This window comes from Lagopus muta, chromosome 4 (genome assembly GCF_023343835.1).
Source record: "Lagopus muta isolate bLagMut1 chromosome 4, bLagMut1 primary, whole genome shotgun sequence".
NCBI classification, from domain to species: Eukaryota; Metazoa; Chordata; class Aves; order Galliformes; family Phasianidae; genus Lagopus; species Lagopus muta.
Genome location: NC_064436.1, coordinates 61,302,159 through 61,374,247, shown reverse-complemented (window position 1 = coordinate 61,374,247; position 72,089 = coordinate 61,302,159). Strand labels below are relative to the sequence as shown.

General features: G+C 39.7%; 2 protein-coding genes across 2 annotated transcripts; both read right to left on the bottom strand.

Annotated features, from left to right (window-relative positions):
• Nucleotides 1-12,390: 12,390 nt before the first annotated feature.
• Nucleotides 12,391-48,802, bottom strand: CPZ (carboxypeptidase Z). The gene is made up of 11 exons (XM_048943709.1): nt 48,536-48,802; nt 35,534-35,557; nt 33,904-34,278; nt 32,896-33,108; nt 31,255-31,451; nt 30,119-30,280; nt 23,655-23,813; nt 20,415-20,550; nt 19,005-19,144; nt 15,769-15,868; nt 12,391-13,975 (listed from the first exon to the last, which is right to left on the bottom strand). Exons 1-11 carry the CDS (start codon nt 48,621-48,623, stop codon nt 13,626-13,628), a joined length of 1,944 nt encoding a protein of 647 aa, XP_048799666.1. The 5' UTR covers nt 48,624-48,802; the 3' UTR covers nt 12,391-13,625.
• Nucleotides 48,803-63,250: 14,448 nt separating this feature from the next.
• GPR78 (G protein-coupled receptor 78) lies at nt 63,251-70,223 on the bottom strand. Its single transcript, XM_048943712.1, has 3 exons — nt 68,946-70,223; nt 68,468-68,581; nt 63,251-64,787 (listed from the first exon to the last, which is right to left on the bottom strand). Exons 1-3 carry the CDS (start codon nt 69,611-69,613, stop codon nt 64,550-64,552), a joined length of 1,020 nt encoding a protein of 339 aa, XP_048799669.1. The 5' UTR covers nt 69,614-70,223; the 3' UTR covers nt 63,251-64,549.
• Nucleotides 70,224-72,089: the final 1,866 nt, after the last annotated feature.

Sequence of the window (72,089 nt, the reverse complement as noted above, 5' to 3'; positions counted from 1 at the left end):
AGCTGGAGGCACTGGATAAAGTCATACAGCTGCTAGAAGAAACAACTTGTTCAGCACTCATTAAGGAGCTGAAAAAGCCCGTAATTAAAAGTTATGTGCTGCCTCTGGAAGATGAAGTAATTTATCTACTGTAGGTAGAGATTGTGAATATCGGTTCACAGGTATAAATGAAGATGTCTGGCTTCAGACCTTAAATTCAAGGAGTGGTGAGCTCAGCGCTAAGCCTTGTAGAGCCCTTCAATACCCAGAGGAAAATATACATACAATATTTATATACACACAGTATACTTCCTTCTGCTTAGATTTGGTGCACTGAAGGAAAATCTTTTCTTCTTTTGAATTACTTTGTCACTTTCTAATTTCACTTACTTGAGGCTATTTATTTGTAATCATTGTTCAGGAATATGGCAGAAAGAAACCTGTATACCTTTAGCAGTTTATGAAATAAAAAAAAATAATTCAAAGAACAACAGAATCTCATTACCTATTTTTAGATGAACATGAGGGCAATGTAAATGGCTACTGCTGGTGTTGCCATTCTATCCCGAAGATGCCACATCTCTGGAGGTGTTCAAGGCCAAGTTTGACAGGGTTCTGGGCAACCTGATCAAGTGCTGGATCTAGTGTTTGGCAGCCCTGCCCATGGAAAGGGGGTTGGGACTGAATGATTTTTTAAGGTCCCTTCCAATGGAAGCCATTCTGTGATTCAATCATTCTATGAGTCTATGATGACACGTAGTGTTTGATGAAATGTAACTCATGTGGCTTACTTATTTAAAGGTCCTGTAGTGACTCTCTAAGTGAGTAGTTATGCCTCCTACCAACTTCTCTCTACAATTTAGAGAAAAAAATTAGCAAAATTTATATAAATTTATCAGAAGTAGATCGGAAGGGATGTCAAATTTTTTAAGATGTCAAATTTCCCAAGATGTCAAATTTTCTAAAATATAAAAACAGGCACTCATTATTAAAAAATAATTGGCAAAACTATTTCTGCTAAGGAAATAATTATGGTAAAATCTCTATTTCTTGTTTCGAATTGTAAAACCTCTCTGAAATGAAATCCATAGGAAAACTCTAAAGGCACAAAATGGAGCATTGACTGGGATAGAGCTTCGTTCTTCTTAGGTGTCAAAGCCAGCAAACCCTTAGAAAAATAGCAGTAAGAAGCCAGACTTCCTCAGTTCCAGTGTTCATCAACCACCTCATGTTACTCAACAGACTTGAAAGAAAAGGAGAGGCCAAGAAGTCAGTGGAGGAAGTTACAAAATACTTGGTAGAATACAGCCTGAATTCTTTAATGACATTTTTAGTAAATGTTCTTGCTGCCAAATGCGGTTTACTTCACCATTAGATCTGTCTGCTTTAATAATGTGTAATTCCACTTCAAAATTATTCCTGTAAAGCGCTTTCTTAATAGCAGACACCACCTTTTCGTGTTACTGCAGAAGTCAGTAGAAGATTTTTATGTATGTATGGAGATCTTTATCTGAATGTTTGCAACTTGAAACATCTCTAAGATCTATAAGAATTACTAACAAAAATCAATCCCAAGAGGGAAGCTGATGCCAAATCACTGGAGACATATTTCTGTGATCCTGACCTGGGAAGAATATTGCCCAATCTACTCTATGATGGGCAAATATTTGAAACAAGGACAAATTTCTCATTGACCTCCTCTTCCCCCCATGGAGCTCACATTCTTCACCTCCACTTCATAATTTTTCACGGAGCCAGAAGAACGTCATGTATTTTCTCCAAGTGTTTCGGCTCAATCTCTAGTTGTGTTTGCAGAGAGGTTAACTTTCCAGATAAAAGGAAAGAGTACAAGTTCTTTAGATGCCTGCAGGAATAGGAGGATTGAGAAAAAATGGAAAGACTTTTGAGAATAGGCTTTCCATGAAATTTTCATGAGATTCTTCAATTGCTCCCTAGATAAATTGAAATATTTTGCCTGTTTAGTCATGTGCCACTTTATAATTATTTCCTGCTGAATTTATATGAAGCTTTCTATCTCCTATCTGGGAGAAAGGGAATGTGTGAGGAAACAAATAGACAGAAGGATCGCTTTCACTTTGCTTTATTATCACAGTAAGCTGATACTAAACACTATGTAGGTTATGTTACAGAATTATCATAGAATAAAATATAGCTCCCACTGAGCATGTCAAAAGCATTTCTATTTATACATCTGATATTTTTTCTCTCTCTTTCATATCTCATTTATCTGCTGAACACTAAAAACATTAATTATGTGGTTATCATAACATCATTATGTAAAAGAAGCCAAGATGAGCACTAAACTCAATCATGTATAAAGTAAACAAACCGCAAACAGGCAGATGGCACATTTGGGACCTGACTTTGCCCTGCAAAGTCATTTACTGTTTTGAAACTGAAAGAGCAAATTCTGCATGGTCTTTGTCACTGGTTTAGCAAAAGCATTTTCAAACAACATTTTCACCCAAACTAGTAAAACTCTGCTTGCAATGGCCATGTTTCACAGGCGCCGTTCATAAATTTATGGAGCTTAGCTCTTAAATCCACACTGATTTAACATTCAGGTAACTCCTGTACCTTTAATGTCTTTCCTCCCAATTCCCACCTGCAACTTTGAGGGTTAAAGAAGCCCATTGCACTCATTTAATATTTCATTAATTGCATTTTAAGTCCACTGTAAAACCACGTACTGCTACCAGTAAGACATAAGGAAACACTTTATTAAGATAATATTGATTAACTTAACCAGCATAAAATGAATAGAAGTTCATATTGAGGCAAAGCTGGTTCAAGACAATACATCCCTGGCTGTTAAAAATTGTGACTCAGCTACCAGCAACTGCAGAAAGAACATAGGAAGAGACTCTCCAGTGCTCTCTAAAGTGTGCCATTAGTCTGTTGTTTGGAGTCACCAGACTGTCTTGAGTTGGTTTTTGCCCCCTAGGCAATCATCACAATTAATTGGGCATGCAATTTATCATAGACTAATTAAGTAGTTTCTATTGCATTTATCACTGCTTGTAAATGGAAGGGAGCTCATTCTGGCTTTTTATTTTTAGCACTGGCAGAACAGTTTAAAACATATAGATTCATCTCTTCTCAATAGATAGGAGGTTCTCAGCAGATGAGCACACTTGTACCCAGAAGGGAATGGTGGTTCACCCCAGGAGTATAGGATAGATACGTTTGCATTTGAAATACTATTAGGCTGGTTTCTACTGGAAAAGACCTTGATGCTCTTACAGGGTTTTTATGTGATTATATGTATTCCCACTTTTTTTACCTTCTTTTTCCTTTTTTCTTCTTACTTTTTCTTGATCATTGGTCAATCGCAATCAAAATTTGAGAAAGATCTCAAAAGTAAGAAATCCTTCTAGGACTCCCACTAAGAAGGTGACTTTCCAGTGAGTTTAGCTCTTCTTAGGCCTGGAGGATGTTTATGGGAACATCAAGACACAAACCAAGAGGACATCAGGAACCCTGGGTTCCTGAGATGATGGAGTTATCAGTACTCTCTGCTGTTATAACTTTGCGATGATACCAGAGTAATTGCTTTGCTCATTTGTCTCTGGGAGTCAATCTGCAGTCACAAAAGAAGATAGTAATTTTTCCACAGTGTAATGAATTACATGAAGTCATTATGGATAGAAGAATTCAAATCCAAATGATAAAAGGAAAAAAATAAATGTTCAGCATTGTTTTTGTAATTGGAACCGGAAATCAATTCTCTTTCGAGCACAATGACACAGCCTAGCTACTTTAGTCAATTGTTAAGGCATCTTAGCAAATACTCCTGAGTCCTCATAATGATTACTAACATGTGCCCAAAGGGTTGTGTGGTCTCTTGTCTTACTTTATGCACAAAGGTTGACTGCAGTTCCTTCCAAAAAGAAAATAGACTGCAAAAAAAAAAATTTCTCAACAAGCAGATATTTCTTATTTGGTTCTTAACTGCTTATTGTATTTCCCATCCACTTAACCATAACATTTATTTTTATAAACTGAAGTGCCAGGGGCATGCTTGCAACACCCTTTTGTGTTTTTAACATGGATAAAATAGAAGGAAACTGGATGTATTTAATGGTGTGACTCTACCGCACATTACTATGTGTTGCAAGCAGTTGTGATTTACCCACTTTAAGCCAAGTGTATGTGGGCACTGAAGTTCTTTAACAATAGCTGGACTGAGCCCTCCAAAGCTATTTTTTCCCCTCATTTTGCTCATTTTTTCATTTTCCCTTTGGCACCAGAATGGGTGGAGGATGGATATTAGCAGAAGTCAGAGGAAAGTAGTCCTTGACCAGTACCCCATGCAAAGATGTATTCCTTAAGTCACCTCTCCTTCTTAGAGAAATTTAGGCAGTAGCATTATATGTTTGAGCATGAATTTATCTTCTGGATTATATAGAAAGTTACAGAGGTGCTCATGAAGATACCAACAACTTTAAGCCCTAAGATTCTCTAAAAAGCAGGCAATTTTAGGCCAGATGGCCTTTACCTACCTAATGGTCATTTTTATGTAAGGAAATGCTAAGCACAATATCTTACAAACTTTCAGGATTCTGTCTGAAAAAAAAAGAAAAAAGAAGCGCAACGAAGCCTACCCCTGCTAAATGAAAACTTGGTTGTACAGACAACCAGCCACGCAATGAAAAGATTGGATTTACAGTTCCTTCCCAGCTTCTGAATATTTCCACCAGTCAAGTCCTACCCAAAGTGCTTTTCCAATAAATCACTTAGGGGTTTCATTGGAAATCTGGAAAAATGCTTCTTGACTTGTGAAATGTTCTATACTCAGACTGAGTACAAGTTTGCATGTTCATTAAATACAAGTCATAGTGCACTTTACAATTAAAAACAATACTGCACTTTATAGAATCATAGAGTCATAGAGTCATAGAATCATAGAATCATAGAATGGCTTGAGTTGAAAAGGATCACAATGATCATCCAGTTTCAACCTCCCTGCTATGTGCAGGGTCACCAACCACCAGACCAGGCTGCTAAGAGCCACATCCAGCCTGGCCTTGAATGCCTCTGGGGATGGGGCATCCACAGCCTCCTTGGGCAGCCTGTTCCAGTGTGTCACCACCCTCTGTGTGAAAAATTTCCTCCTAACTTAACAAAAACTAGGTTGAATTTTGCTCTCTTACCAGTGCACATATACTTTGTACTTGATTGTTTTGGTAGTTCTATATATAAAAATATATTTCTACATGATCAATTGTTATGAAAACGACTTAAAATATTCCTCAATGAGTTTGACAATATCCATTAAAGTACGATATCTTCAAATGTCACCTGACTCCTAAGAGTCTGAAGACTACAGATTTCTTATTTTTGTCAGTAACATTCTCAATAATCTATACATCTGCTTCTGCTCATGCCTGGAACTCAGCTAGTAGGACTGTTATAAAGATGTTTACATCTAAGTTAATCACTTCATAACGTATGTTGAGAAATGCGTGCAGTTTTAGGCCAATCATGCTGTTTCTGAGACATGAAGTTGATCTCTAGATTAGACAGACAACATCTTGAAAATGCCTAATTCCATGTATTAACTATATGAAGAACTTGCAGCTATTATTTTGGTTGTCCGCATTTACATCAAAGTCTGGTGAAATTAATTCCTCTAAGGGTACTCCAGCTCCTCACATGTCCAGTCTGATAAGTGTATTCAATGCACTTCATGAAGAGTGAACAATCTCTTGAAAACAGGGAGCCACAATACAGGATTATTCTCTTTTTGTCTTATTTTTCTGAAAATATAGAGAAAGCATAAGAAATATGCTAGAAACCTAGAATGGCTTAGTGATCAGAAAATAGTCAAGTTAGCAGGAAAATAAGGGCATGAAATACTTTTTATGGAGGGATGAGCTGAACATATAGCAGCTATATTATAAACACAGGGCTATTGAAGACAGGGCTCTGCCTTCTCTAGCTGAGATTTAAATGAAAACTGACATAGATGAGCAACCTGAGCGCTGAATGGACCAAGCCTTTCAAGGGAGGTAGTCAGAGGAAAATCCAATTTGTGAATCCCAGCAGAGACAAAAATAGGAGCCTTACCCCTGAGCATGCAAAGACTGACGCTTTTGAGCAATCCAACAAGCAGACATTTAAGTAAGCATTAACATCAGAAGCAAAGTAAACATGGACTTTTGGTACAAAGATTGGAGTAGCTGAGCAAAGGTTCTGAGATTTTAAAATCAGAACTTGTCTAATTCCTACACATGGAATGAAATGGCCTGATGGTCAGAAATACTTTTTCACATATCCTCTGTGCAAATACAACAAATGTATTCTTAGCAATTTTAACAACAGTGACTGATTTACTACAGGACTACTAGTCTGTGTTCTATTTTTTGAATGTTTCTCCTTTCTTCCTTCCCTTTTTAACATTAGTGAAGAATAGATATTTTTGTCAAAGGAATCTTCCGATTTCCTAACTTCCTACTGGAAGACAGCAGTATTGCCTAGAGCATTAATTTAGCCACATGATAGTGTCATTTTATATTGTTATATCTCTGCATGGTTAGCTTTCTAGAAGCCCTAACCTCTAAGCCTTTCTGCTGTCTTGAACTACTCATGTTTCACCTTTGATTTCATAGCCAGTTTTGTTACTGAAGAACTGCACCTTGTAAACTGCTGAAGTTTTATATGGGTAAAAGCAACATAGCTAACTAAACTTCTTTGCAGTAGTTTTTTTGGCTAGAAATGCGCATATTCATATTCTGGTCACAGCTGTGCTCCATTCAGTTTAGAATCAATATAGCAACAAGGAAAAACACCTTATGTTTCATGGTCCACCTGCTTTTGTAGCCTTTGTTATTTGGCTTGAAACAAGGTATATTAATCATGTCTTAAAAAATCACAGCCAACTTAAATGAAAGCAATATTATTTACTATTTATATTATGTTATATGTTATTTATATTATTTACTACTGTTTTCAGAAATCACCTTCTCCCTGAATAATATTCTAGTATAAAATAGCAAGTTGCCTACATTTCTTTCTTTGCACAGGTACATATTTGTTTCTCAGAGGTTTATTCCTTTTGTAGAGTATAAGTTTATACTCGGTGGTTTGGTTTTTTTTAGTACATTTATAGATGATTTTAAAATTATGTTTGTGACCAGCATTACAACTAACTGAGGCATCCAGGGTATGACTTAATGATGTTCATTTGAATACTGGGTTATGTAGTTCAAGCATATATTTGGCTGAAATATTATTAGAGATATAAAATTCTAGTTAATGTCAGTGTACGAGCTACGCAGTCTTATTTTTCCTTCAGTTAGCAGTGCATTGCTTTCTGGAATATACCGCTGCATACTTGTCTGTGATTTCTATCTGTGAAATTTTATTTTCTGATGACAAATGTTATCTTTATTCTTGTTAAAGAGGAACAAAAGGAATAAGGCAGTGAATTCTGAAGTCATTTTTCATTAATCTAACTTGCATGGACTTCACCAGCCTGCTTGTCATTAATCATACATTATTGGTATCATCTATGTTGGCTGTTACATACGTAGCTCTAATAGAAATTCCCATTTTAAAATTGCTGGCTGCTATTGGATCTAAACTAATTCTGTTTCGTGCTTGAGGAGGGCAGGCTGTGGTAAGCACTGTATGTACCTGAGTGAAAAAGATGGATAGGGCTCTTGTAGTTAGCTTACTGATTAGCAGCTGATGCAAAATTGAACAGAAAACATACTAAAGAATCACTGCTTGTTTCCATGTGGTCAACCCTTTATACAGAGAGATAGACTGGAAAGTTAGAGCCTTTTACAGCAGGCCCAGCACAGAGAAAGCCAAAAAGTCCTAAGATTAAATCCTCACTCTGTCACTTCATGAATACTCTTAAACACCCTCTTAGATTTGTCACTAACCAGTTTTCCAAAAGAATTGCCAGCAGCCCAGCACAAGTCATCTCAGACTTGCTGAAGCAGATTCACTACCAAATTTCATCCTCATCACTGTAACATCTTATTTTCTAAGGCCCTTCTGCATAGGAAAATTCAAACTCCATGTTAAATATCTGCTTGTACTATATAAGGCACATTATTCCTGAAAAATTAATTGGGCCATAATGTCATTTGGACACTAAAATGAAGGAAAAGCAAGAGACAGAATTTCCACTGAGGTGTTTAAAGTCTACGATGAATGTTCTTGGGAATGGAGTTACAGGCACTGCTTCAGTGCATTTGGAAGTATTTGGTTGCAAGTAATCATTGAAATTGAAATTAATTAGTATTATTATTAGGGAAAAGCAGAATTACTGAAGAGAAGCAGAAGTAGGAATTCTGTCTGAACTACCCTGATCCAAAGTGAACAGTGGAAAGGAGAGCTGTGAGTGTGGCACAGCCACTGCCCTGAACAGGCAATGCAGCGTGGAACTTCTGCACCATGCAGCTGCTGCTTGTGCTCAGCAACAAGCAAAAGTAATTTGGGAAATTGACATGGTACAGTGTGAAACAGTCACAGCACTTGTCTTACTGCAGTGCTGGACAAAGGGAGCAGCAAAACTAAAATAGCTATGGCGTATCAACAGCTATGACAGAGCCTTTAAAGTTAAGCCGAGATTTAGCTTTCATTTACTGAACATCTGTGCCAAAAATTAGAATTATAGAATTACAGAATCTTTTTTTTTTTTTTTAAAGAACATTAAAATAATCTATCCCAATCCCAACACATTCCCACCATGTGTGCTAAACACATCACTCAGCATCACGTCTTTATGTGTCTTGAACAAATCCAGGAACTGTGACTCCATCACCTCCCTGGGCAGGTGCTCCCATTATGTTCCTATGTTTCTTGTAAATTTACCCCTTCTCTTGTTTAAGGTTTAATTTCCAATTATTGTAACACTGCTGGCATTTTACACATGTAACTGCAGCACAGATATTAGTACCCAGCCATATATTGCAGAGCATGTATTACACCAACGTGACTGAAGCTCCTCGGTGTTTTTTTAATGAGAAATTAACAGATTTTGCATTGTGTCAGGAAAACCCTTTCCCTGACAAAATAATAATAATAAAGCAAATACTGTATATTGATAGTTTTAGCAGATTATACATAATAACAATTATTAATGAGTTGGAAAAGAAAAACAAACTTGTTTTTTATGAAGTTCCCCAGGGGGAAGGAGAGTAATTAAAAAGATATTCTTCAGAATGTAAGTGGCTGCAAGATGCAAAATTATATTTGAATTCTTAATTGACATTTTAGAATTGTGTTTCTGTGTGAATTGTGAAAAATGGAATATCCTGACTTCATTGAAACAGAACTGCCACTATCGTTGAAGTAGTGGTATTTTCAAGCAGAAAATGTCTTAAAATGTTTCATTAGATTCAGTAAACATAAACATCAGTACTAATTGCATGAAAATAAACAGTATGTATCTTGTGAGAAAGAAAACTGAAAGAAATGAGTATACATTACGTTACTGAGTGTACCAACAGTACTTAAATTCCATTTTGAAAGAAGGAAACTAAAGAAGCCAGCAATAATATCACTATTCTTTTAGATTAGTGAAGTTTTCCCTGTTGTTAGAAAGCGATACAACTCCTTAAAGGAGTATTTAACTAAAAAAGACTCTTCTCCCATCATTTAAAATAATCCTAACAAAGTTTAGCTACCAATGCTTGTTAGTGACTTTTTCCCCCCCTTTTGCTTCCTTTCGAAGTCAAAACCTATACATTGACACAATGGATCTGTTTCAAAGACATATATGTAAATTTCTAAAATATTTTTTTAAAGTTACACCTCTTTCCATAATTCAGTTCCGAAAGACACTTCAGCAACAAACACCTGTCAAAAATTTAAATATTCAGATAATTCTATATTTATAATTTTATTTATTTACTTCTTTGGGGATATGACTATACTTTTCTACCTTTAAGAACTATTCATACATCAGAATGATATGGGAAAATAATGTTATGATTCCAAACTTTGTAACAATTATGGGTCAATCTCAGTACTCCAAGGATATACTTACTGATGGTGTTCTCTCTTCCACTACACTGCCATGATGACATGAGTGCAATTGCTTCTCTACTGTTGCGTCACTGGTGATTCCTAAGAGCCCAACTGTAGGAATCCCCCTTCATTCATCATGTATTCATTCAAATAGGCCTAGATCCAGAAAATGGACATGGCCACAAAAAAGTGCTACAGAGAAACCCTCCTGGTGTTCCCCCACACACACAGGGCTGGATGGCTGTTAAAGACATCTCTGGCTTGTTTGAAGTGCAGTGAAATGCTAGAATGATGGACACAAAGAAATGGCACTGAGTTGGCAAGCCCAGCTTGACAGCTGGTTCACAGGACTTCCAAGAAGCCTGCAATATTGCTCTGAAGTGCTTTCATTTTGCTATTAAAATGAGATGTTGAAAGAGGAAGAATGGGATGGGCAGTACAAAAAACATAAACAGGAATCTTCAGTGGATGGTGATTTTGACATAAGTTGTGTTTCTAGGAAATCAGCTTAAAAAATTCTCCTCTTTTCTGTTGTGAAGAAGATGAAGACGCTCCTTATTACATGTGGGTGGCCCAAGAATGAAACATCACTTTGTTAAAACAGATGAAAATGTCAACTACTACAAGTTTTCTCCTTTAGCTTCTCTCTTATGAATGGAACAGAGACCCAAGGCTTCTTCGGTGTAACCATATACGCAACTTGTGATTTAGCTCCTGGTATTTTCTGTAGGTGTTCTTGATTTTTTCTGCAATAAGAATGAAAAGTAATTTGTACATATGACATAAAGAGATCTTTGCTCTTTATGTCTGTAATTGTATTGCTTAGATTTACGTATTTTGACTTGGTGGGAAGATTCATTGCTGGCAGCCTGATGAGTTCTGGATAGTTGGCAGGTTAGAGCATTTATTAATGTTATTGCTTTCTGCAGAAACAGTTTGGCTCCATGGCTGAGAAGATGCCCTCAAACGTGGAGACTAGAAAATTAATTATTAAGGAGGATGTTACAAAAAACATATGTCAATACTGTTCAATATGTGGTTGGAAGGTAATTGAAAAAGTTATGTAGTCTCTGACTTAAAAGGAGAGGGATTCTCATGAACACACACTGTAATTCTTGAAAGCAGTCCAACTGCTAAACATGTAGTCCTCTGGAAAAAGGCCAAGCTGAGTCTGCAAGGCCGGTTTTGACCAATGATCTCTTTCTTCCTTACTTTTTTTTTTCTTTTTGTATCTTCAGAGCATTGATAAAGACACCCCAAATCTAATCTAAACTTAAACGAATGTTTGAGATCACCAAGAGAATGCTGGAAGTCTTTTCCATCTCCAAGGAGCTGAGAACTGAAGATTTTGTTTCTTGGAAAAATGAAGCAGTTTCAGAAGACTGAGGCATACCTTTTCCCAGAACTCTCATAATTGCTTCAACGCAGTTTTACAGATCCCATCTCTACAGGTTGCTGTGTGTGAATCAGAAGTCTGATCTCAAATTTTTATCTGCTGAACACCTCCTTTTATGGATGAGACAGAGAGATGTAAGGAAGTCACTCTTGTTCTATTGTACCAATTTCACCTTAGAGCTATGGTAGTCCAGAAGAGCTGCTTTTTACACTCTCTCAAACTTAGCACTTCTTAACAATTTTCCCAGAAAATTGTCTTTCCACAGTCTTGATTGCCATCTGCTATTTCAAATGGGACTCATGGAAAGGAATGGATTTTCTGCACAGCCATTCTGTTTTATATTTCAGTTGGCTTGGCTGTACAGTGCTTACTTGAAAAAATTCCAAATAGTCTTATGAGAATATGGGATATACTAATAGAAAGCATCTTTCTAAGTGAGCAAGACATTACGTACATAAAGAGAACAGCTAATAGCTAGCAATTTGGCACATTTTTCTGATTTTGTTAGTCTTACCATTTTTTTCACAGTATAGTGTCTTTGTAAAAAATGACCATAGTAAACAGTGGTAATACCTATTGCAGGAAATACAGTCTGGAGGTATATCTCTTGCTTATTTCTCTGTGAAACATTTAGGATTCAGAGTTTCTTCAGTTCAGTAAGCCTGGGAAAGGATCCCTAATTTGTGTATGCAGTACATTTGGCCTCACATAACTAGTTTTGTTAATGCTATGAGTTGGTTTTCCTTCATTTTTACATAGACTCCAGACCTGCAAACATTTAAACACTGGACTAACAGATTCTGAACTTCTATCAGGTTACAGCAGGGAATAAGGCACTCAGCATGTACAGTATCTGGCTGCAGACTTAAAGTCATTCATCTCCTGGGTCTTCTTAGGCAATAATAGTTTAAGATACATGCACATGGAGTACAGGACTCATGTAATATGGGATTTTTTTAATCTAAGTTGAGGAAAAGGTTTTTAGAAATCATAGGGCAATCCAGACAACTAATACAGCAGTTCCTGCAGGAAGTACATCAGCTCCAAACACCTTGATCACACAATGTGGCATTCAAATGAGAAATTACTGTAAGTGCATGAAGCTCATTATCCACTGCAAGCCAAAAGGAAGTATGAGTCTAAATGTTTCATCAAAATCATGGATATTCAAAAAGCATTTCTGAGGGAGGACAGCATCTTGCAAGACCACTATTTACGTATTTAACTGTTTTGGAAAGAACTTAATGATTTATTAGATTATTTCATTAATAATCCAGTGGACTAAAGACTGCGTGATATTAACATCCTTTAGCATAATGTGTCATATTCTTCAAATTACTTCATGCACTTTTCTACATAATAGGTTGTGTGTACTTCCATGAGTGAGCATATATTTCTGTGTTTTGCTTTACTTATTAAACTAGAAAACTTCAAATTATATTAACATTTGTACATCATAATGATTGGATTTTCACACTTCTTGGAACAGAATCTACTTTCCAAGCATTTTTCTTGATTCTGTAGATCTATTGATGCAAAGGAGTTCAAAGAAATAAGACTGAGTAACAATTTTTTATTACTTTTGTCTTCAAAGGGTAATTTCCGCAACAGTACTTGGGAAAACATTATTTAATGATTCCTCATTAATACTGACCTGTCTGTGAGCAGCCCATCCTATGGAATGTGCTACTTACTCAGGTACAGATTTACTTCCATATTCCAAATGATTTTTTTTGCAGTCCAAAATCAATACTAATGTCACATGATGGACATAAAAAATGACTGTGAGCTATATTAGAAGAGCTAATGAATGGAACTTAATATAGTAAAATAATGTAAAAAGAGAAGAGATTTCTGAAAATTGTTTTTAGTACGTGGTCATTAATATGTTAAGGCATGTACAAAAATGCATTAAAGGATCAGGAATATATTCCTGCAGGTACTTAGAACCTAATAAATAATGAATGTGATGATTAACTACATGGGCAGAAGTACAGCACATTACTAAGAAAAAGACTACATAAAAACTGTCTCTTGAATGGGTGAGCACCGTTGCTTTTAATATATAAAAACAATTGAACAGACTCACTTGTGTGCAAAGAGAAAACAAAAGAAGCAGGTGGCTTGAGTTAACATTGTACTTTCAAATGACACAGATTTAAATATTGCTAAGAGCAATCAGGGTGCATGGAGCTGGGCAGAAGGGCAGCAGAACAAGGTGTGCAGAGCACAACGGCACCATTCAATGCTGTTTAAGCAGCCAGAGAGGTTTATGCAGGCCTAGAGAGCTGAAGTAGGACCACCACCAGGGCTTCTCCCTGACCTGCTGTGACCCTCCCCGAGCCTGTGCATGTTGAGCATGAGGGTCAAACAGTTCCAGTGGGTCATACTGGTCATTCATGCCTTCCATGGGCTGGCGGAGAAGTTTGTTAGGCCAAAACTCAACAGGTCTAAGGACAAAGTCGACTCGTCCAGCCCGTTTCATCTTGATGGGAAGGGTGACCCTTTTCATCACCCTGGTATAGCCCATGGCTTGGGCAGTGATTACATATGTCCCTGGAGGCAGGAGTCGCCAGTAGTCTCCATCAGCAGCTTTGGAAAGGCAAAGACACAAGAAGACAGAGTTTAGTTGGTCTTCCATCCTTTACAGATACATACTCATACTCATGTATACTTGTGAATATATACATACACATATACACAAACATTTAGGGAGCAGGTTTTTAAAGGATTTTAGAAACAAGTCGACACAAATTTTAGAAAAAAGTTCAGACTGAAACATTTGAAGGACAAAAATATACTCAGCCTTTGAAAGTCTGGCATTTGGGAACTTAGGGAGTAAAATTCACATACAAAATTTCAGTAACTGGGAAGCTTTCCTTGCTGCTTGCCTATGGGCACAAGGAATAACTCCAAAGAAACAACATGAGTTAAAAACTACATGAAACTTAAGAAAGTGAAAGCAGAATCCAAGCTGCAATATACACATAAATATAGCATGTCAAAAGAGGTAAGAAATCCCTCTTTTTATTATATTACATTCTACTACTTTACAGATGTTATAGTGCATAAGACCATGGAGTCGGAGCTGCAGATGGTATAAATTGCCATTAGTATAAAATGAGTGTAAATTTCCTCCAGCTGAAGGTTAGGCCCCGCAGGCAACAAGCAGGGAGTTTTAAAATGCAATATTTATTCTCCATTTTGTATTCCCTTTATTTTAAATGATATGTTTCTTAACTCAGTTAATGCTGTATTAATGTTATTTTCCCATGGAATTTTCAGTCCTTCTTTTTGACACTGAAATTTAAAGATGTTTTAATCCTGTAACATTTTTAACCCCACCTAACACAAGTACAAATGCTCCATTTTACTTCAGTATAAACATATTTTTTATTCAACCCTTAATTCTTCAAATGTCCATTGCCAATATAAAGCCATCACCTGGGAAGAGACCCTAATTCATGCCAGAATCTCCCATCAATTTAAAGAATATGCATAATCTCCACTATTGCATCCTCTCTGATGTTAAGGTGTGTGTTTTTTTTTTAACTTGTGATTTTTTATTTATTTATTTTTTTTTCTTTTTTCCCAAAAGCTGGAAAGCATCCACTACATAATAAGTCATCGTAGCTTTCCAAATTGATTCAACTATCGTCATAAAAAAATGTTACCATTCATGTCTTCTGTTTTGCACTCCTATGGCCTATCCTGTCCCATTGAAATCACTAATAAAATGAAAGTATTTATTCCAGTGCTCAGAACTTTAGGACTGTGAAAATTAGCAGTTGCACACACCTCGATACGTAGTTATCAGCTGGTGACGTTGAACATAATTCAAAATTCTGTGTTCTTTTGCATTTGATATAAACATTGTTCACAGATTGCTTATATTTATACTGTTTTTCACATGGAAAAAGTTTGCTTGCCTTGCAAACACAGTACTTATTCCAGCTGCTAAAGCCACTGCAGATCCTACTATACATTCTATATCTCATGCTGAGAATGTCTCATCTATTTTCCATGAATACAAGATGGACAGAGTAGTCTTGGCCTCCCAGCAGGGATATTGCTATATTCCTCCAGACATGAACTGTGTACTTCTAGGTGGATTTCTGAATTTCTCTAATACTCATTCTTTTTGATGGCTGGCTGACAGCTTCATGTGGAAGTTTTAACTGCAAGGACTGTGTCATCCCAGAGATATGACAGACTCAACAGTCAGTTTGATGTTTGCTCTCTCTTACTTTTCTCAAAACAAACTCACAGCTGAGCCTTGAATTCTCAGTAAGGTGACATTTCCATCAGATGTGACAAGAGTTCACAGGTTCACTTCTCAGCACTTTCACTCTGCCCCAGGAAAAAATCTGAAATAAAAATATTACCTGTGGTGATATCATGCTGTATGCCTCTGACTGAAATTCTAGCATTTTTAATTGGGTTGCCAAATTTATCAGACACAATTCCTTTTATTCCCCGATGAACCTGGAAAAGCAAAGCAAGGATAGATAAGAGTCATTGATCATAGCACCACATCTGAATATTCTACCCGTGTTGAGAGGAAACAACTTTTGAGAGGTTTGATCCATTACAGAGGATCTTGGGTGCTAATAACTCTTCTGATCACATCTACACTGAGATCTCAAAAGCAGCAATATCTTCTTGGAGAGAGCTGATGAAAAGGGAGAACTGAGCAAGCACTTTCCCAGGCTAGGCATGTTGCTGTGCATTGCAATGAGGATCCCTGCACTGCGCAGATAAGTAGCATCTCATGATACAACTTCAGCACTTAGAAACTGTTGCTGATTGCCTACCCTAGACCCAGGACCGGAAAGAAATGAAAAGTTAAAGCTGTAAAAAGCAATCTGATGCTCTACACACAGTGTAAAGGGATCATTGCTGCTATGAGCAGAATCAAATCAGCATAGAGCAGTGGCCCTTTACTCAAAGTGCAGCATTAAAAGATGTGAGAAGTAAATCAAAATCATGCATAATTCTTAGCTTTAAGACAATAACACACATAAACAATACACTGCCATGCTGGCAGCAGAATCAGTTAATGAAGTTTTACAAAGAAACCAGGTGTTTTTTGTTAGTTGAAATAGGTAGTTTTCATTTTCTTCCACTTCTTCCTAAGGGATCTCAAAGTGCTTAAAGAACCCAAACTGCACAACTGTCTTGTGGTAGACATAATTTTACTATTTTAGAGTAAAAACATACAAATAAAATAATAACATGAATTCTAAGTTAAGGAGAAATCAGAGGAAGAATAAATATTTGTAATGTTATATTTATCTCTGTATTAATATTATTAAATATGTAATCCTTTGTGCAATCCTGATATCCTATGCAATTCTTAATGCAATATTTTAAAATCATTTTCAACACGGGTTTGTGAATATTAATCAATATATAACACTGAATACAGTTACAGAATTTTAATATTTTTATGTCATATGAGCGAATAAGAGTATTTCAGGAAAATTTTAAGCCACTTTGGACTCATCATCTCCGTGCTGCCTACACATCACTACATGTCAGACTGTCATGATAGCAGTGTGTACAATATCCTTCTTCTCTTCTCTACAAGCACAGCTGCTTGAGTTGATGAGAAATGTGTTTGGTGACAAAATAAAGAGCAATGTGAATTCTGTCAAATGAAGAGGTGCAAAAAAAGCTCACTTTATATAAGGATCTTTCTTTTGGAGCTTTCAAAAATGGAAATTTTTCTACTGGAAACTCTATATGAGCTTTGTAATTGAAAAGTGATTCTACTTCTGTTTTTCCTGTGAATTGTTATGAGTAACTTGTGCTGTTCTTCTTTACTTATTTTTCTTTCTGACTTTAAAGAGCAAAGCATCAAAGCAGTGAAAAAAATAAAGTGGAAAATAGATATGTTTAAAAACAAGCAGTTGAACATCTGACTTTATGGTAAATTTTTCATACTAAGCTTTTAAAATAATTAGCATTGTCAAATGACAGCAGGCTTTTATTTAAGGTGATATTCTACTGTCATTTTAATGTAGCCTTTCCATACTGAGTGGAGCAATGCACTGACGGATTTAGGAATGACTCAGTCTAAGGACTTAAAAACTGTCCCTTAAAAAAGATTATGATGAAGAACTGCAATTTACTTTTCAGCATTGAACTTGAGGATTTATCATATGGATAGTGGGTAAATCTGGTCAGAAGAGTCATCTCTGAGCCAAATTGAATTTACACTGTAGACATACTCAAAGTAGTATGACCTCATCCAACTTCAGTAATAATTTTGCAATTACAACATGAGAGGATAAAAATGACAAATATGAAATTTGTTTAATGATGTTGATTTGGTTTGCTTTGTTAAATACACTGTTTTTGGGTTTGCCTCAGGTCTGTGCCATGTAGTTTTCAGAGTGTTTTTTGGTGCAACTTCCAATGGGGAGAAGAGATGAGTGTTTATGAAAATGAGTACTACTTCAGTGTGTTAAGCCAAGGAGATTTGTACAACACCAACCAGCCTGGTATGTATCAGAATAAGAAAAGTTAGAATTGGTTATGGCAGACTTAATCCTTATCGGGAGTAATTCAGTCATCCTTATCAGCAAAGTTGTTTTGCTTACTGTCCTGCATTTACTCAAAAAGCTTTTCCGGCACAGACTTCTACAGTATCTCACACTATAAAAATCTTTACATCTTGAAGGCTTCAACTGCAATATATATGGATTTAACCCAGCTCCATTTGGATTCACTAAAACTCATTTTCATCAGACAGCTGTAAAATGAAATGAGTTTGGTGGTCTGTACTGTAGACTTTATTGAATGATGATACTTACCACAAGTAGCAAGAGGTTGCTTAGAAAGGCAATAAAAACACTCCTAACTATTTTAAATTACTGTGTACTCTATCAAAATAAGGCATGACAGAAATCTAATCTACTAATGGCTGAGAGAAAGAGGAGCAACTTCTGTTTCTGTGCTCACTTACTTATTGTCAATGAGGTATTTGTTTTTGCTGAGCTCAAGCTTATTATTAAAAATGACTTTCTAATGGCTTGCTTTAATGCTCACAGACATACAGTTGTCCCTTCAGAAAATGAGGCCTCAAACCTTTTAAACTGTTTTCATCTAGAAATTGAGCTTAGAAGTGTGGAAACAATGTTTCTAGCAAGTTACTAAGAACCTCCCCATTTCAACTGAGTCTGTATCTCCTGTTGCTGTACAGCGGAGTTTGGCCGTGAGCACAGAATATTACAGTGAAAAAGCTCCAAGAAGCTTTCTGGAAAACAGATCTTGGTTTATTCTTCAGGAGAAAGGCTGATTTGTATTTTTCTACATGTATTTTTTTTTCTTGGCATTAAAGTTAGAAAGTTGATTTATAACATTGAAAGTATTTAGATACAATTCCCTTTTTCATTGTTTTAAATTTCTCTATTTTCATCATTCCTGAAAGACAAGGCAAATATTATCTGAATGCTCTGTCAGACAAGTGGAGGCCCTGGGCTGCAGGTGGAATGTGATGACTGATTTAGTGCTGTCTCAATGATAACTAACCAGGAAAACAGTAATGGGAGAAATATTGACAAAGAAAATAAGAAGAAAACCATAAGCATTAAGGTCTGAAAATGTGGAGTCATACCATCTCTATGTAGTTCAGAAGGGCATCTCTGTTTTCATGCCAGATTGTAAACAGTTCTTCTTCCAATGGAAATTTTTCACATCCTACCTCCACAGTAACTTCAAAGCAATTTGTATGAAGATAATTAAAATCTGCCATACCTGCAGGTTCAGAAAGAAAAAGAAGAGATAAAGAAGAACCCATTTAACTCCAAACTGGAACTTTGTTGTTGCAGTTGGATGAAGGCAATGGCCAATACTTATAAATTATCCAACAAATTCAGAATGTTAGAACTAATGACTGTAACACTGCTTTCCAGTGAAAAAACATCAAGTATTGTACACCTGGCCAAGAAGCAGCAATAGAAAGATAAGAAATGGAAACGGCCGGAAACTGCAGCATAGGAAGTTCCGCACAAATGTGTGAAGGAACTTCTTTACAGTGAGGTGACGGAGCACTGGAACAGGCTGCCCAGGGAGGTGGTGGAGTCTCCTTCTCTGGAGATGTTCAAGACCTGCCTGGATGCCGACCTGTGCAACCTGGTGTAGGGAACCTGCTTTGGCAGGGGGGTTGGACTCGATGATCTCTGGAGGTCCCTTCCAACCCCTACAATTCTGTGATTCTGTGATTCTGTGAAGAATTGGCTAATCACATTAATTGGATAACCAGCCTTATTAGATATAATTGCCAAAGCTCATCAGGATATACATGACCATTTGCTATTAGAATATTTGGAAATGTTTCTGCACAAATGGTACTGGATATAATTTTCAGAAGAATGGAAGTCTAAGATATTTAAACTTGATTCTCACTCATGCCTCACATCTTTCTGAATGCCCAGTTTCAACACAATAGTTTTAAGAACTGTCCAAGTTCAGTTTTAAGACGTAATTGAAGTGCCTCTGAAAATGTTATGAATACTAGTAACTCATCCATTAGATACTGAAAAAAAATGAACAATACTATTGAGGAAATAAAATTACCAACTTAAGCATTTGTTTCTGCTGTTGTTTTTCATTAAAAAAAAAAAGTTTTTTTTAAACAAATTGAAAAAGCAATACATTCAGAAAGAATACAAATACAAAAAGTGAAATCAAACCTATGGTACTACGGTATGACAGCACAGCATTAAGCATTTATTTCTACTTTTCAGATTTTAAAAATAGAAGGATCTTATATACAATAACAAACATGACTTGTATAGCTTGTTAATTTTTCTGGGTTTTATCAGGCTTAATTATGTCCCTTGGCAGCTGGAAATAAGTGCTACCAACATACATATCACTATTTTAATCTCTTACAGATAAGTTTTTGCAAGGATCAGACTAAAATAAACTGAAATGAATAAAATTATTTCTGTCAAACCCTTGTATCTCATAAAGGTCGCATAGAGGTTTTACCTCACTTGAAATGATGGTAAAGTGGTTTTACCTCCAGTGAAGCTGTACCACTCAGCACCATTTATAATACCTCCACGTTTTACAAAATTTCCACCACAGCGATGTTCCGATCGGTCTGAGATGACTGGATGTGCATCAGCATAGGCTTTTGCCAGCATTTTAAACATCTGAAAAAATGTTGTGAAATAAACAGTAAACATGTTAACCTTCAGTCATGGCTATTGCTGCTAGAAACTCTTGTTGTTGAGCCCAGACAGTGAGCAACTCTGAGTCCTTGAGGCTGATGGAGAGGAAGAACCTCTGTGCAAGGATGTTCTGTCAGAAAGCTTTCACTTGCTTTCTTCTCTAATGTGCTTCTCTGCAATCCAATTTATTTAGCCAATACTAAATACCAGTTGATTTTATAACACTTGGCTTTAACCTGTCTTCAGCAGACATAGAAGTTTGTTTGCTCGGTCTAAATCCCAGGTTTAATAGCTGAAATCATGTCTCTCCATTATGTTCTAACTGTTGCTATTTTTACTCCTTCAGAAACACCTACACCAGCCTCAGCCCAACCAGATCTTTGCATCAGCTGCTGGTGATTAAAATAGACAGTGTCAATTTGGTTTGCACTTATCCTTCTCACAGGACAACCTGCCAGTTTGATCTCAATGACAGTTGCTTCTCCATGGGGCAGAAAGCATTCCTAAAAATGGAAAGATAGGATGTAGAGATGGAGTATGTCACCACCGATCTCTTAAGTGTGTTAATAGTGATGAAGAACAGCTGAGTCACCATCCAGAAATGAAAAGTGATGAGTACATGAAGTGAAGACAGAAGAAGAAGTGATCTGGGGGAGCCATTTCTTTGAGTCAGTTTTCTGTCACTTTTTCTTCAATGTTTATTCCAAATTTTAACACGTATACTCCCATCATTTATTTGATTCAAATCTCATCTATAAAAATTACAATTCCAGATTTCAGCCCTGAAATGACAGCAATTGTAAGAAGCCACCAGATCAGATCAGCATTACAGGATGCACTGCACAGTTCTTAAGACAACATGCAAGGAATTGGGTGTCTAAAATCTTAGGTCACTTCCAACCCAAACCACTCTAGGATTCTGTGATTCCATGTAAAGAAAATTTGCCAAAATCTTTCTGATGGCCAGAATAGCTGTGACTGGCCACAGACCTCAAAATAATTCCATGTTTATACAGAAGAGTGCATTATATAAAAGAGCATAAAGGGAGATAATGAAGAGGAATTTTGGAAGCATGATGTTCAGTTGCTAGAACAGGGTACATGCTGTTACATGCCAATACTGATCCCACTGATTGACACAGGTTGGGTTTTTTGAGTGGGAGAAAGGGAGAGTTTCCATTCTGCAAAGGGAGTGAACTTGACTCCATTTTAGTGCATATGTTACTGGTCACAGGGATCAGTGCCACTTCTGTATCACAAAGCAACAACAGTCTGCTGGAAACAGCAGGCAAAAAAAAAAAAAAGGAAGGTTCTGGATTAGGTTAGCCCAAACAGATGCAAGAAAGTGACATAAGGGCATGGGTCAGTGTTGAGACTCAGCAGCTAGAAGCCTAGCCAGTAATGCAGGTTAAAGAGGCTTGAAATCTGCCACTGCCAGGAGGATCTCCATACTGCCACACATATACCATGAGAGACATACAGAAATGGCAGCATCCAGGAGCTTTTGGAGATCTAGTTTGAATGTGCTTTGCAGAATTTGACTTTTGAAATTCTGAACATTATCTGTACTGCAGCATTTCACCCAGGGCTGCAGCCAAGGGTGCAAATTTGCCTCTCTTCCCCTTGCATGGTGCATTTGGTAGATCACTGTTGAGAACAAGGGATACAGATAACATATAGCAGCTAAAACATGCTGCAATACTTCAGGTTGCCAGTTGCCCAGAAGCAGCAGCAGCAGATGACATTAGTTAAATGCAGGTCACTTCACTAGTACACATTTTATAACTTCCTGAGCAAAAGCCAAGTGATGCTGGTAGCGTTATTAAGGTTCCTGAGCTGACTATTGAAAAGTTGGTTTAAATGGAGAACATCCCTAACCCACCCCTATATGTTCTAAACTTCGAACCTTGTAACTAGTTTCCCAGGCTTTGCTGATACTGACTATGAAGCCATCTCAGCATGAGGTTCTGTGTCTTACAAACCAAGAATCTATGTCTCGCAAACCAAGGATACAATTAGGGCTCACTCCATCCCAAAGGATGGAGCCTTTTGTGTTATGTTATGTTATGAATCATTTCATTCAAAACATCCATGCTGTCTCTGAATGGAGATGATGGAGGGACAGTTGTCCTTCATTCCCACATCTGAACTGCTGGATGAGGCGTGAGTGGCCACAATCTTGCAACATCTCTGTGCTAACTGGGACTCCTTTAGCTAAATCATTGTTATGCACACACAGCCAGTACACTTCATGCTGCTCAGAAGAAATGAATTGATATGGAAAGTGTTAAGTAGTGATAAATATTTAATAGTTGCTGATGAGAACTGTCACTTTAGAAGAGATTCATCCCAGAGATGTGCTCAAAAATAAGGGATACCTCCAGTCAAACACCAATTTCCAATGATTTTCAATTGCTGTAAGCTGGGTAAGGAACCACATTTACTTAAGAGGCCAGGGACACTTTTAGCATACACTAGAAGGATAAAGAGCTGGCTCTTCTCCTAGTGGGCTTGTCAGCAATGAATACTAGATTGAGGAAATCAAAGGGAAATAGGAAAGACAGCAAAAAATTTTACAGAAGATTTACAGTGATTCCCAGCTGAGGAACCTGAGAGGGGAAAATCATTCCTATTCTTCTGGAATAAATGTTACGAGGCTGCCACCATATGGTAGGCAGCCTTTTTGTTACGACAGATTTCAACGAGAAATAACACTTCTGATGAGGATTGCTTCTATCATTCTAGGAAAACAGTGGTAAAAACAGCAGAGCTTTCACCCATTATATAGTGATATCCTTACTTTTCTTAACCTGGGTCTCCTGAAAGCATGTTTGGCCTCACAAAACATGAGTAAATTTGTACACATCAATCTGATAGCTATCTTTTAGAGCACATTCATTAATTGTATGAATTACTGTGAATGCATAAACTTTTTTTTTTTTTTTTTTTTTTTTTAATACCTCCTATTTATTTCCATGGAAACTACAACAGATACAAAGAGCTAAATAGCACTACTTGATAGAGAAAATTCAAGTTCTGAATATGGAAACCATATCAATATACCTACTGTACAAAAATAATCTTACCTTCTCATCAGGTGTAGGGGAGAACTCTTTTTCTTCCATAGGATGCCTTGAATAGTCGTAAGGATAAGTCACAACCAGTTCACCCCCATGGAGGCTGGCAGAGAGAACAAACGGGATGGACCTCATCCACTTCATGACTGCTTTAGTCTCAGGTGCCACCTGAAAACCAGGAGGAAAAATAGCCATGACTGATTGTTCAGCTCTGAAGAGATTTGGTTTTTAGCAGGATAAAGTCCAGTGAAGAAGAGTGTGTCAAGAAGGAGAATGATGAAGCTCTTCAGCTCTTCCATTCCAATGATTAATGGGGGAAAAGTGTCAGTTTGCTCCAGGGAACAGATCGTAGAACCATAGGATTTCTGAGCTGGAAAGAACCCTTAATGATCATCTAGCCCTACTCCCCTGCAATGAACAGAGGCACCTACAACTAGATAATGTTGCACAGAGCCCTGTCCAGCCTGACCTTGAATATCTTCAAGGCAGAGCATCCATAACCTCTATGGGCAACCTGTTCCAGTGCCTCGCTGCCCTTACTATAAAAAATTGATTAGATTACACGTACTGTTTTTATATCCCTATAAACCAGAAGCAAACACTGTGGAAAAACTAATGAAAAAAAACCCAAACCACCACCACCAACAACAAAAACCCAAACAACAACCAAAAACAAAAAACCAGGAACTTTGACAAAGAATACTTTTTCACTGCAGTGACATTTTCAGCAGTTCAAAGTGACGATAGCATTATTTGTCGCGGTGCTTTACTATTATTTGCAAACCAGATGTCTTTTCTAATTACACTTCTGAAACAGCAGGACTGACTTTGGATGGAATACAAGGACCAATTTGTAGCGCTCAGCATTTGTTGCAAATAACATCTCATATATTAACCTTAGCTCTGCAAATAAAAGGAAACGAAAAGATATAATACACAGCAACAACTGCAGTTCACTTGCAGGGAACTATTGCAAATAGGTCACAAAATTCGTCTTTCTGGCAGTGTATGTGAGGTGATAGCTGCCGGGGAGTGGGGATCGGACATCGCAGACGAGGGGTTCCGTCCTGCTCCGTTCTGCGGAGCGATTTCACGGACCCAGCTTCGGCGTTGGTGAATTCTTCGGGCTAACAGTGTCACCTGGTGGCTGGTCCTTGCAAGCCCAGACACCAGTCGGTGCTCTTGGAGGTGAGTCTGTTTTGTTTGCAACTTGCGAGGATATCAGGGAAAAAGAACGTCGTCGATCCATACTCTGCTTTGCACAAGTGCAGATATACAAGTTTAAGTATATTAAAAAAAAAAAAAAAAAGTGCAAGGTTTGTTATGCTAGATTTACTTCAGTGTTTCTGCAGGGCTGCCAACACTGCATGTCACCCTTTGCATTGATTCCATCTACTCTGGGGAAATCTTCCAATCAGGGTCCTGGAGGGGCTAATATCCAGTGCTTGTGAGGCTAAGTGCCTCTAATGGTTGTGCTATATAGCTCAAAATACAGTAGGTACAGAACTTAAATAAATAACACCCTGAAGACAGAAACATTAGGTTCACTGCAACAGTAATTCCTGTTTTCTTCACATCAGTCTCTGCGCAGATGTAACTTTTGGATGAGGCACATCTAAATGGATATTCTGGTATATCGACCAGGCACACTAGGAAATCACACTTTTCTACCTCTATTCTCTTCATACATCCACTCACAGCTTTACATTTATCTGCATACGATTTGGGTGCATTAGCTGCACTGTTTGAGAAGTCTGTACCTTGTATTTGGGAAGCAGTAGGAACATGAGGGCCATGACACTGCTGCAAGGTAAATCACTGATGGGCAGATGGTTGGATTTGATGATCTTAGTGGTCTTTTCCAATTTTATGATTCTATAATTCTATAATTTTATGATTAAGAAATGTGTGAGTTGCAGCTAACATATGGACACGAGCTAGGTTGCGCCACCTGTCCACTACCAGCAGCACTCTGCACACTGGAAACCTAAATCAGGCTTTTTGTTTAATTGTGAAGATTAGTTCCCAGAAAGGGCATGGCCTGAAAAAAACGTTCTGAAAGTCAGATAGAGAGCACTCCAGAAGGAAAGGGTACTCCCTGCCCCACGTGCAGCTGCCCAGCCAGCAAGGACATGCCCGATGCCAGAATCAGCCATACTTTCAAACAGTGCTCTTAGGTCTTGATAAGATTTTAGCTGCTTCTGTCATTCCGTGGGCAAGGGTAAAATTAGAATTTTGACTCAGAGAGCTCTGATATTCTGCTCTCTTCTGCTTAGCTGACTTATTCACTAGATACCTGCATAAGCAGCAAGGCACTGCTGAGTCACATAGCCAATGTCTTCTTGAACCAAACGTTGCGGAAAAAACAGTAATTTCACTGTCATTGTTTTTATCCTAATGGCATTTCAGCAACTTTGTGATCCATGATTAAGGCTTTGAAATGTGTCCATCCCTTTTTATCTTGGTTCAGATCCTTTGGATGATATCAGACTCTGTCTCACTCTGGCCTTTGACTGTTCACAGACTTTTATTATAATGTGGATTCTGTGTTTGTTTTTCATTTTTTTCACCAAGACTCTTGTTTCTCAGTCAGAGGAAATCAATCTTTAGGTATCCATCTCACAAGAACAATTTGGGATATAATTAGAAAACAGCTAAATTATTTGGGCATAATTACAGTGAATGGGCATTACCTTTTAAAACGGGAATCTCATTTTTATCAATTATACTGCAATTAGTTACTGTCTCCATAGCTTTCAAAGGCTTTTTTTCCCCCTCTTTTAGAAACAACAAGGTTCATTTTTCAAAATGCTGTGCCGGCCTCCACTGGCACAGACCTCCAAATTCTGTTAGAGTCAAGCCAATTTAACTGGATTCACTTCAAATGAAGCCCAAAGTCTCTCAGACCTAGCATTCAGACCCCTTAGTTCAATAATTTAAAATGCCAGGGAACAAAAACCACTGTACAGTAAGGTCTGGAGGGAAGTCAGAGCTCTCCTGAGATTATGAGATTGGCTGGGACCACTTACAATGTCCTGCAATACCCACATAATTACTTTAATAAGGCAGGTAATAAACACTATTAAGTAAATGAAAGCTGAGACACTGGTGTTGAAATGCATGATCTAACGCTTTTGCATAGACAAAGCTGACTTCTGTAGGAGCCATGGGTTTGTTTGCCTGACAGAATTGAAACTCCCTATGGGAAAGGTGCTTTGGCTGCCCTTTAACTGCCACCAGTGGAGGAGAGGAACCCAAGCTGGTGAGACTGCTTACACTTATGTTTCTGAACCATGCATAACTACAGTTATTAAGGAGATTTTGTGGTGCCATTCAGACCACAGACAAATTAGTTCTCTCCTTTGTTCTGCAAAGCATAAGGTTTTGGAGATGCTTTGGGTATTGTTTAGGTCAGGAATCATTTTGGGATCAAGGAAGCACCTAGAGGTCCCCTGAGTCCTTTGGTAGTATGAAGAATGAATCACTGAATCATCACCTTGTTTCTAATTCATTTTCCTAAGCAAGGACTAGCCTTTAGGAGAAGGGCCATGTTTATACCCCAGGGCTTGTTCCCACTAAGGTAGTCATTAGACAGAGGGTGGTTTGGTGCCAAGGTTTCCCAGTTCCTTGTTTGTAGCGCAGACACATGGGAGTGACCAGGGGCAGAACTGGCCACAGCAGTAGAGGTATCTGTGGGAGAAATGTTAGCCTGTCTTCAACTAGCCCTCTATAAACTGCTCTGATGATACACAACATCTAAGAAAGCTGAACAGGTGGTTGTAAAAATAACTGCAGGAGGCTGCCTACACTAACTATCCCAAAGAGTAGCAGAGTGATAAGGACAGACGTAGAACTCAGAGGTGGAATCAAGGAGGTCAGAGAACAAAGATCCAGACAGTTATGAGGACTCTAGGCTGCATATGGGATAAGCTGACAGTGGACTATCACAAAGAGGGATGAAGGTCATCTTTTACTTTCCTTAGGTGTGCTACAGCCTTCAGCCCTGCACCTCTGGATGCAGTGAGACAGAGTGGCACATAACTGGAGGCAGATCTCCATTCCTTCCCCAGAGTCTACTTCCCACTCACTACATCCAGTCTGAAAGGACAAAACCAGCCTTCTTGGATACCTCAAAGGAAAAGTAAAAGCATTTTCAATTAATTTTTCAAATGTGTCAGATGATTCTGTATCCTGCCTAGTCAGGGGACTTGTATAGCCCATGAAAGAGCTCCTAAGGCAGGGAACAAATCATTGCAAGCATCTCCCTCCAGGGAAGCACACATATAGATATGGATCAAAGTGCATTCGCATGGAGTAGCCAACTTAGACAAGATTGAGAACAAGGCAATGTTTACTCTCAAACCAGGAACCCAGCAAGAAGTTCTCACCAAGAGTCAGCTTCAGCAAGTGGGCTTAAAGTAGCATAGCTACTTCCAATAAGCTAGACATATATATTTATAATGACTGTTGTGATATAACATTGTTATTACTCAGCATGTTCTGGGTAATTAGTACTTTGTGCTGTAAATGCAGGCAGGTTCCCAACTAAATGATTAATCTTGGATTGCCATTTGGGAATAGGATAACAGATATATAGAAGTGAGCTGTGCTCAGAGATTTATTGCAAAACACAGGCATTCCTAGTCAAAATTCTGGCTTTAAAGGGAGGAAAAGAAATTCCTTAAAAGAGAACACGGATGGCTCTGAACCTAATACCTGTATGACAAAGTAAATCCTTCACGAGACAAGATAAACCATGAAAAAAATACAAAGCACAAGTGGAATGACCTGAAACAATTCCCTCTCTAGACATCTATCCTAAAATACATTTTGTCAGCTGTTTTCATTTAACCTCTGGTTCTGCTTCACATGCTCTCAACTCTTCTTTCTCATCTGAGGCTCTGTAAATTACTTGCATTTACTGTTCAGTGTTATTGGTCATTGTTCAGGAAAAAGTTGGAAATTATTATGCCCATGACCTCTTATTCTTTCAGAAATCTAGTGACATGTGCTGGGATCTGTACAATAACATGCATAAAGTAGAATAAACTTCTTGATATGACTTACATTGAAAATCAGTGATCTGATAGAAAGTGCACCATTAAGTTCCTCATAGCTTTGCATCATCACATCTATATTAGGCTGAGGAAGTGAGGTGCTTTCATCCACGTGTCAATACTGTGAAATGGGTTACCAAAACACTGGGGGAGCATTAGAGATTTCTTTGGGATATAGTACAGCCCTTTTATGAGAACATCTATAGAAAAGTAGAAATTCACAGAGTGCTGTCTCAGATCTTTTGCTAACACTGAAAAAGGCTGCTGAAACAATCCTGTTCCCCATGGGAACTCTGGGTATCACTTAGTGAAGATAAGTGCAAGTTCTTGCAGTTGAGTTTCCCATTCTGCTCTCTGAGTCTAGAGGTGGCAGCAACTCTCCATTCCAACACCACTGCTGCCCGACTGGATTTTCCCATTGCTCCAGCTGCTTGTAGTCATTTATAACCACTGTTTTTGAGGAAAGCATATGCCACATGACTTCACACTAAGCCTTTTTGTGGTTTCCAAGTCAGAAACCACAGCTGCATCAAACCTGTGCAGAGCTTAATGCAATGAGATCCGAGTCTGACAATCACAGAATTGTTGGTTTTGGCAGGGACCTCTGGAGACCACCTAAAACTGTACAGAATACTCCAGATGGGGCCTCTCCAGGGCACAGTAGAGGAGGAGGATCACATTCCCCTACCTGCTGGCCACGTTTTTTTTAATGCAACCCACAATATAAAAATGCATAAAAAAGCTTTTCAATATAGAATCATAGAATGGCCTGGGTTGAAAAGGAACAAAATGATAATCCAGTTTCAACCCCCCTGCTATGTGCCAGGTCACCAACCACCAGACCAGGCTGCCCACAGCCACATCCAGCCTGGCCTTGAATGCCTCTGGGGATGGGGCATCCACAACCTCCATGGGCAACCTGTTCCAGTGTGTCACCACCCTTTGTGTGAAAAACTTCCTCCTGATATCTAACATAAACCTCTCCTGTCTCAGTTTAAAACCATTCCCCCTTGTGTTTCTTTGACCTTACTGCTCAAGTCAACCACAATTCAGTTTGATAATCTCTTTCTAATGAAATTAGAGTGCTTGAACAACATTAAGGGAGGCAATGATAAAGAAAAAACAGAAGAACAAAAACATGGTACCTCAATTTAAAAAACTAACAGTGAATTGATACCTGTTATGATTCTTAGTTTATAATAGCATCATACAAATTATCAACAAATTTTCCCAGTGACACCTGCCTCTTTGGCCAGACCTGCACCAGGATTTTTCATGGCAATTCTGAACATGTTAAGTTTAGTCCGACATATAAAATCTTATTACTAGAGAATAACCTAAGGCCAAGCAATCTCAGGTTCTTAATTTCTGAGCTGCTCTGTAGTATATGAAATGTATAAAATCTGTAATTCATACCTTACCCCACCAGTAGGATTGCGGAATGGGGATATGGTCCAGGCGGGCCCCACGAATCCCAGCTCTTCTATAAGCTTCTGAAGTCAGATCAGGGAAATTTCTGTTCAGGTCCAAGTTCTGAGCTGTCTGCCGGCCAATCACCCATCCATTGTAACCAGCACCCTAAGATGTAACATGGAAGCCCAGTTCAGTATAACTTAGTGGGAAAAGGAGGTGTTTAAAATTTCATTTTATAATTAGCAATGTTATGTTTTAAAATACATCAGAGATAAGCTAAAAATGTATATGCAGTCAGAAAAAGCCATAGTTATTAATCATTCCTCATCCCCGAGATTGCCCTTACTAGCATATGAAAGCTATTTCACTCACCAGTGATGTGACTCATGAGAGGAGCACAGCAGTTTCTTACTCAACACAGAACAACATGCAGAGTGGGTTAGAAGAGAAGAAAAGAAAAACAAAATTACAGCTCTTGCTCAAAGAAAAGTTCAGGCAGTATGCAATACCCCCAGTATCATTCTAATGGGTAAAGCTCACCACTTGAGCAACTCAAAAAAAGGAAAGTCCTGTTTTCATGTTTCATGCCAATTACGCTATTGATAGAAGTGAGGTAAAAAGAAGAATGCTAGGTAACATCTGTCAGAAGTGTTGCTTTCATACATCTCCTTCAGACATCAGCTGATCTCTGAAAGCTGGCATCCTTATGAAAGCTTGAAAGTACAGACCATATTACCATTTTATTACATCTGTTAGTCTACAAGAGAAATAACGTCTATTCCACAGTATTAAATTATGTTTCCTTACTTACAAACTAGTTTAAAAGTCATTAAAGTGAGTCAGTGGGCATCCTGTTCTAGAACTGATAACAGAGACTGTGAAATGTGTGAAAAAGTAGCACAGTCATTCCCACATCAATGCATGCAGGGAGGAAAAATGGCAAACATGGCTCTAGTTGCTTTGAAGGTCTGTTCACATTGTCTTCAGAAAGCAATCTACCCCCATAGCAGCCTGGAAGCCCAGCTGCTGGTTATTAGCACTCTGTTCCATACTTGCTGCTTCACTTAAAGTTTGTATTTTCCTAGGGGGAATTTTAGAAGCAGGAAGCACTGAACATTTATTTATAAAAAGTCTCTTACTTCTTCCGCAGCCAGTTCATACCCATCTGGGTTGAGTGAAGGCAGGAGATGAATTCTGGTGTTATTGATCAAAGTTTGGATGCGAGGGTTCCCGAGAAGATACTCTGAACACAGATACTGAGCAAGGTATATCAGCAGTTCTTTTCCCACAACTTCATTTCCATGCATATTGCCAATGTACTTAAATTCTGGCTTGACTGTGGAACATGAAGCAATGAGATGCTTTAATTTGATTATACCTGGATGGCTTCCAAAAGAAGAGTAACACAGACAGCTTATAGACGAAAGTTTTATTTACAGTAATTTAATGCATATATTGCTGTAAACAGTACAGCAACTCCAGATGAATTTCTCTCCCCTACAAGTCAGTTCAGCAATGATTTAAATCACTTTCTGGATGGGTGAAACAAAATCCATACTTTCGGGATCATGTACAATAAGGGGCAATCATTGCTCTAAGCTTTTTTTTTTTTTTTTTTTTTTTTTTGACTCATTAGTTGTGATGCTGCAAATGTCAAGCTGTAGAAAAGGGACAAAACACACCCCTGGCACTCTCACTTAGCTTGGGCAGCTACGATGCTTTGTATTGTCACACATCTTAGAAATGACCTGCAGATGTGTAATATATTACCCACGTATTTGGAACATAAATTAGGTAATGCATAAAAAATGCCTTTTAGGCTAAACAGACTTGGAATAGAACTATTAGTAACACTAAACCTCACAGTTCTCTGCAGCTATTCTCTCAGTTTCCATCCTTCATTAGAGATTAATGGAAAGTAGAAAATAGATGCACCCTTTCCTGTCTAGCCCTTTATTTTCATCTTTGATCCCATCCATCGCCTAGCACTGGACCTGGAAGGAGGGCTGGCACAGAGCTATTGTGCCAGCTTACTAAGGCTACCAAAATCACGTCCTGAGAATCATGGAGCAATAGATTTAGAAGGAAATGCTAGGTGATGTGTTAAACTACCATCTTTTATCATACTATATCACACTTTTTATTTTAAAGCCTGATCCATAGGCTTTGTTTTATCCTGGCAAACAGAGTATTGCCTAAAAAAAGACACCTGCAACTTCTATCCTTTTTACACAAGAGAAGAAGGACAATTGGCCAACAGGTAGGAGTTTAGAACTTTGCTGTATTAATGATTTCTTCTGGGATTTTGCTGAAGTTCAAAGGCATCTCAGAATATCCCCACACCGTGCAAGGAAGTGTGGCTGAGAGCAAACAAAGTGAACACTAGGCTCAGCTGCCCTCTCTGCCTCCCCAGGGGCAAAGAATACAGAAAACACAGAAGCTTTACCTCAGGTAATAAGCTCATAAATGTATTTGGATGTAGCTCTGTGCTGAGCCTACACGGAGGCTGGAGAACTCTCCAAAAACTTTGCAAACTGGGCATAAATAAATAATAGTCATACCACTGTGCTCGTATACATGGCCATATATTTAGGAACAAGGAATTTAGGAAAATGCAACTGGGCAATAATTACTGCAGCAAATCATCTGCCATCACAGTAATCCGAGAATACAATGTTTTTCAATAAACACTCCTTACATTTTAAGTAGTATCCTTTTAAAGAGGATGGATAGTATGTTGGATTTCCCTTAAGCAACCCATCAACACTGATAAAACTCACGTAGTTCATGGTGACCAGGCTTGGTTGAAAACTCAATCACAAAAAGGTCTTTTCCTTCAAAACTGCGACCTATGCTGTAAGTTGTTGCAATATGGGAGCATCTAGAAGCAGTCTTCTTCAACGTGCTCACCATTTGGGAATATGAATGATGTTTGAACTGAATAAAAGTAGCTGGCAAGTCTGAAGGCAAATCTTCTTCAACAACTACTTCTCCTGCAAAGAAAAATTGTAAGACAGTGTTTGAAAGTTGTCATTCTCAGAGGATTACATAAATACCTGTGCTTTTCCACAAAATATATTTTTCAATAATAGAATTATAGAAAATGAATCTGTAGTCAAAGCCTTAATTCTATGTACTACATCCTACACTGTTTATTTTGGCATATATTTCTTGAAAGAAAAAATAGTAATGCGTATGCACACCGACACATACACTGTGCAAAATCCAGTTGCAATTTAGTCTTTGGCATGCTTAATGCTCTTCAGTCATAAACATACAGATTTTTCCCTTTGAATCCGATGGATCAAATTTATTTTCAACGAAATTCAGCTATTCTGAACTATCTAGATCTTCTTCATCCAAACAAAGATCTGCTACTATTACTAATGAGATAACTTCACTGAGCTTGTCATGTCACCATGAATTTGTGTACTTCAAACCTTCAGTTTTTAAAAAATAAAATATTTTTAGGAAATGTTTCAAATACATAGACAGCTACCCAAAATGCTGAAACAGAGGACAAGATTTATCTAAATACATATCAAGTCCAAGTACATAGTACTGAGCTGCCTATCTTGATCTTTGTATGCAAGGGAGAGGAATGGGTACTTCTTGAGCCCAGTTTAATTAAGTGATTAAAACAGGTAGAACAAAATGAATCACACCTTGCAAATGTTTATAAATATGACAAGCTCAGAAGTGTTGTGCTGTAGGCATGTCAAGCTGACTGAGATGAGAACTTTCCAATCAAGTTGAGTAAGATGTGTCAACAGAGCCTCTTTCCTTACCTCTCAGCTTTGCCAGTGGGTCAAAACATCCTTCTTCTTCCCCAGCAAAAAAACGATCACAGTCTAAGAAGTAGGGCCAGGCCATGTCTATTGCATCAAAAGCAGAGATGCAATTTTTTTTCAGGTTTTCACAGACATGCCTGCAAGGCTTTATAACTTTGTCCTTTTCACACTGTGGGGCCAGCACTGAGCACCCCAGGAGCCTCAGATCTGGATTGCATTCTCCTTGCAGCAAGTTGTGCAGCACGCTTATGAGAATATACTCAGAGCTGTACTCAATCACTTCTCGAGACTTCTGATCCAGGAAATTAGGATACATTGTTTGAGTATAGGTAACATCTGTACAAGAACTTAAGGAGATGTCCACGCATTTTGCTATGAAAAAGAAAGGGGAACATATGAAAAATGGCTTCTATCATCTGTTCTCTGAAGAGTTCAAGGACAATATAACAACACATTTAACGAACATTTTTCTGTTCTTATTCACAGGTAGGCCTGAGGTAGTTTGCAATACTCTCATATAAATTAGTATCTGAAACAGAAAAAAAATGATGGGAAGTATACTTAGTCCAGAGATTGACAGTGAACGGTCTGATGCAAGTAGATGTCATTCAGGATTCAAATGGCATTTTGATTGAGAGATGCTCCAAAAGTAATCCCTCTAGTTTATTATGTTGGTCCACAGCACAACATCAGAAGCAGATGCTGGTAGTATGACAGTAGGGGTTGAACTTTCCCACCAGTTTTCCACTAAATTTTGTTGCTGTGTGACAGATGGCAGCAGAGTGACAGAGGAGCAGTCTGACAAAATGGTGCCTGATATGGCAGTGTGTATGAAGAAGAGGTGTGCCACTGAATTCCTCCACGCAGAAAAAATGACATCCACTGACATTCACCAACACAGGAGTGCCTGGCCCATATAGGAATTCATTTAACAAATCATATTTGGAAAATACATCGGAACCAAATATAAAATTATCAAAATCTGGTTACCAAAGGAAAGACTATCTCATGCTCTAATATGGTAAAAACACAGAATCCTGAAAAAGGTGTGCTTATGATATGCTCTCTTCCCTGTCCTTGCCTCACAGTATGGATTCACTAATAACGTGAGATTACATTGATATTTTTTTTATTCGAGGGGAAGGTATTGGAAAAAATATCTTCTTTTTTTGCCTGGTCACCAAAATTTGACAGAGTTTAATCTCTCTGAAACTTCAGCCTCTCTGTGAAGTTTGATTGCAATTGCAATTCAGAAGTTATTCTGTGACTTGGCTTACAGACATGCAATTTAATACACTTTAAGAAATCAAGATAAGAGATGTTAGAAAGTAAAAATGCTGCTAACACCTTCAGTCAACTCAGAGGTAAAAAGGAAGTAATAAAGAGATGTCTCATCATAAAATTTCTGGATATTATAGTAGTGGACCCAGGTATTAGCATTTTTATCTTGCTAATGTCTCTAAATGGTAAAAAATGTCAGAATGGCAAAATTCTCCTCTGTATGAGACCATCTCTCCAGAAACTAGACCTACTACAGCATCCATTGTAGAAAACTTTTCAGGAAATAATGAAGAAATACTTAAGATGCTGAGATTTTCCAAGGAGAGCAAGTAAAGCCACATCCTACCTTTCTGTGCAGTTTGGCATTGACCTGCAAACAAAGAAGGCAAAAATAGCATTAGGACAGCAGCACCTATCTCACCTCACAGTAGGAATTGTCCAACCTGGAAGTCCCACTGGGTCTGCTGCATCTCCATGTACACACACAAATACAAACATACGTATGATTCCCCAATAGCCAGGCTTGGTCTACCCAGTAGCTGACCCCTGAATCTGCTGGTACATCAGTGGCTCAGCCACTGACGCACACACTAGTCTAACTGGTAGCTGGCCCATATCTGGGGTCTCACTGGTACAAAGACCCAAGTTCCCTGATCTCCTCAGTAGTTGGCTTAGACCTTCTGGGCTCTCAGTAGCCAAATCTGAGACCTTTTGGTTTCTCCAGTGTCCATTCCAGTTCTCAAATGCTCAGTTCCCAGACCTCTTGTCCTTTTGTCCCACTAATGTAGCTTGAAGTTTACTGTTAACAATACACACAAACACACACAATCCATTTCGGTTGCTGCTCCCCAGACACAGGAGTCCCTCTGCCATGTGTTTCCTACAACAGCTGCTGGAATGTGGAGCCCCATCCACCCACATCAATAAAGAAAAGAGAGAATCTCAAACAAGAAAATAATTGGAAATAGAGTTTAATAAGAAGACAGAACAGATTCAAATGAGCAGGCGTAGGACATAAGCCAACAAGAATATTGCCTAGCCAGTCTCTGGCCCAATTAAAAGAGGGAGGATTTGACAATACATACAAGTGTAGTTGTGTAAGAAACAGGGCCTAAGTTTAAAAAAGACATTGAGCTGTGCAGTCTTGACAACCTCACAACATTTCTGGACATGCTTAAAACTCTAAGTTATGTGCCTAGGAAACTTTGGAAATTTGGGAACCTGGTTTAGTCTAAAATACCACAGGAGTCTTCATGTAAATACTAACAGGCTTTATGGACCCTCATCTAACAAATCTCCTGGTCCTACATAATCCTGTACATATAACTTTCTCATGGAGAAAATAAGCTTTTGCTGGTTGTAAGAGGATATATTTCTTCCCATCTGACTTGATCCTATCTCTAGATACTGCATTTTATAATCCATTTAATAGCATCTTGAAACTAATTATTTGCCTTCCAGCTACTCTCACTGGAAAGCTTTCCCAAAAGCTCACTCCTCTAATAGCTAGAAATTGCCTTTTAATTTTCTGCCTAAAAGTAGTCATGGCCAGCTTATATCCATGTATTTTTGTGCCAACATTGTCCTTCCGCTTAAATAGCTCTCTGCACTCCCTGGTGCATGCCTTCTCTCTGTGTTTATGGAGAGCAGTCAGATCCTCTTAGCTTTCTATTTACTAGGTCAAATAAACAAGCTCTTTTAATTCTGAGTAACTCTATTTGATGACCCAGGGGAGTCTTCTTTTGTTCCTGTAGCCAACGATTCTATACTGTCCTTCTCTGTTTCTGGCAACTAAAGAAAAATACTGCTACTAACGTTGTTTTCATCAGTGCCTCATAGAAGCTAAGCCATTATGTTTGAGCTTTTCTAACACTGAAGGGTCTAGTAATATCTTGGGGAACCTATGTTGTTATTTGTTCTGTCACTTTGAATATAGACACCTAGCTTTTTGCTCAGTGAATTGAGCTTTGTTTTCTATTTTCTTTCTAAGGGAATTTTAAACTTCTCCCAGCAAATTTGTTTAAATGTAATCATGTACATATGTTCTGCTAATCAGTTGATCAGTCCTTAGCCAAAATAAAATCATTATAACTAGAACAAAATTAAGCCTGGAATTTTATGTTGGAAGCAGACTTTTAATTGGATATGAGTCTAGTTCTATATTATGAACTGTCATCGATCCACATTTCCTCATAAAATAAATGAGGGCTCAGACCAAGCAGAAACAGCCCATCTCCAACAGCAACAAATTCCAGTATCCAGCAAGCTGGAAAAAATTTTACCCATAAAAACACTTTTCCTGGCTTGGTTCATTATGCTAGTGCAATACACAATACCTGGTTCATCAATACTGCTTTCTGTCATAGGATTTTAATGTTTCCCCTACTTTGGCATGATCCCTTACTAAGGTGAGAGCACGCGTAAAAAAGCCTCAGCTCAGCCAGGTCCCACATTTTGTCTTACATGTGGGGATAATCAGAGAAGAGATTTTTGTACAGTGCTAGGTGGGAAGGAGAAAGGAATAAACACTCAGAATCAGAGTCATTAAGGTTGGAAAACACCTCTAAGATTATCAAGTCCAACTATCAACCCATCATCACTGAGCCCACCAACTCATGTCCCTCAGTGAGATTAATACCTTTCACTACACTGAAGGGTGGTTAAGAAATGACTGCACTGTAGCTGATCTTATTATAAACTGGAGATTGTGTGCACTAGGTATAGTTCTTCATGGGGAGTAGGAATAGTCTTTCTCCAACTCTTTACATTTCCTCAAAAGTAATGTCCTTTCCCTCTTGGAAGGCTCTGTGACCTGCTACAAATGTCATTTTTGTTTGTCTCTCTGATATATGATGATCAAATAATGATTCTGAGTCATACACAGTTTTCCATACCAGTATTATTGTGCAGGAGTGCTATACCCATCAGTCAGTTTCATACGTGGCACAAACATATTTTCAATGGTATCCCAATATTGCGCTTATTCAGCTGGAGCAGAAAGGCATTCTGGCAACAAGATGGACTAAGTAGAGGAAACCAAAGGGAAATGGCAGCCAGGCATGGTCTGGGCATGGTGCTGCTGCTGCTTACCCCTGCTCTGGCTCTATGAACAGCCTTACTGCTTTTAGCAGATGCTGCTTTCTGCCCAGCTGGCCAGAGAGAAAGGTGCTGCAAAGGAGTGGATATCTGATGGAACAGATGTGTAAAACTCTGCTAAGTCATATCCTGCAGCTGGGTTCATGAGAGGTCTGAATCCTTTTGTGAGCAGGAATAGACATTAATACAGGAAAGACAAAGATATCTCTGGTTTCAGGTTGTCTACTACTTAGCTTCTACACTTGGTTGTTTTTATCATATTTATATAGAGGGGAAATCTATAAAGTAATAAGGCTATTATCCATTATTAAGAACATTGATTGAGGAAGATAGATTTAGTTTTCAGATGAAGAAACCAAATCCATGTAAACGTGTACCTTACCTGTGGCAACTGAAGCTGTAAATATCAGAATGTGATAAGCAGGGGCAATTCTTCAGTAAAAGATGAAGCTTCTTACAACTTATGCTTAAACTCTGTTTCCCACTATTTTTGGCCTGCAATGTTCCTCATGAGCTTGAAACTATCAAGTCTCACTCACTGACAAGCAGAAAAACTGACTCTTTCCTCCTAGATCCTAAACCTAGAGCTAAGCTTAAACTTAGATCTAGAAGATGAGGATGTTCAGGGGAGACCTTATCACAGAATCACAGAATAACAGAATTGCAGGTGTTGGAAGGGACCTCCAGAGATCATCGAGTCCAACCCCCCTGCCAAAGCAGGTTCCCTACACCAGGTCACACAGGTCGGCATCCAGGCAGGTCTTGAACATCTCCAGAGAAGGAGACTCCACCACCTCCCTGGGCAGCCTGTTCCAGTGCTCCGTCACCTCACTGTACAGAAGTTCTTGCGCACATTTGTGCAGAATTTCCTATGCTGCAGTTTCCGGCCATTTCCCCTTGTCCTGTCTCCACTCACCACTGAAAAGAGTCCATCCTCGCCATTCTGCCCCCCACACCTTAGATATTTATAGACCTGGATCAGGTCCCCTCTCAGTCTTCTTTTCTCCAGGCTGAACAGACCCAGTTCACTCAGCCTTTCTTCATAGGAGAGATGCTCCAGGCCCTTCACCATCTTTGTGGCCCTCCACTGGCCTCTTTCCAAGAGATCCCTGTCCTTTTTGTACTGAGGAGCCCAGAACTGGATGCAGTACTCCAGATACCAGGGCAGAGTAGAGGGGGAGGATCACCTCCCTCGACCTGCTGGCCACGCTCTTTTTAATGCACCCCAGGATGCCATTGGCCCTCTTGGCCACAAGGGCACACTGCTGGCTCATGGCCAACCTGTCGTCCACCAGGACACCCAGGTCCCTCTCCGCAGAGCTCCCCTCCAGCAGCTCATCCCCCAGCCTGTACCGGTGCATGGAATTATTCCTCCCCAGATGCAAGACTCTACACTTGCTTTTGTTAAACGTCATCCAGTTTTTTTCTGCCCAGCTCTCCAGCCTGTCCAGGTCTCGCTTTACACTCTTTACAGCTCCCTGAAAGGTATCTGTATCAAGGTGAAGGTCAGGCATTACCTCTTTTCTCAGGTAACTAGTAATAGGATGAGAAGTAATAACTTTAAGTTGCACCAGGGGATATTCAGACTGGATGTTAGAAAAACGTCTTCTCATAAGTGTGGTGAGGTATTGTAACAGGCTGCCCAGGGAGCTGATGGAGTCACCGTCCCTGGAGGTGTTTAGGAAACATGAAGATGTGGCACTGAGGGACATGGTTAGTGGGCATGGTGGGGGTGGGTTGATGACTGCACTAGATGATCTTAGTAGTCTTTTCCAACCTTAACAATCCTATGATTCTAAGTACCATGCATGTGCACTGTAACATACTGTTTTCTCCCTGTCTCCCTCTGCCAGAAACATCTATGCAGCTTCTGTCATCTCAGAGGCCAGCTCTGCCCAGCCTGTGGCACTTCTGTCCACCACAGCCCCATACAAGCTGCTGTGTGAACCATTCATCAGCCAAGACTCCGTCATGTAAACACAGACAAGTGAGCAGCCTGATCTTCCAGGTTATCAGGAGTTACTATGCATACGAACAAGAGAGAAAAGGTCTGCTATAAAGCAAGTTGTAAATGTGTATGAATGCTGGTGTGGTGTTTGGACATTTCCTACTTTTCCTAATGCCAATTCTTGCATTTGTTTGGGAGGGTGTGGCTCTGCGAGGGCCAAAGATAATTCTCCAGTGCCTGTACTTATACAAAGAAGTGTGGATGCACGTAGCTGGGTCTGAGCCTCCTGCCTGTCTCTCAGAGCCCAACCCTAGAACTGCACACTCCCTCCTGCACCCATGAACTCTGGGTCCCCACGCACAGAAATGATCAGCAAAGAAATCTCTGTCACAGCTTGCTTCAGCAATGTTTTCTCTTTTTCTTCTAAGTAACAGTGGACAATAATGTACAGACAGCTTCTCAGGCCTCCAGTTTAACTTGGCAGACTTCAGTTGCTGATTCTTGTGTACTTGAGAAAGCCTAATGTTTTTCCATTCTTTGAGCAGAACCTTTCCTGGGCTCAGAGGAAGACGGTTCTTCCTCCTCACAGTCCAATTTGTGGACAGGTTGCTACAAAGAGACCTTTTTCTTCCTGATTCAGAACAGTCTTTTCAATTTTTTATGACCATTTTTCTACTTTAGCTTTTCCATCAGAGGTACAAAAACCCTCTCAGTAGCACAGTTGCTATTTAAGATTATGGATAAAGTCACTTACTGAAGAGCAGAAAAGCCATTTCAAGCTTTCTGAGCCCTCTCTACAACATACACTTCTGGTTTTAATTTGCAAAAGCAAGCTTGAAAATCTACAATACAGCACATACATATTTTACTGCCAAGATTACATTTTTTCCCCTTGATGATTCAGCACTGAAAGCAGCAAGCTGCTGTGATTAACCCATAACACAGACAATAGATCTCAATAGCTACCTCCAATGCTGTGGCTTGGCTGGTTGCCTTTTCAAAAGCAAGGCCAATAGGAGACTTAGGCACTAGAGGAATAAGCCCAAAGGTGATCATAAATTCAAAACATCTAAATCATTCAGTGAGGCTTACACAATTGCATTGTAATGACTGACAGACTGAACAAGATCAGATGATTTATTTTGTAAAGAGCAGCACACCCCCTACCACTTTTCTGGGTTTCTTACTATTTTGAATAGGAAGACATATGTATTCCTTTTAGCCTGTTTAAAGTCAAACTCTCCTTTTCCAAATAGAACATTTCAGTTTCAGATCATGTTAGAATTGCTTTCTCTGTGCTTCTACGTGGCTGACTGAGTCAGTCTTTTTAATGATCATCTACCTTTTAACACTAAAGATGCAAAACTTAATATCAGTGGTAATATGCAAACACTGCTGGGCTGTATCACTTTGCAATACCACCTGCAAACAGCAAAGCACTGACAACCTCCAGAGCTCAGTCCTGGATACAGCACTGGTTAAAACCAGGAAACACAGTAAGGTATCAATGGGTGGAGGATAATTTGGAGAACTAAATTTATGGCAGTGAAATGAGGTGGCTGAATAGCTTGGCTAGGGTATAAATGGTCAAGCAGAAAATAGAGAAGGAATGTAACTGTGTATCTAAGGCACATGCACAGGGGCAAAAGCGGAGAAGATCCCAAGCCACGGGATTTCCAGGAAAACTGAAGGAGTTAGAAGAAAAAAAAAAAAAGCAGCCCACGTGGTTAATTGCTTTTTCTGGATACATCAGAGTCTTTGTGTGGTGAGGACTATGTTCCTAACATTTATCTTCCACTCCAGCAATTACTGTAATTTTCCCAGAGAGAGAAGTATTTGCTCCTTTCAGTATCTAAAGGGGGGCTATAAGAAAGAACAGGACAGACTCCTTACCATGATTTGTTTTGACAAGACAAAGAGAAACGGTTTCAAACAAAAAGGAGGGGGATTTAGATTTGATATAAGGACAAAACGTTTTTTTACAATAAGGCTGGTGAGGCATTGGAACAGATTGTCCTGACACGTGGTAAGATATCCCCATCCTTGGAGACACTGAAGGTCAGGTTGGACAGGGCTCTGAGCAAGTTGACCGAACTGTAGATGTTTCTGTTCACCACAGGGAAGTCGGACCAGATGACCTTCAAAAGTCCCTTCCAACTCAAATGATTCTATGATGATGATTCTATGATATACCTGAGGCAGCTCTTAGGGAGTGCTAAACTGAACCCAGCAGCATTAGGATCTAAGACAGAGAGGGGTGAAATGCATTGACTAAGGAGAAAACCAGGCCTGTAACACTTGCACTGCATCATGTGAACTCCCTGAATCATAGTCAAATATCATCGATAATGTGTCACAAATGCCTAGGTAGACAATTCAGGAGACTGAAATTGATTAGTTCCCTTTAAATAAGCAGGCAGGCAGATAAGATCTCTCTTTCTATACTCCACTTTCTTTGCCCATTCTGTATGTGCTCTCTTTGTAGTCGATCTATGCACCTGCATTTCTACAAAATGGCATATCTAAGCTAATGTCTGGATGCTGTCTGACAAAAAGTATATGTGGAAATATCAGCCCTTTTCCTTACTTGCCTCCTCAAATTGTCTAATTTGCATTCAAACACATAAAGTACACTACCTCTACCTGCAAATGGCAGTTAACTAAAATTCAAAGCCAACTCCTCTGGCTCAGAGAGAGTCTCAGGGAGAAATGGGCAGACGTGCTTCCTAGGATCTCAGTGAATGTGGGTGATACAAGCCTATTTTCAACCCCCACATGAAGAAGCCTGAAAACATTTGAAAGAGATTAATGACTAATCTGCATTCACTTTGAGGGTAAGATCACAGCAGGAAGAGGCAAGGCAATGATTGTTATTAATCCACCTTCTCTCTAATCACCTGCTTCTCAGAGTCCACTTAAGCAACCATTTTATTGAGCTATTGGGGTGCGTCCCTACAGCAATGATGCTGCAACTAGCTCCTCCAGGCCTGCTTCTCCTGTATGCACAGGGCTAGGACATGTGACATGATGCTGAAGGTGAGATGGGATCTCCCATGGGAGATGGGTGCTCTTACAGTCTGCAGGCCACCACCCAAAATCTGTGAAGATGCACACAGAGACTTGACACTCAGCAACAACTCAAAATCAACCTCAAGAGTTGTCCAGATTAAACTCAAAGCTTTTATTTTAGGAGCCTTAAACAAATTGAGGAAAATTACTGCTGGCTGGCTGTCCATCCCCACTGACTGTCTCTGTGCTTCTGGCAATTGAATTTCCTATGCCATCCCAGCTGCATCTCTGGCTGGGAAGTGCTGCTCCAGAGAGCCCTTCCAGCTGAAAATCCCAAGCAGAAAAATAACCCCAGAAGAAAACCTGCTAAATGCCTTCTTTTGGCCTCAGCTGTGATGCTTTCCTTGTTGCAAGGCAAAATCTACAGCTGTGAAAAAGAAAACACAAGAAAACAAAAATAGCAACAGCAGATGCTGGACTTGCATTTGCTGTTTCAAGATCTGACCATACATAGGGATCATTTCTCTGTGTATGGCTAGTGAAAGTTAGAGAAAACTGTTCAGATCTAGACAATGCTGGTGTTAAAACAACTAAGGTGAGAAGGTTGAAGAGGTCAGGAAATTTACTACCTTCTAAGGGATCAAATTATCATCAGAGTGACTGGAGAAAGGTGAAACCGCCTACTAGGCTGGTAATGCAGATCCGTGACATCTCCATAGCTTTACTTTGTGCATGTATATTCTCTAAAGCTCAATTCTCAGTTCCCACTTTCTAATGATGCAGTACTCTCTCAGTGCTTTGATCTACCAGAGTCAGAGGCTTACCTTTCAGTAAGTTCAGCTCTGTTGAATACCGCAGGACAGAGCCTCACATCTGATAAAACTCAAGATAAAAACCTCAATTTATTTTTCCAAAGCATTTGCCAAAATGTCATTCCATCCTCTTTAAGCACAGTCTATACAGCCCCCTAGAATAGCCTCGTCTCTTCGTTAGGTTAGATGCATGAAACGTTATAACTAACATCACACCTGGCTCCTCTGCAAGCAGTTCAGCTTCAGCCAAATGTGGTACTTTCTAATGCTACAAAAGATGGATAGTTAATTCAACATTCTTGACCAAAATCATAATAGTGTTGGGATTTTTAAATCCATGGTTTAGCCTCATTTTGTCTCCTAAATTGGTTGTCCTCTTATAACCCTGTAAAACTGAAATAGCACCAATTAAATCAATGGAACTACAATAGGATAGACAAATGTATTGAAATTCCATGGGCAGAACAACCTTAAATTACTAAATTCCATTGACATATGACAGCTACATCCAACTAGAATGTTTGTCCAAATGAGATTTAGCAGTCACAGAAATAATGAGGAGGAGCCCTACAAATAGACCAGGATGCAGCCTGTCAGCATCGAGCACCATGTTCAAAAGAAGGCAGGTGACTTCCTCTCACATCTGCACACTCAGCCTCTCCTGATTCAGAGGAGCTCACAGAACTTATGTAATATTTGCTTCAGATTTGAGAATGAGATGTCTCACATGACCTGGGTCATCTAGAGGGAATCTTGGCTGCTGTTAGCCAGCTGCAACTCCATTCAATCTCAAATTAACTGTGTGCTGGGAAAGGCTGTGTCAAGAAATTCTAAAGATCAATCATCACTGCTTCTGAGTCTAACAGCCTAGATACATCTTGGAAATTTTTGTGTGGGTTTTGACTTGTATTTAGACATTAACACTTCAAAAATACATAAACAAGTATCCTGAAGAAAACTTTGCATTCAGATTAAAATCATACATAAGTTATTTCAGCAGTAAAAGAATATACCCACCAAGTATACTTTCAATGTATACTCACAGCCTTTATAAGCGGCAGTTTCTGACTCACTTCCCATGTTAAATGTTGCCAAAACCAGTGTTGCAGAAATAATAATTGTGTAAAAATACTCAAGCCACTGATGGGAATCCAAACAGCTCACATGACTTGGTGATGAAAACCAAGTTTACGAGAGCTGGAATTTCTTGTCTTGTGAGAATGCATGATGTAGTTCTGCATTCCTTTGTTTTGACAAGACTTGGATACGTCCACTTTGGGCACAGCAGTGAGACTCCAAGATCTTGGGATCTCCCCCATGGGTTCCATGGCCACATTTCTCGTCTGGTTCTGCCCACTGTGGAACAAGAAATGCAGGAGGAACTGTACAGTCCCATGAAGAGCAGCTGGAGAAGCTTTGCCTCTATGTGTATGCACAGGCATGGAAACAAACAGTGGAAATGTGCACAACAGCTGAACTAAAACACTCAACTCATGAAGCTTCAGGGCCAGCCTGAAGCTTGTGGAAGGCAGTAGCTTCTCCCTTGGTCATGTACCAATAAAGTAAGGTAAACTATGAAAATGCTGGAGAGGGGAAAGAGAAAAGCACAGTACTTCATGCAAAGCGCTTTTTTTTCCAGTCTGAGTGTCTACAAAATGATCACTCTTACTTAAGGCCATAGATAGGATCTACCTCCCACTCCCAATGGTTAGGACCAGGGGCCCTCCTGAGGAGGCTGGGAGCAGATGAGAAACAACCATGTACAACAGCTTCAGTCCTCACAAGCAACATCCAATGGGCTAACTTCATCTATAAGCAACCCTGGCAATGTTTAAGAAGTGTCTGGATGGAGAGCTATGATATATAGTTTAGTTGCTGTGGTAGCAATGGTGATGGGAGGATGATGATCCTGTAGGTCCTTTCCAACCTTGTGATTCTATGATACCTTTCAGCTAGGGAGTTGAAACCCAGGTGCCCAGGCACCCCCTTTCTTCTCCATAGCTCCCAGCCCCATCTCCTGCCCAGAAGGCTGCACCTGGAGCCCATATAGAAGCCCCACAGGCAGCAGCCCACAACACCCAGCCCTAGCATGGGGCCTGCTCCCAGCTGTCCCTTTTCCTGTGAGGGAAGCCAGCTGCTTTCAGTGCTCTGAGGCATGTGACTCCAGCCTGCTGTTTTGTTTTGTTTTTTTTTTTGCTCACAGTGCTGCATTTCACTCATTACCACCAGAATAAACCAGTATTCAATGTGTGGTGCTCAGATAAAACAGAAACCTATGCCATTAGCTCCCTCTGCTAAAGGCTGGTCACCTTTCAGGACAACTTGCCAAGCTGTACTTTGCTTATCCAAGCTACAAGCTCAATGGCCAGCGAAACACATCAAAGTCTGGAAGAGATGCCTCTCAACAGGGCACTGTAGCATCCTATTGCTCAGAGAGGTAGTGGCTTCCTGGCTCCTTGTGGTGATGGCACACAGCAGAGAATGGGTCTGCTCTCTCTCCCATCATGGTTCTCAGCTGCTACTCAGGAAGCTCCCCACACGTTGCCTGATACTGATGCTCGTGCCATACGCTGGTGACAGTCCTGGTGTAGGGTGACAGTAATCATCTCCTTATTTTACTAAACACAAGGACACACAGCATTTCATCAGGATCTTTTTACTTTTAGCTTTGTTTTGATTTCTTATTGGAAAAAAAAGAATGAGTTGCAGAAGAATATTACTGAGAATCCTCCAAACCCAGCCCCAGCCTTGCTGAGAACCAGGCAGCAGTATTGGTTCCCCTGGCTTCCTCCCCTGCACTGGAAGCTCAGGGCACTTTGGCTCTGGCCACTGAATTCTGTCAAAATCTACACTTCGTGTGAGGGATCCTAAAAGAAGAGAAAATCCCAGTACAACAGCTGAAGGCATAACCTGCTGGATATTGAACATGAACATGTTCAGCACTGCAGTTCCCTGTTTTCATGTTGCCTGACACGATGTTACTTCCTTGGAAAAGGAAGAAGTTTGGCAGGTCTCTGGATACCCAGGTTGCCTCTTAATTCCTGGTCCAAGAATGGTTACTGGTAAGTGTACCCCATTCTCACACTGCACAACATACTTTAATGCCCACAGCCTGCCATCAGCCATCCTCTAGGGCCATTTTCCAGTCCTTCCATGTGCAAGGTGTATTTCCACCACCTGCCCTCCCCTAAAGACAGCACAACTGCAAACAGATCCTGCCACAATTACCCCTCAATTATCCCTGCTTTTATGGTTTCCAGGATTAATAACACCCCACAGCACATCTTTGATTGGCTGGAGAAGAATCAGAACTCTCTGAGAAAGGGTATGCTGCAAACCACACAGCCTCTTCCTGTAATTGGCTGCAAATAGTCTACAACATTTCCCTTTGTGCAGCTTTATCCAAAAATAAAATCCCTTCAGGCTGTGGTAGACCTCACTTTGATGTTTGTGGGAACAGCACTCTAAAATTATATACACTGCATGGCACACGGGTTGTGTTGTATAGCAGTGCAATGTCACTCACAGATTATGACTTATATTTAAAATCCAAAATATAGCTGTATTTCCTTGGGTAACAATAAGGTCATTTTCAGGTTTTTTATCCTTTCCTGCATTCCTGTAAAATAACTCTGAATCATTTTGAATTTGAGCTCTGAAAGCAGTTTTTCTCTCCTTTATTGTTTTTCTAGAAGGCCTTGTCACTACACTGGAATTGCTCTGCATTCACCTCCCCAGCGTCCCCACATAAAAGAAATCTAAATCAAATCCATTTGGTAAAGAAAAGCCACCACATATTTTTAAAAGATACTCAGTATTTTATTAATTAGTCAACCAGTTACTGAACCAAGAGCTTTCAACCCATTCAGCAGCGTGTTTCTATTTCACCTTTATTCTAATGGGCAAATCTATCCTTCCAGCCAATCAATTCTCACAAATTCCATATTGCTTATAGCAAGCTACGACACATCCTCCAGCTCTCACATCCTAATAATTCTTCTCATACTTTGGACTTAGAAAAGAAAAAAGGTGACCTAAAGCTGAACGTAAGGAGATTTTATTAAGCACAAAAACACACAAGGTCGAAAGTTCACCTCCATGCAATCTGACTGCCAGATTCCTAGAAGGCAAGGCCAGAGATGGGGAGAGCCCATGGCATTCCCCAGATGCCAAAGGGGATCCTACAGACTGGGAACTCAAAATTGACAGAAAAACACATCTGCACACGGCCCTAAAAGACAGTGGTGGGAAACATTACATTGCCTGACTTCACAAGCTTGTTTTTTTAATTTGTATCCATGCTTTCTCAGCACAGCTCCAGTTTCATCACAGAGATATCTGCAGATTCCCAAAAAGCCAATCTCCCCATCTCTAGGGGAGGGTGACATCGACCTCCCATGCCCTGAAATCAGAGTCCTTTTCTCTTCTCATCTCTAGGAGAAGGAAAAAGGCTAAAAGGGGCTTTTAGGGTGGTTAGCCTTACCTAGGGTCTCCTGGCCGGTTTCACAGCGGGGTGCTGGCTCTGTGGCCCTAAACAGCCCGGTGAGGAGGAGCAGCAGGCTCGGAACCATGCTGAAGCCCTTGTGCAGGCAGCGCAGTGATGTGGCACTCGCTGCCTGATGGAGCGGCTCCTCCGCTTGGAGCCTCAGCACGGCTCTGGCTCTCCAAGGCACGGAGGAAATCGGTGCACTGCGAGGGCATGCCCACGTCTCGCTGCATATGCAGTCCAGGCATCAGATTTCAGCTAGCATTCGAGCTTGGAAAGCAAAAGGCTTTGAAGCAGAGAGGGAGGAGGGATGAGCTCTCCCTCCCCTCTGCCTCCCCACGGTCTCCCTGGTGCAGCCCGGTTTGTTATTTTGGTAGCAGTGGGGGGTGAAAGGGGTCCCTGCATCTTGGGGATGTGGTCCCTCACTTCATTCTTCGTGCTGCAGTTTTCCCAAGGGAAAGGGGAGCGGCAGTAAAGCCTGTCTCACTGAGTTGAGAGCGACTGCCTGGAGAAAACAGGGAAAAGACACACACACACACACAGAGAAAAGCAATCAAAAGCAACTTTCTTCCCAAAGAATGTTGTTTCATAAGCAGCTTAAACTGCAAGTTTAACACACAATATGACAGCATAGGGAATCAAAGGTGCATACCCTCCAGCACACAAACATGAGACCCCACAAAGCAGCCTTTGGGATTCTCCTCCAGGCTCCACCTGGTCTTGCCAGTTGCTTAAGATAAGAGCCAGTTTACGTAAACAGATTTAGATTTCAACCTCTTCTTAAAAGAATGTGTGGTTCTGTAATAGCTGTGGTTCTGTAATAACTTCACAAAAGCTAAGGAATATATATAAAAAAATAGATTATTTAAATGGGCAGTTTTTCTGCATTGAATTTACCTTAAATTTTATTATTATTATTAAATAGAAATATGGATTGCATACATATAAAGCAAGTATGGTGGAACAGTTTGCTTTAGGTAAGATGAATTTTTTTTTTTAGACCTATACATGGAAAAAAAAAAGCATGTATTTCCCCTCCCCTCTCTCCCCCCCCCCCAAATATAACACAGGATAATTTTCCACATTCCCCTAAGTACTAATACCTGCTTACACATAGGAGCAGAGAACTTCACCTTACAGTCAGAGCACACTGATTTCTGCTGAGCACTATTAGAGGGATCGGCAGGGAGTTATGGTGCTGTATGATAATGTAATCAATTGAATCTCCCTGAAGGGAAAGATGCAAAACAGGCTGACAGGCCAGGAGAAAGCTCTATGCCTCTTGAAAATTAGATGATGTCTGATCATGTTTGGAAGGGTTATGCTGCTGGAAGGATTAAGAAGCTCAGTTTTTCTTGCCTCCAGTATTTCTGACTGGATCCAGAGACTACAGAGGCTGTCCTGGGAGCAAACAACACCAAAGCCCATCATGGTTCAAAGAACAAAGAAATTATTTTCTTCTTCTAAGGAGAAGAATATAACTTGGCTGCCTTTTTCATCGACCATACATCAGCTTGTCTGGTCTCTTACCAGCACAATACTGAAGGATGTCCAAGGGTAGGATGTACTCCACCTCTGCCCAACTCCCCACCAATCTGCAGTCAAGCTGCTCTGAGGACCCATCTGATGCATACATACTTGGTGTTCCCAGATACAGCCAAGAGTGCACAAATCCTTCCTATCCAGGCTGTGCATTTTAGCCTAAATTCCTTATAGTGAAAAAAAAAGGTGCTGTGATTATACCTACAAACCAATGTGACCAACTATTCTGGGAAACGTTGATCCCTTTCTTGAAATTTTCTGCACTCCTCATAAGTATGCAATGGCATTATCCCTATACATCCATTTGTTCTTTGATATGAGCTCCACGGCAGAACTAATCCTTCAATAGCTGTAACCCAGTAGGCTTTCCCATTTTTCTGTCTCTTTTTCTGGTGCCTTTTGTTTCTGCCTACAATTTCTCCTCCAATCTTTTATCCTTCAGCTAGATTCTATATCCTCGTGATTACCCCCTTCTCCCCACCACACTTCAGCTCACCAGCCCATATACATACCACATGCTTAGGATTATTATTATTATTTTTTAAATAATACAAGCAAATTTAAATCCACTTTTTCAGGTTCTACCACAGCATTTCGCAGATCAGTGACCCTTGCCTTCAGTAGCCCTCCCATGATACTCAACATCCATATTGTGCTCCATAGTCCCATCACACTTGGAATTTTGAGTCATTTCAGAACAGCTATTCATTATATACCTGAATTAAATGACTGATTTTTTTTTTTTCACACAGGGGCTGGTGACACACTGGACCAGGTTGCCCAAGGAGGTTGCAGATGCCCCATCCCTGGAGGCATTCAAGGCTGGGCTTGATGTGGCTCTGGGCAGCCTGGTCTGCTCGTTGGCAACCCTGCAAATAGCAGGGGGTTGAAACTGGTAGATCATTGTGGTCCTTTTCAACCCAGGCCATTCTATGATTCATTCTATGATTCTGTGAATTAGAATGGAAGAAATGCTGTGTTTAACATTTTTCATTCTCAAAGTTATTGTATCCATCTAGTATATTTTGTATGTTTGTGCATGGATCTCAGCTCACTCATCCAGTTCGACCATATTTTGGCCCTTCATTCATCAAATACAAATGGAGACAGTATTTCCTCTGCTTTGCATAAGGCGGTACAACCTAGTTATTAACCTGGATGCACTCTGAAACAAGGAAGACATTGTATCGTCATAGCAATGTTCAGCTTAATAAACCTTGCTGAGGGTCATGGCTCCTTGACCTCTGTGCAGAGCTTCCAAGACCAAAGCTACCACTCTATAAACAACTGAAACAGAGCACCCCTCACTCCCATGGGTCACCTCAGATTTCTTGCTGACATTATTTAGAACTACTTAGTGGTCTTGGAGTATCAGCATTGATGACAGGAGTAGACGTGAACCTATTTTTTTTGTCTTTCTGCAGCTGTATCCAAGCCAAAATATAATTATGCACAAGTGACTATCTCTTTTTGTTTATTTATTTATTTTTACTTCCTTAGAAGAAGTAATAGAATTGAGCAGAAGGGACAGATACGCTTGAAATTCCTGTCAGAACTTACCCGTACCTGCCGGTCATGAGAAAGGGAAAATGGGTCCAGTTCTAATAGTTAAATTCGTTTGTGAGATTCTTACATTTCCATTGCATAAAGACATCTCTTCTTTTTCTCCTTTCCTCTTCAGTCAGGGCTAAAAAGGGAATCTGCTCTCAAAACAAACAGGGAGAGAATTAGCAGCTTTCTGCAAAGGCATAGCAACTTAAAAAAAACAAGCAAAAAAACTCCACAAACCTTGCATTTTCTATCTGTAGTTGCAAGATCTTACACCCCTGTGACGTGACTGTGGTTTAGGCTATAGTAGAGATGTCAGAAAGGCCCACTAGAGCTTTTTGATGCTAAGTTAAAAGAAGGAAAACCATTTGTTCTCTAAACATAATTCACACACATGCAAGTTAGTTTGCACCTAAGTGAAGTGTCTATTTTACATTGGGGATACAAAGAATATTCTGATCTTTGCAATCATTAAACAGAGTATATACAGTGGAATGTTTTTTCTATGTCCTTTGGGACTATCTATGAGAGATGCTCCAAAAGTAATGCTTCCTATTTTATTATGTCAGCACGTGATAACAAAGTAGATGGTGGTATGGCAGTAGAAGCTGAATCTTCCCACCAGTATTCTATTATATTTTGTTGATGTGGGACAGATGCCAGCAGACAAAATGGCACCTCACATGGAAATGTGTATGGAGGAAAGGTATGGAACTGAATTCCTCCATGCAGGAAAAAATGGCAGTTAGACACTCATCGGCACTTGCTGAATGTAGAACAGTAGATAAGATCACAGCGAGGCAGTGAGTGGTGCAACGCATCAGTGGCAACAGGGGTGTGAAAGACAAGACATGTTCTGTATGTCATATAGATGCCTTTTTAAAAAGAAAAAAAAATTAAGCAAGCAGAACATTCAGGCTCTTGTTAATCACTGGTGAAAATGCACAGATAATGGTGGTGACAATGTTGGAAGAGAGTGTTTTGTAGCTGAGAATTTTCTCGATCAAGTAGTGTTATTGTGTTCTTTTTATCTCTTGCAGTTCCCATAGGAAAAAGTAGTAGGCAACTCTTTTAGAGTGACCTGCATATATTACAGCTGGGGAGCTCTTAATGTTCTAACAGAACTTTTTAAGCAGTACCTTTTATCTCAACTTTCAGTTTGTTCCCTTTACGACCCATAAGATTAAACCATCTTTAGAAACTGCCACAAATATCCAAAGTCAGAAGTTCTATGGAAATGCTAGAAGAGAGCAAAGTAAAAGACCATATATGAATTGTCTTGTTCTCCTGCATTCTACCCTAGGAGTGGCTCACAGATTAAAGCTTTCTCCATGCCTCAAATACTCTATGAATTCTCTTTAGCCTCCAGCAGTTATTTTTAATCATTATCAGCCAAGTCCACATTTGTACCAGCACTTTAGGGAAGAAAGAACAGACCTCTGGTAGACCATTCCAGAGTGAACCAGTCTAGATTTAGCTCCTTATGCTGAATTTCTTGTAATGGCTCTAAAATTGAACTTGAATTCATTTCTCTTTATTTATGTCACTTTAGCACAGTTTGCTAAATGCTTTTCCTCCAGATTTTATCATATGCTGGAAGACAAAGCAAGCACTGAGTATTTCTTACCCTATGAATATAATTGTTACAGATATTTTTTTCCCCCTTGATTAAATATAATAAGTGTAAGAAGAAAAAAGTGCTCTTGAAAAAAATTTAACTCATTTAAATTCATTAAAAGTACTGCCAGGGATATTTAAAGCCTGTTTTCATATTCTGCCTGACTTGTCACAGATTAACTAAATCAGTGACCCACAAAATTAGTTCCTTGTAGCACTTCCAGGTAATCCACAGAACTGATCCTATCATAATACAGAGGAATGCAATTAAAACAGGAGGAGACCTTGTCTTCCTAGGCAGTTCAACTGAAGATGTGCCTGTATTTTAATACGCCTTTCATGTAATTTCTGGATTCACTTGGAGTAAGTGGTAAGAAATGGAACAACTGAAGAAGTTTCTTTTGATGACAGGTAAAAATGATGTCTAGTTAAAACTCAGCTATGATCAAAGGCCCAAGCGATATAAAACCTGGAAGGAAACATGGCAGCAGATGTTAGAACAAGACCACAAAGAAACTAGAGTAATAAATACGATCCTGTATGCAAGAAAGTATGTGCAAAAGAGCATGCACCAATCACCAAATGCCACCATCAAGGCACATTATTTAAACTTCATCATTAAAAAGATAGAAACGACATGAGGATTTTGTTATCCTCTCAAAGGATCCTTTTTATTACTTCCAAATGTGAAATAGAAAAGAAGGATTGCTGCTAATTCCTTTTGCGGTCTTTGTTCAAGATGAGACCCAAAGGTGACTCTTTCTGACTCTCAGAAAGCAAGAAAAATAATAAAGTCAAGTCCATGAATCACAGATCTGAATATATAATGACTACAAGGAAAAAAAAGTGCGCTCAAAAAAGATCTGTTCTGAGAACTAAAGGTCTTTTTCTTCTGATCACAGATGGAGTATTAAAAATTAATACCAGCTTTTCCAGAAAAGAACTTGACAGTCCTATTTTGAGACTCCTTTCACTTTGTCTCTCTTCCTTGTCTCACAAAACATTAATGCCAAAACATTCAAAAAAAGTCCTCTGAGGGTTACTTTGCATATTCTCAGAGGTGCTGGAAGCTTTGAAAAAGTGACAGAGTATTTCAGTTTTCAGATACCCAATGGGGAAACACTGATCCTGATTTCTTGAAGGCAGATACTTAGCAATTTCAAAATAAATAAGTATACAGAAGTTTCAAAAAAATGGGTGCTAAACTTAGACCGGAAGCCATTTCAGTTCATATTGAGACTTCCAGCTTCACATTTAGAAATAAAATCCTGATTCAAATTTAAGAAATCTAATCCCAGACATCACAGAATGCTAGGAGAAATACGTTGATAAGTTAGTCAAAACTGGATAACTTCAAAGGTATTTAGGCACCTAAAATCTGCATTTCAATATATTGATACTGTACATCTAACTAAAAATCTGAGCCACAATCATTTTAGGAAGTGTTGTAAGATTTGTTTTATATACAATATTCTCAGTTTTTAAAGTGGCATGGCCACATGGTGCTGCAGAAACTTCCCCCAAATATGGGGTCTTCTCTAATAAGTAAGGAACTTCAGCTCAGTTTTCATTTTCTTCACTCAAAGAATCTTCAAACAGTGGTGGAATCCACAGGGAGCCTCTCTGAATGTACGTAAAATCATTGGCCATTGTAAGGCCTATGTTTTTAAGGCATTGTTTCTAACCCCACTTTCTGTGTTCAGACTGTTCTTTGTGGGTGATTCAGCACATCTTCAAAGACCAAAGGAACAGCTGAATAAGAATACCAAAATAGGTGGAAAATCCGGCTTGGAGACCATCCTTAGGATTATGCAGGACCCATCACGTTCAGCAGATGATAGTTAGCCCCACAGATGCGTCCCAGAAAGCCTGCCCAGTCTAGAGAAAGCAAGCTGACCTCAAAGTTGTTCTTCCAGTTGCTCTAAGTCTGCATGGGCATAAACCACAGGCTTTGAATCAGGCCTGTAATGCACCATCTCAGCTCCCTAAATTATTTGTAAGAAACTCATTGATTCCCAGATGTGGATACCTATATTTGACGAAGCCTGTAAGTGTATCTGTGGAGGTCACTGGATCAGGGCTGTCTTTTGTGACTCATTCCAGGGTTCAACTAGAGTCCAACACAGCACTGGTTTATTCCACCCTTCTGCCACATTACTCTGCATCCAGTGATATTAAAAGCACAGTTTTAATTTCAAGAAAAGCATTAACAGATTGGAAGGAATTTGGTGATAAATAACAAATAGATTGAGGGGTTAAGCATTGACTCATCATGAGAAATAATTTGAGCTATAGGCTTGTCTGGGCCAACTAATGATTAATTGCATACTCAGAAAGAGTCCACAAGTATTTCAAGTATGTAAAGTACTTCTGAAAAATAATCTGTATAGGACAGTCCAACCCACACTTATGAAGGGTGAAAAGAACAAAAACAGGACAATCAGGAGGAGTAAAAGAAAGGCTATAGGGTGTGTAATACCAGCCATATGCTGCAGTGGGAGAAATTCCAGCCATGGGTTAAACTTTGGGACTGGTACCATCAATTAGTCAAACCTTTCTTCCTGCTTTTTAGAAGGGCAGTACTTCAGATTAAGCCTCTGTCAGTGAAAATTCATCTATGGTACTAATATTATGGTGCTGCTTGGTTAAAAACCTGATATACAACTGTTAAGATTTGTACAGATACAAAAAGTTCTGCATCAGGTACACATCAAACTTAACACCATGGGAGAGGCTCCTTATTCATTCTTTCAGCCTACGAAGTCTCGTGGCAAGATCACCAGCAACACAAAAACTGTCATTGTGGTCTTAGCCACATTATTGCTGTTCCCGATCACAATGGTGACAATGAGCTCTCTATGACAGCTGGGAATCTGTATTTCTCTGTGTTTAACTTTGATTAGGGAAAATTAGAGAAACACTGACTCACATAAAATGCTGACATGACTCAAAATTTTGATTAATCAGGGGTTTAAAAGAAAGCCCAGAAGGCCCTGACAAACAGGACACATTTGGACATAGGAATCCAGAGAAATTCCTGCAGAAGCTGAATTTCTCAGTTTTCCTACTGATTATTTTGCTAGTCACAGCTCTCAATAACTCTTCTTCCTCCTTGAATTAACTACATTGCACCAGGAGGCAAGTCCAACCTCCTGCTTTCTACTATGAGAAAGATGTCAGAATGTCAAGAAACCTTGCTACAGCTAAGAGCAAGCCATTTACATACTCAACCCTATGCTGGACCTGTTTAACTTCAAGTTGCCAAGCAACCACTACCCTCAAGACTCATCAAATCAATGCAACTGCAGCATGTGAAATTTCAAGGCAAAAGGTGCTGTGTTCCATTTCTCTGGTTCATATTATGTACAATTGAAAGCCAAAAGGTGACTAACACTCTTAGGACTGAACCTGAGAGAATCAGCATTAGACGAAGAGGCTATTAAGCTGGTAGGGTAATAACAGATATTTAGCCATTGTAGAACAAGCCCAGAGGAACCTAGTATATGTCCTCTCATTGAGTATGTTGCATTTCCATCCAGTATTCCCTTTGCAAGTGTAATTGGGGCAGTAAGATTTCTTTTCTTCCAAAAATGAAATGAAGTTTTTTGTGAGATATTAATGCTGAACACCTTTTACTTCTTAATTCAGCTATAAAATGATATCTGATAATTCTATCTGAAATCAAATAAGCCATGAGATTCAACAATATAGTCATATAGACACACTCCTGTGTGTCACTGACTGCAGAAACTGGTAGGTTGTAATGTCAAAAGACAAAATTGATTCAGTAAGACTTTTGTTTTCAATGTAAAGTACACAAAACACACATAGAAAAATGGGGGGAGGGGAGAGGACAGTGGTGGAAAGAGTGGTCTTTTTCTCTATCTTAATTCATTTGCACATTACAATCCTGCTGAAAAAACTGAAGTGGTTCTAAATGTAAAACTAACTTTAAAAACACCAAAATTCACAGAAAAACAACATCACAGAAAGAAAAAAAACAAGTGAGGATAACAACATGACAGTGTAAGGGTATGCACCAGTAATAGAAGTGTTCTGGATAGCCTGGTTTTCAGGTGACGTGAGAAACCTGAGGAAAGGGAGAGACTTCACAAGGCATTGATGGAGGAGGAAGCATGAGGATTTCAAATGCTGAATGCTCACTCAAAGAGAACACAGGCTAGCAGAGATTCAAAGAGAAAATTCTTCTGTTCCTATGTCTGTCCAGCTCTTTTATATCTAGAGATGAATGTAACCAAACAGAAGGGAATTTACTTACAGAAAAGCTTATGGGTGAAGTGTGCAGTTAGAGGGTGTATTATTATTTGTTCTTTGTGATAAATACCTTTCAAGCAATAAGCAGTATTTTTAAGAAGGAAGGAAAAAAAATGGATTTCAATCAATTTTCAGCACTTCTGACTCTGGAAATATATCAAGAAAGAAAGAAGAAAAAAAAAGAAAGAAGAAAAGGAAGAAGCTTAGAGAGCCAAATTCAGTTGACTGGAGTTACTGTTCAGGTATCCATCAACAAGTCCAGGTATCCATCAGAGAGGACACCCAAAGGCGTATGAGAAAACTGAGGAAAATGACTTCTTAGAGTTGCATGCTACTGCTAGATGTCTGGAGTGCTGTTTGTCCTTTGTCTATCCTATAAAGATGCATGGGTCCTGTTCTTGAATTCTAAATAGCAATAGCTTTTTTTGAATTCGTCTTCTACTGTCAGTGTTGGCCATAACAAGAAGCATGTTTTAAAATGTCCCTGAAACTCTGCAAACAAATTCAGGATGAAAGTGTTATTCTTCTATTTGTAAGTATCTTCTGCAGTGTGTTCCAGGCAATTAGGTTCATTTTTTGCTAAATGATCTTTCATCTGTATCTTAAGTCTCCTAAGAAGTACCATTCTAGTACTTCCCTGCCTTTCAATAAGGGAAAGAACAAAAAGTAATGAAATATTTGGACTACTTTGTAAGGATCCCAAATACATATTTTAAATACCTGAATCAGACTTCATCAGCAACAACAAATATAGTTTGATTATCTGAAAAGCAAGATTCTGAGCTGAAAGGCAGTCTATGAAATGAACTTATAAGACGTGATCAGCAATCATTCATAAAACGTAGGCCACACATTGCAAATCAACATTTTAACAGAAATAAGGACAAGTCTACAGTGAAAACTGTAGACCTAAATCATGCTTAAATATTCTTGTGAGGATGCACATGCAAGCCCAATATCCAGCCTCATGCCGTGAAGCAAGGGCATTGAGCTATTTATTGGGTTTCAGCAAACTATTCTCAACGTGTTCCTCTGGGCTGACAGCTGTAAAAAAGAAGAACAGAGTTGGATACATAAAGACAGAAACTGTAAAAGTGTATTAAAGGTGGTAATGAGACTGGCTCTTAAGGTCAAGCTTCACTTGAACACAATTAAGAGTGTAAAACCTTGTGTTGGAAAAAAAAGTTGAAATGTGAGAGGATGTGTTAACTAAAGATACTTCAGGGTTAGGCATGAGGAACAGAGATCTTGGGAATTGTTTCAAGATTTCAATCTACTTAGTGTACAAAAGGAAATTTGGAAATTTCAACATACATTGGATAGCTTACTTTGAATTTGCTGGACACAAACTGTATTGCTGTTGTGTGCAAATGGAAAGATTCAGTGAAATGGATGAGGCATGCATAACAAACAAATTGCTATGTCACAAATAGTAATTTGTTACTGTTTGAAAGCTTTAATTTGAGCAGCTTGCTATATCTGACAGTAGAATGGACTCAGAGATGAATCACAGAATCATAGAATGGTCTGGGTTGAGAAAGACCTCAAATAATATCTAGTTTCAACCCCCTGCCATGCACAGAGTCACCAACTACTAGACCAGGCTGCCCAGAGCCACATCCAGCCTGGCCTTAAATGCCTCCAGGGATGAGGCATTCACAACCTTCTTGGGCAACCTGTTCCAGTGCTTCACCACCCTCTGAGTGAAAAACTTACTCCTAATATCTAACTAAACCTTTCCTATCTTAGTTTAAAACAATTCTCCCTCGTCCTATTACTATTAACCCATGTAAACAGTCATACCCTCTCCTGTTTATATGCTCCCTTCAAGTACTGAAAGACCACAGTGAGTTTCCCCAGAACCTCCTCTTTTCCAAGCTAAACAATCCATGTTCCCTCCACCTTTCTTCATAGGACAGGTGCTCCAGCCCTCTGATCATCTCAGTGGCCCTCCTCTGGACTCATTCCAAGAGCTCTGCATCTTTCTTGTTCTCAGGGCCCCAGGCCTGGATGCAGTACTCCAGATGGGGCCTCACAAGAGCTGAGTAGAGGGGGGGCAGTCACCTCCCTCTCCCTGCTGGCCACCCCTTTTTTAATGCAGCCCACAACACAGTTGGCCTTCTGGGCTGCAAGTGCACACTGCTGGCTCATACCCAGCTTTGCATCCACCAGAACCCCCAAATCCTTCTCTGCAGGGCTGCTCTCAAGGAGGTTTTTCTCCTAGTTTGTATAAATACCTGGGATTGCACCGGCCAAAGTGCAACACCTTGTATTTGGCATTGTTGAACCTCACTAGGTTTTCATGGGCCCACTTCTTCAGCCTGTCCATGTCCCTCTGAATGGCTTCCCTCCCCTTCAATGTATCAGCAGCACCGCTTAGTTTAGTATCATCTGCAAACTTGCTGAGGGTGCACTCAATGCCATCATCTGTGTCATTGATGAAGATGTTGAAGAGCACTGGTTCCAAGAACAACCCCAAGGGACACCCCTTGTGACCGGCCTCCACCCTGACACAGAACCATTGATCACAACCCTTTGGCTGTGTGCAGCCAGCCAATTCTTAATCCATCAAACAGTCCATTCTTCAAATCCATACCTCTCCAATTTAGAGAGAAGGATGTGGTGAGAGACTATGTCAACAAGGCTTTGAAGATGAAGATGCTTTAGTTAATGTTCATAGAGTTTCTGAAACCTATCTGAAAAGCTTCACTGAATGAGCGAAGTTCTCATTACTCAAAAGTACCTTTCACTGTATGGACCTTGTGACATTTAGCACACATGCTCTACAATATGTTTCATTTGCATGGAGCCTACGAGAAACCTAGCTGGGAGTGACTCACATTTTATTTATTTCTCACTTACAGGAAACTAGGTGTTCTCTGCTCTTTTCATTATGCACCCTTAGACACCTTCATGCACCTACGTGTGCTGGCAAGAAAAACTTGCTGGTAGAAAGAATCAGGCATATGCAGAAATGGGGGCAGTTAGCCTGCTTGACATCCATAAACCACAGGGAAAATCAGCTTCAGCTCCAAGTAGCTGTTTGCACGCATTTTGCCAGGTGACATTTCGCTCTCCAAAGCTTCTGGCACAGAAAGATGCTCATATATTTACAACCTTTCTTAAGGTCAACTCTGCTGTGTCTCCAGTGGAGTCATTAAATATTAATTGGACCTCGTTTCCAAAAATAAAAACCAGAATCTCTAATTTACTTGTGTAATTAACACCTCTTACAAACCAGGTGTCCTCCTGAACTACACTAAACAAGCTATTTGCAATTCACAATCTCAAAATATGCTATGTGCTTTTGGGACAAAGTTGCTTGTTGAATTCTGCATACAGAGTGGCACATAATTATTTTGAAAAAACAAACAAAATAACTTCCAAAGACTTAAATGCATAAACATAAAATATACCCATCATGTGATCTAGTCAACCCTTCCCGCTCATACAGAATTGTTCTGTTCACTGTAAGCATAAATATATATATATATAAGCAATTTACCAGGGTGAGTTTGAACATCTAGTCCAACAACAGTCAATGCTGCTAAATTTCTCAAAGAGCTTGCAACCCACAGTTGCAAGGAGCAAAATCAGTATTCCTATAAGAAGGTGTGAAAGATGTTTGATTACGTGTTTGATTACATAATAAGCCTAACATTAGCTCTGAAATTTAAGTTCAGCACCACAATTACTCACGTTCAAATAAAGTAAATACATTTTCAGTAATTAATTCTGCACATTATTTGCAAATGCTTGTTAGGTATTAATTTATCCAGGAAGAATCTGCCTGCTCTGCAATGGGGGTAAAGAAACTATGGAGTAAAAATTCACAGATCTGAGGTCTTTGTCACCACCTCAACTCAGAGACACATAAGCTTTCACTATCACACAGCCTAACAGAACAAGTTCTGGTATTGCATCCACCAATCATCTTCTTCATCCATCTTGCTAGGTCTGAGCAGGCTGGGATCCAGATCACGCCTATATGTCTTGGGAATCAGTTTAAGTACTGCTTCACTCCTACCGACTCAAAACCTCAGCCTCATTGACAAGTTGATCTGCAATACAGAATCTAAGAAAAACAATAATAAAAAAATAAACTCATGTTATCTTTGGAGAGGCAACTCTATTCTTCATAATTGTTAGAGCACTAACCTAGGAAATGTGGCAGGAAGACCTGCTTCCATCTTCTTGATGGCAGATTCAAATTCCATCCCAAGTCTTGTCAGAAAGAATCTGAATCATCAGTCTTGGAAGTACCTTTGTGAAGGTGTGTGAAGAAAAACAAACTGAAGTTGAACGTCACCTCAGTTGCCTAGACTAGTTAAATTGCCCTTCAGAGATTTTAATCTGACTGCATTAGGAGAAGGATGTCACTCAAGGAATATGCAGCTCTGAAAGTGCTGATTTTATAACTATTGTTCTGAGGAAATTATACTTCTCCTGCTGCTCTTTAGCAACTCACCGTCATTTTCCCTAGTCAAACACAGGTGGGATTGAGCTCCTTCATACTGAGAATGTCAGTACTGGGCAGTCCCTGCTGACCACACATTTCCACTAGGGAACCAAATCACAGTATTTCCAGCTTCCCAACAGACCTGCCAGGTAGCAGAAACCACAAACCCTTCTCTGAAGTGGAGAGAAGGTGGTAAGCAGTAGAAAGAAAGAAAATTCTATCTGCAGAGCCAGCTGTGCATACTGAGCAGAAGAAGATACCTTCTGGTACCACACATAAAATTATTTGCAAATCAATATAAAGAGGGAAAGCTAGAAAAAGAACTGCGGTTCTTCTCACCTTTCCTTAGCTTCATATGCCTTTTATTTCCTTTTGGAGCATACTGTAGACCTCAGCTCCTAATTATTTGTGGAAATTAAATACAAAAGACATTCTGTGACACCCAACACAGACTTAAGATCTTTTTGTTTTTCAATTGGACCTAAGCATCTCCAGAAATGTTGAGTGCTTTGCAAGACTCAGTTGTATTGTAAAGTATATATATGGCAACAACCTAAATTCCTCACAAGGAATTGCTGTAGACTACCAAAACTTTTGGCACAAATCTGACTCTAAAAGAGCAGAAAAATTACCAGAGGTATCTGATCCTAGTGCTGAAATTGAGATGAAAGAGGCATCAGGTATGTAGCAGCATGATAGAGTGGGGAGGCATATGGAGGCAACAGGAAGACAGTAGAACTGGAAAGATTCCACTCACAACATTTTTTGATTTTTGTTTCTTTTTTTTTTTTCGGAAATATTGTATTTACACAAAATTGGAGAGAGTACAAATACTTTACTAAGAAGACAAAACCATTATAGTACATTCAGTTTAAACACAGGCAGATATATAGATGCAAAGCACAGAGGCCTAAGGTACTTGCATGACCAAAAAAAAAAAATATATATATATATAGCATCAGAAAGGCAGGAGATAAGAGAACAAAGTATTTGTTATATAGAATCACCTTTCCTTGACTTCATTAGGTTTGCAGTAAGGTGCTCTTCTTCCATGTTGTGGATGATGTCAACCATCCTTTTTCCATGACCACTCAGACTCCGATTTTACAAAACATTTAAGCATCTACTTAATTTTTGGCGTGGGAACAGAGCCATTATCACCAAAAGAAATTATACTTGTGCCTAATCACATGCTTATATACTTAGTTTGGCCAGGAAGAGACTTCTCAGTGCTTAATTGGGTACAGTTTATTGTTACATAAAAATATGTGTTCTTTACTGTCTTTTTTTTTTTTTTTTCTCAAAAAATATTTTAGAATTGCTTTAATTTTCCCTTCATGTACTAGATTAGAAAATAGTAACTTACTGAATGCTATAGAATATCTTTTATTTGTTTCTTTTATCATTAAAGGAATGTTGTTCAAAAATAATTCCTACATTTTATTTTCCAAAGCCTGTTTAGATTTAAAAATAAAGAAATGAGAAAAATACATACAATAATACAGCAGCTTTGTGTTTCTGGGCATTTGGCAGCAGGTTTGTTATAATATTTCTTAGACATCTCTTGACATTGGTTAAAATAATCAGATTAATTGATCAATAGAAAATAAAAGATTATACAATATTATTACAATCCACCAAATATAGTCAATGCATGACATATTTTACACACTGCATGTTCCTTAGAAAGAATTAACATATTGTAGCCTCTTCTTTGAAACCAAATGTCTTCTGAAGTAATTTTCCTTGAACACAGTGATAGCTGTCGTTTCTACCATCTAACTGATCTTTTCTCTGTTTTGCTATCTTGAATAAAAGCTTGTTTGAATAGGACTAGCTCAGTGATGTAACTACAGTGCTATTTAACTAAACTCCATATATGTCTTTGTTACTGTTGCTGCAATTATTGTAATCACATACCACTGAAGTACTAAATAGTAGTAACTCAGATACTTGGACTTTGGTTATGCTTGATAGAATACTGGCATATCGAATATATGTACCAATTCCTAAAGGCTATGTTACAATCATGATGCCTGTTAATAAAGAATAATAACAATAACAATCTCAGATTCAAAGTGCTGACCCATATCAATCACTTGAGGCACCAATACAGTAAATCAATTAAAAGACTTATTTTTAATATCCAAAACTAACAAGGCAGATCCAGGACTGCCAAGGGGCATGCGCAGCACAAAGGATGCTGAACCTTGCCTTCCAAGCCAGGGATTCCTGTGCACCCAGGAGATGGTGGGCCTGTGGTTTGGGACGCTTCGAGAAATGTCAAGTCTTCAGCCTTGAAACATTAAAAGCTCCTTCTAAGCTTCTCTGAAGCCTCCTTAGGCTCTCTTAAAGCCCTCAAGCCTACTCCATTCTGTCAGGGGCCATATATCTCACTAGCAGCAGACCAGGGAAGAGCCTTTTGGGAAAGTCCACAAAGAAGTGCATTGCATTAATGCAGCTTCCAACTACTGGAGACGCTGTCACCACTGTCAACATGAGAGGGCAAAGGCAGCTTTCCAGCACTGGCAATCACCTGTCTCGATTGAAGGGGAGTACTTGTCGTGTTGTTAGTTTGTTCTGTGCAAGCAGTAATCATTTTCGGTGTCAAGAGAGCTGTTGTACCCTGATGAAGGATACAGATCCCTTTTAAGTATCCTATTGACGATGTTGATCAGAACTTTTTTGTACTGTTGACGTAAAAGTGAGTAAACAAATGGATCTGACGCAGCCTTACTGTAGGTGAGGCACTTGCTTATAATTCCCCAGTAGTAGTTTATGGTAACAAAAGGAAGGAGCTCTATCAACCTGTTAAACATTAAAGAGAGATGGAAACACTTGAGTGTTATATTCACACTGAGCCCAGTGCTCAAATCATGCCTCATGAAACATTAAAGTAATACTTATTTTCTTACAACACATGGTTCCTGCAACTCTGTACTTATTAACTCCTTGGATTCAATGAAGGCAAAGGGAACTATCTTAACAAAGCAACTGGGAAACAATAATAATTCCTTGTATGGAAAGAGGGGAAAATTGTGTTTTCAGTGTTAATGCTCTCATGAAACAGACATAATGAAGCAGTACTTCAGTTTATTACTACCCTTTCTGAATATAGAGCTTTGTACTAGTAAGTGACAGTGGTCAAAATCTTGGTGATATAACTGATTACTCCTTGCCCATGACAAGTTTGAGATAGAGACATGAACTGGGATGTCTGTACTCAAAAAACTCTTCAAATGTTTGGGCATGACACTCATGGCACCAGTCTGTTGCTCCTGAAAACTAGGGTCTCCTTTACATACTATCATATCTGCCAACTTTCATAGAGGTTTGAGGTAAGTGTGTTTAGTAGCATTTACTTACCCGTGAAAATTTCTGTGTGCACTTGGCTGACTGTTAGTTTTGTCAAAGAAAACAAGGAGACAACACTTTTATCATCATTATTTGACCAGACAGCTGTCTCCAGACCTGTGTCTCCTGGCCTGTGCTTCATGGATGATTAGTGGCCTCAGCACCTCAGCTGAGAGAGGTGCATTAATCACAGGTAGAGAAATAGAAACCAAGTTAAACAGTTTTTTCCTCAGAGGTGAGAACAAACCTTCAGACTCTCCAGCAAGTGTCTGGCACACAGCTCATCTACATAGGGCTAACTCTACACAGAAGTGGAAGGAACGTGGTAAAAAAGTTACGTTATCTGTACATCTTTTGTGAAATCTTTTGAATGTTCAAGAATATGCTGTTATATTTATTCAAGAAGGAAAAAAACAGCAACAAAACATCATGAGATAAAACAACTCTTTTCTATATCCTAAGACATCACAATTTCAAAACGCAATTTCAGATGCTTTTTTCAGGCTTGAGGAACCTTTTGGCTTCTTTCCAACGTGCAGAGCTCCCACCTTGCAAAGTGTTCAACTTTGATGTTGTTCAGATCTCCTCTGTATAGAAAAGCTGACTTCCCAACATGAGAACTGAACTTTGCAACAAGCAGATGAACTTTATCAGGAAACATTCTCTTTTGAGACAATGAAACAATTCCTACAGCAAGTACATTTCAGAATCTCATTACTTCTGTTCTTCTGTTTGAAGCTTGTTGGAAAATTCCAGTGAATTCAAAACAGTAACAAAAGAGGAATAAATGAATGTATAAGACATAAAATGTGAGAAATAAATAAATGTACAATAAAAGGCACTTGCTGTTGTTGTTTTTTGTTTGTTTGTTTTCAGTTTATCCCATCCTGTAGTTCAATATAAGTAGAAAATATGCTATTGATATTTACAAAATTGATATTTTTATTAACACACCAAATAAGGAGAGAAAGATATCCTTCAGCTATGAAAATAGATGTATTGCTATGCATCCCTTTTAATGTGTTATGGGCCCAAATGTAATTGCCTTGAAGCTCACGGAAGAAAAATATTGCAAGATAAAAGGCCTGAACTAAACAAGTCAGCCTTATAAATATCCATCTGAATGAATCTTAGTATAATTTTCTTGATTTCAGTAACATGACAGCAAAGATGAAATTAATCCGCAGGCTTTTAGTGAACAGATGAATATGTTGCTAATGATCAAAATCTCGTTCATATCTCTGAAATGAGGAGCAAACTGAGCTCATAGCACAACCTGAGTCACCAGGCCAAAAAGCAAGAAAAAAATGAAGATCTCTGCCGTTGCCATCACTGAGATTACTTCAGCACAACTGCTAAAAATAGGGTAGGAATGGAGAAGTGATATGATAGCAAGTCATCCAGCATCTGCTGCTATTGCTTTTAATCTTGTGCAGCCTGGACATTGTTTTGCCTTTGGGCCAAAGAGCGTCCAGATGTCCTTCTCAATTGCTTCCCATTTTGCGTTTACTGAACTTCTTGGTCATTGTGAATGTACCTTGAGACATGCATCTCATAGACTCAGTCTTCTTATTGACACATGTTGTACCCATTTGTCACGCAAGGAAAATGATCTATCTCACCTTTGCCAAATGTAATGTCTGAGGAAGGAAGTGGCTTTTACTTTACAACCATGTAAGGAATAATTTGAGAAGTTTGCAAGAAGAATCTCCATCCTGAAAAATGTGATACTGGAATTTGCTGAGACTGGCAGTATTCAAATGGGATGGAGATGGCAAAATTCACTTTGTTCAATAAAATTATATCCTGCTTATTGTAAAAATGAATAGAAAATGACTCAGAATGTACTAAATAATGATCAATTAACCTTTTAACTGTAATGTAATGTTAGTATTTGTAATAATCCTTTCAACTGCAGAAAAAAATGCAGCTATCCAGGCAGTCAGACCATTTCAGCATCTAAATGGGGACTGAAATGCCATCCTAAAGGTTAAAAAAATTGTCATGTTTGTGCACTGGCTTCAATATGTTCCACTGCCCATGTAAGAAAAGGACAACAGTGATGATCATAAATGACCTACATTTACGTGGTTATGACTATGTAAGATCGGAGTGGCTGAATTCCGTATGTTGGTGTGAATGGAGACCCTGACAACTTGGAAACAAATTTGAGAATGTCTTAATCAATGTGGTAGTTCAAAGAGAAGTGCATTTCCCTAGCCAGAAATCTGTTCTTTTAGAAAGCATATTGAAAGCACCATTGAATGGTGACTATTATTAAAAAAAAGTTAATAATTTGTGACATTTTCAGCCCATTTATTTTAGAGACTAAAGACTATATCCTCAGGTGCTGCTATTTGTTATAGTTACATTCGCTTCCAACTCAGGCTTTAAAAATAACAACCATATATTGTATAAAGACCTTACAAGTAGAGAATAAGAATGACATCTGACTATTCTAAAAGACACAGATCACCAGAGTGGATGCAAATGACTGGCCAGTTGAGAAGCATAGTGTTTCTTCTACATTCTTAAAGACTAATTATTGGTTTTCCTGGAACCTAACTCCCAAATTACGAGGTCAAGATTCATAATTAGTAATAAATTCACAGACATTAATGTTTCCAGACACAAAGCTTATCTGCCAAATTATCAGCCTGGATAAATTTATGTCAGCTCAGCTTCTAATAGTTTCAGACTTTGGACTAATGCTTTTTTAGGACCTGAGATAATCAGTAGAAGTGATCTGCCTTTCCCTCTATTGCTTGGGTTATGCTAAGAAGGAAGGGTGTCAAATGTTTCAAACTGCTTCTATCTCCCAGTGGCATATAATTAATTCCTGGTACTCATCCTAAAAGCTTCTTGCTCTTGGCAGAGGCACCCAGACCTGGTTGCAATGAGGAAAGTAGAGCCAGAAGCTGACAGAGAGTGCACAGCTCTAGGGGCAGCAGCATGTGAATGTGTGTGAGCTTGTGCAAGTGTGTGTGTTCTGGTGGCCCCAGATCTCCAGTAGGCTCTGCCAGTCCCAGATTAGCTGTAGACTTCCCCAGCCCCACCACACCAGCACCTGCTCATCAGAAGGTACTTTGGTTTCTCAGACAGTCCCCTCATTCACCGCATCAGGAGATACTGACCTGGTGATAATGTAAGGACCAAAACAGATCACGAATGACCCTATAAAAATACTGATTTTCTTGGTAGCCCGTTGCCTCCTTCTTTTCTGCTCATTGAGACAGCGCTGCTTCACACTGCAAAAGGAAAAGAGCAGCTGAGGGGTTAAGGAAAGGAGCAAGGAGGGAACAGCTGAGACCGGTGGAGAGGGGAAGGATTGCTCCCATTGCTGGACTAGGGCATGGCAGGGCAGCTCTGTCTCCGTGGACCTCAGAGTGATACTTACACCAAAACGGTTCCCTGCTACCTGGGACTGACATTTAAATGGTGCAGGTTACAGATGCACAGCATGTCTGCTAGCTCTCTATGCATTAGCTAGAGCCAGGAGGTTTTGCTAGGAAGGAACACAGGAAGGGGTGCTGGGAAGACAGGACAATGCTCTGCACAAGGGTACCTACTGCAAGAACCCCGGGGTGGTGGATATGAAAAGGCAAGAATTACCTGGGGTGGATATCCACCAGCAAAACCAGAGTCTGCATGGTTATAATGTCTATCCGCTTGCAGTGGAACCGAGCAACTTTCAACACCTTTAAATAGGTGAAACACAAGATCACCAGTGACAGCATGAAACTGGTGGAGTGAAAGACGATGGTGAACACTGTAAACCTTCTCCGCTCTGTCTCTTCCTTCAGGTGCAAGGTGCAAGAGGCATAAACGCTGTTGTAATCTACCCATGAGTAAAACAAGGACACCAAGGGAAAGGTGAGAGAGTGGAGCCACGAGTAGCCCATCAATATCATAGCGTCCTTATACCGCATCTTGCTGGTGTAGCTCAAGGGGAACACCACAGCAATCCACTTATCGATGCTGAGTGCTGCCATGCTCAGCATCGTGTTGGAAGTCAGGAAAGTTTCCAGGAAACCCACAGCTTTGCAGATGCAGCCCCCGAGGGGTTGCTGGTTCCTCAGGATTCCCAGCAGGGTAAAAGGCATGTTCAGGACGGTAAGGAGCAGGTTGCAAAAGGATAAGTTCACCAGGAAAACCCCGGCGACCTGCTTGCGGATCTCTGTACTGTAGACGAAGCATAGCAGCACCAGGAGGTTGGAGAGCAGAGAGACGATCAGCACCAACACGAGGAGCAACGCCAGCAGCACGCCTGCCAAGTCCATCTCTTACCGGGTCCCCTGGAGCGGGCGAAGGCAGGAGGAAGGGGACATCCGAGCCGGCACCGCAGCCACCGCCCGCGGCCGCCCGCGCATGTTGCCGGGGGAGTGGAGCCGGAGGAGTGGGGAGAGGAGCCGGGGGCAGCAGGGTGCGAGCAGAGGGGCAGAGAGGAGACAAGTGGGGAGAGAGGAGCCAAAGGTACAGGCTGGGAGCTGGCCGAGGGAGAGCGGAGAAGAGCTGCCGGGGAGCGGAGAGGGGTACGCTGATAGCTAGAGGGAAGCGGAGAGGAGAAGCGGGTCCGAAGCCGGGGGCGCCAGGGACCGGGAGCGGGGTCAGCGGGAGCCGGAGGCGCTGAGCCGAAGCCGGGAGCGGAGCTCAGGGTGCGCTGTCCGCGGTGCTGAAGCGGGATCTGTGCCGACGACCGAGCTCCGCTGTTCAGGAGGTGGGCCGGGGTCCCCCTCGCGCCGACGTGATGGCCATGGTCAGCCAGTGCGCTCCCCTCCTTCAGGTACTGAGCATCTTACCCCTGTGCCCAGCCCCTGAAATACTCCAGCCGCGGAGCCTCCCGCGGCGACTCATGCGCAGACGAGCAGCTGAGAAGCACAGACTCGCAGAGATCGCGAAGTAGGTCTGATCCACTCCCGGACCGCAGGAGAGAGCAACAGGAAACCCAACTTTCCGCTAATGCGCAGCTCAGGAAGGATCAAAGCTAGCAGCAAGTTGCTGGTAGTTTAATTGCTGTGCTGTGCTGAGACACACCCTACGTACTCCAGCTGTATCCGGCAATACTGGAACCTGTAGCAAAGCTAGCCTGTGCACCTTGGAACGTTCCTTCCTTCCGTCTGATTACTTGCCCTGTTCTTTTGCCTTTTATTTCACAGCACCTTGAGGAATTCCAGCTTCCCTCTGGTATATTCACACCGTTTCCATCAGCCAGCAAAACGGGAAGGAAGTTGCTTAGCTAGAGACTTCACTTTGGCAACTCAGACTCTTTGAAAGCCCCAAATGACTGAGCAAATACAAATATTGGGGTAGTGCTGGTGTATTCTGTGGAAAGCTAAAATATTTCTCCTACTGTTTTACATTTACAATGATGTGTTAACATAAGAGTAAGATGGTGAGAAACCTTCATCAGATTGTGACAAAAGCTGAAAAGACAAATATATAGGAGTCCAGAAATTCTCCCTCTGCACCTGTCAGGGATTTGGATCTTATGGCTCATGTCCAAAGATTTTCTTATCTCAAAAGATAAAATTAAAAATATTGAACTGTCTGCATAAAACTCTGGTACAGTAATAAGCTGCCACATCTAATCATTGTCATATTTCATCATATTTCACAGTTGATTGCCAGAACTGACATGAAGAAAAGGTATTTCACTTACTATCCAAAATGACCACTAATATCCTAAGGAAATGCTGTGTAGTATATATTGTTCCTACAATGTAGTCTTGTCACGCAAGTGTGACCACTGTGTAAATAACTGCACATAAAACTGCTTGAAAGAGCCTGCAGGCAATGGCTTCCTTTTCCAATAGCAGTTATAAGTTTTGGATCTGGCCTTAATTGAAAAGGTTGCTATGGCGAGTTGTATGTCTTAATGAAAGAGCAAAGCAACAAGACATGAGATGTGCTATTTGGAAAAGAACCAGTGCTCTATAATTCCTCAGGATGGAAAGAAAATGAATTTTTTTTTTTTTTTTTTTTTGAGCAGAAAGCTGTCATTTACTAGGCTACAAAAGAGCAGATATGTTGACAGTGCTTATGCTTAAAACAAAAAAAAAATAAAACAAAAAACACCTGTGTAAGCAGTTGAGGAAAAAAATCTATAAAGCATGAGAGTTCTCTCAGAGTTAAGCTATCTCATTTCTATCATTAAGGAAGCAACTGCTGCAGAGCCAAACACTACACAGAGGATCAGAAAGGACTGAACCATTATGGCAGAAGCAGGCTGTATCCAGAGCAGAGGTTTTGCAATTGTTCCCTCTCCCATACCAGTAATTCATAAGATTCCCAGTAGTCAGAAACCGTCTATGACTTACCTTTCATTAAATATGAGCACAAGGTTATGGAGCTTTTATGTTAGCCATCTGGGACTAGAGTCTGCCTGAGCAGTAATGTCAGGTGGGGTAGATGCTATTTTATATCATCACAGAGCCAACCTAAATGTGCTGTTCTCTTACTGTGACAGCTACCTGAGAAGCTATTTCCTGTTGGATCCAGACGAAAGCAATTTCTCTCTCTTTCTTTCCCTCTCTCTCTCTATTTGCTAAACACACTCACATAATTTCTCAAATAAAGGATTTTCAACTGAAGAATGGTTTCTGAAAATGAATGGAAAAATAACACATCAAAAATAAGAAAAATGTGGTGGCAATTAGCAGAAAGCCAGGGAAAATAAAATAGAAAAACAACGTGTATTTTTTTATACATATGGTGACAGAGTGTGTAGTATGGTCCCTACTAACAGTATCCTGGTCC

Bases quoted from the DNA above. Each gene is read 5' to 3' on its own strand.
- CPZ (XM_048943709.1), bottom strand. From the start codon at position 48,623: ATGGTTCCGAGCCTGCTGCTCCTCCTCACCGGGCTGTTTAGGGCCACA. The intron at 35,558-48,535 runs GTAAGGCTAACC...CTTTGTTTGCAG, and splicing joins AACCGGCCAGGAGACCCTAG to GTCAATGCCAAACTGCACAG. The intron at 15,869-19,004 runs GTATGACTCCAC...TTGCTTTTCCAG, and splicing joins TTCTGAACTACATAGAGATG to GTTCATCGGGGAATAAAAGG.
- GPR78 (XM_048943712.1), bottom strand. From the start codon at position 69,613: ATGGACTTGGCAGGCGTGCTGCTGGCGTTGCTCCTCGTGTTGGTGCTG. The intron at 68,582-68,945 runs GTAATTCTTGCC...TTCCTTTTGCAG, and splicing joins CTGGTGGATATCCACCCCAG to TGTGAAGCAGCGCTGTCTCA. The intron at 64,788-68,467 runs GTCAGTATCTCC...AATGTTTAACAG, and splicing joins GGTCCTTACATTATCACCAG to GTTGATAGAGCTCCTTCCTT.